Source organism: Spea bombifrons, chromosome 2 (genome assembly GCF_027358695.1).
Source record: "Spea bombifrons isolate aSpeBom1 chromosome 2, aSpeBom1.2.pri, whole genome shotgun sequence".
In the NCBI taxonomy this organism is placed as follows: domain Eukaryota; kingdom Metazoa; phylum Chordata; class Amphibia; order Anura; family Pelobatidae; genus Spea; species Spea bombifrons.
The window spans coordinates 21186609-21251511 of record NC_071088.1 but is presented as its reverse complement, the minus strand read 5'-3'; the positions used below and the strand labels follow the sequence as shown (position 1 = coordinate 21251511).

General features: G+C 43.0%; 4 protein-coding genes, 1 non-coding gene and 1 pseudogene across 5 annotated transcripts; 1 reads left to right on the top strand and 5 right to left on the bottom strand.

Moving 5' to 3' along the window:
- Positions 1 to 4405: 4405 nt before the first annotated feature.
- LOC128473593 (proprotein convertase subtilisin/kexin type 4-like) lies at positions 4406 to 6653 on the bottom strand. The gene is made up of 2 exons (XM_053455846.1): positions 5524 to 6653; positions 4406 to 5313 (listed from the first exon to the last, which is right to left on the bottom strand). Exons 1-2 carry the CDS (start codon positions 6651 to 6653, stop codon positions 4473 to 4475), a joined length of 1971 nt encoding a protein of 656 aa, XP_053311821.1. The 3' UTR covers positions 4406 to 4472.
- A 2639-nt stretch (positions 6654 to 9292) lies between these two features.
- TRNAT-CGU (transfer RNA threonine (anticodon CGU)) lies at positions 9293 to 9364 on the bottom strand. The gene has a single exon. It is a non-coding gene; the product is annotated as a tRNA-Thr (tRNA).
- Positions 9365 to 12220: 2856 nt separating this feature from the next.
- Positions 12221 to 21353, bottom strand: LOC128474947 (rab11 family-interacting protein 4-like; annotated as a pseudogene).
- A 3675-nt stretch (positions 21354 to 25028) lies between these two features.
- On the bottom strand, positions 25029 to 28532 carry SDF2 (stromal cell derived factor 2). The gene is made up of 3 exons (XM_053456707.1): positions 28300 to 28532; positions 27239 to 27435; positions 25029 to 25577 (listed from the first exon to the last, which is right to left on the bottom strand). The coding sequence occupies exons 1-3, from the start codon at positions 28466 to 28468 to the stop codon at positions 25290 to 25292; spliced, it is 654 nt and encodes a 217-aa protein (XP_053312682.1). The 5' UTR covers positions 28469 to 28532; the 3' UTR covers positions 25029 to 25289.
- A 507-nt stretch (positions 28533 to 29039) lies between these two features.
- On the top strand, positions 29040 to 47096 carry SUPT6H (SPT6 homolog, histone chaperone and transcription elongation factor). Its single transcript, XM_053457071.1, has 37 exons — positions 29040 to 29189; positions 30122 to 30261; positions 30434 to 30595; positions 30872 to 30942; positions 31054 to 31249; positions 31535 to 31619; positions 31699 to 31969; positions 32227 to 32328; positions 32516 to 32632; positions 32984 to 33073; positions 33184 to 33326; positions 33722 to 33870; positions 33947 to 34048; positions 34614 to 34743; positions 35351 to 35501; positions 35866 to 36020; positions 37902 to 38097; positions 38254 to 38393; positions 38525 to 38642; positions 38948 to 39024; positions 39158 to 39293; positions 40213 to 40350; positions 40425 to 40592; positions 40902 to 41029; positions 41152 to 41359; positions 41492 to 41639; positions 41725 to 41867; positions 41945 to 42085; positions 42328 to 42523; positions 42870 to 43108; positions 43355 to 43468; positions 43585 to 43709; positions 43923 to 44035; positions 44842 to 44919; positions 44998 to 45170; positions 45373 to 45569; positions 45996 to 47096. The coding sequence occupies exons 2-37, from the start codon at positions 30156 to 30158 to the stop codon at positions 46180 to 46182; spliced, it is 5193 nt and encodes a 1730-aa protein (XP_053313046.1). The 5' UTR covers positions 29040 to 29189; positions 30122 to 30155; the 3' UTR covers positions 46183 to 47096.
- Positions 47097 to 50719: 3623 nt separating this feature from the next.
- Positions 50720 to 55947, bottom strand: PROCA1 (protein interacting with cyclin A1). Its single transcript, XM_053457070.1, has 4 exons — positions 55483 to 55947; positions 53023 to 53155; positions 52112 to 52246; positions 50720 to 51658 (listed from the first exon to the last, which is right to left on the bottom strand). Exons 1-4 carry the CDS (start codon positions 55925 to 55927, stop codon positions 50950 to 50952), a joined length of 1422 nt encoding a protein of 473 aa, XP_053313045.1. The 5' UTR covers positions 55928 to 55947; the 3' UTR covers positions 50720 to 50949.
- Between the last annotated feature and the right edge of the window lie 8956 nt (positions 55948 to 64903).

The following is a 64903-nucleotide window of genomic DNA, read 5'->3' as shown; positions in this document are numbered from 1 at the left end:
ACCTTCCCCAAATCATTGCCACCACAATGGATAATAATCACATTTGGCCATGGAAAAATATTCACATGTTCAAACAGAATACTCTCCATTTGACAAATTCTTATGCCTCGAATTCCTAACCAAAAAATATCAACTTCGTCATTTTCAAACCCAAGGTTTCCTCCACATCTCCTTATTTCCTCTCTCAGAAAATAAAGAAATGTCCTACAATCCAAACCACTTTCAGATGGTGATCTAAATAAAAAAAAAAACCTCAGCATTCTACAAAAGATTAGGTCTAACATACATCTTAAAATGGTCTGTTTCCCATCTCCAGACTCTCCTAATGACCGATTTACGTGGAATAATTTTCTTTCTCCAAAACGAGAGTCGATAAACATTTTACGTCTAAATTGAAAATTTGTTAAAGGTTGACCGGAACCATGTGCCAACCAATTCCCTGCAACCTTAGGACACAGAGCCATTTGTTTTTGTTTTTTTTAGGTGATGTCAAAAACAGCCTAAAATTATCACCACAAACCACATCTTCCACTTGTAAACCTGAGCCGCCCTGCTTGTTGAAAAAGCTCCAAAAAGGCAATAACAAAAGCAGTTTTAAACAGACGCGCTTCAAAACGGTTTCAACAAATTTTACCTAAACATCAACTCATGCAGTAACTCATATAGAGGTCTCCTAGAGTCCTGTGTTTAATACAACCAGAACCCTTTAAAATCAGTCTTAAAAAGAAGTCTTTAAAAACATTGCTTACCTAACAATTTAAAGAAAAAACAACATAATAAACACCTATTAATAAAACCCTTCTTCATTATGACCAAAACAAACTCCAATGTCTTCTCAATGCTAGCATCCACAATATTCGTAAAACACGATCACCATTTCCATGCCTTTTTATAGATATCCCAAATACTCCCAATAGATAAAGATCTAGCAATTAAAACACTTATCTGGGTGAAGTCAATTCTCAAATACTCTTTGGAAAGTTCAACCCTTTCTTCTACGCTTGAGGTACCAGCTTCCCGAAGAGCTGAAAATCAAAGCATGACAAGGCGTTAGCTAGAACGTTCTTCTTCCCCGGGATATGCTTAGCTTCTAACCAAATATGATTGAACAAATGTAAAGTAAATCTCTTAATACATTAACCACGGGCACAGATTTAGCCTTCAATGTGTTAACAACCCAAACAATCCCATATTATCGCAGTTTAATAATAATATTTTATTGCACCATAAGTGTCCCCAAAATTCCAACGCTGCTCCACCACCACCTGCAACCATTTTTGGGGTCATTTAATTGCCACCCATTTACTCTGCCAAAATATATACCGTATTGGCTCGGATATAGGCCGCCCCTGTATGTAGGCCGCACCCTAAAAGTTTGGTGCTTTTTTAAAGAAAAAGTTTTTTTCTTTAAAAAAGCACCAAAAAAAACATGCTGCCGCTCTGTCCCCCTCCCCCGATATATGCTGCCACTGTCCTCCCCCCCCGAGATATGCTGCCACTGTCCTACCCCCCGAGATATGCTACCACTGTCCTCCCCCCCGAGATATGCTACCACTGTCCTCCCTCCCCGAGATATGCTACCACTGTCCTCCTCTGCCCTGCGGGGCCTGCGGGGGACATCTACGCAATACAACTTCCGGTGCCGGCACTGGATGTTCCGGCACCGGAAGTTGTATACGCGTATTGCGTAGACGTCCCCCGCTGGCCCCGCAAGACGCCCGGCAAGTCTGCTCCGGTAAGTCCGGGGGGGGGGGCTCCGCACGATGCGCTTAGACAACCTCCCGTGCCGGCACCCCCCCCCCCCCGTGGGAAGTGCTGGCAAGGGAGGCTGTCTGAGCGTATCGGGGAGTAGGATGCAGGTCCCCTGCACCGCTGCGGGGGATCTGTATCCTGACCCCGCTGCCTGCCCGGCGCCCGGGACTGCATATCCCGGGCGTCAGGCGCTAGACCCCGAATATAGGCCGCACCCCCACTTTAAAGACTTAAAGTGGGGGAAAAAAGTGCGGCCTATATTCGAGCCAATACGGTATATATATTTTATATATCCACTGAAATGCAAAAAGTTAAAAAGAAGGCGGTTTAAATCCCAGTCTGTCGATGTATGCTGCGCAGCCTGCCGGGTCCCGCAACACAAGGGTCTTGCTGTTAGCAAAACACTATCACTGTTTGATGTAGCGCCATCGTATTCCACAGCGCTACACAATGGGCACAGAGCTCCCTCTGGTGGAGCCAGGCAGGAATGCACCATCAACCAATTCCCAGAGCTCCCTCTGCTGGAGGCAGGCGGGGATGCACCCTCACCCAGTTTTACGGTACCGTTTTAGTTTATGGGACGGTTCCCCCGCCAGACTCTCAATTTACATGCGTGAGATCAGAGATTATTCGGGACATTAAAAAGGAAAATATAGCACTGTGGGTGCAAGAAGCGGATATATATATTAATGGGATTGTTAGCAAAATAAAGCTAATATATATATTTTTTTACATATATATCCACTGAAATGCAGAAAGATAAAAAGAAGCTACTTCTAAAGTTGCGATGAAAACATTCACTAGGTCACAGGAGTAACTTCATGTATCCTTTACATATTAGGTTGAGATTAAAGTTAGGTAGGATACACTTTTAATGTAAATATCTTTTCAATGCATAATGCCACCTCCATACAGAAAATACATTGTGACTCCCAAACACCAAAGATGAAATGTACACTCACGAGTAACGTATCCAGAGCATCAATTAATGTCAAAGAAAAACTGAAAGACAAAAACAGAACGGTAGAGAGAGAGAGAAAGCTATTTTCACAGATTTTTATTTGGTCAAATTTATGTCATGCCGGTCACTACTTAAGTGAGTTATATTTTACTTTCTATCTTTCTGCTCCAATAACCCCTTATCTCCTATATCTGCCCCTGTCCAGTATGTAACTCTCTCTATTACAGCCCTCATATCCTGCAATACCCATCTTCATATTCCCCACAATCAACTAAATTTATTCTGGGTGACTAACATTCCTTCTTCATTCCTATTTAATCTTTCTCTATTGTCTGGTACTCTCCTACAATATTCGGCAATTTACTACTTAATCATGTTTTTCTCGATGCAGTCTAATCACCTGCCCCACGTATCTTGTCCATCACAGGTAAGAGGTCGCAACTCATCATACGGAAAGGCATTCTCCAGGTAATTGTTGTTAGCGTGATAAAACATGGACTTCACTCGATCCCTGAGGATGACAAAGGAAAAAAAGAAACATTAATCGCCGAATGTTTAACTAGACTCAGACTCAGAATAAAAGTATTTGGTGGTACTACAGACTTCCACAATGATGACTCCGGTAGGAGCCCCAACACCGGCCCATTTAAACATAAAGGAACGCGGTCACCGGCAGCGCCATCTCTACCTGTAATGCGCCGCGTCATGCTGACTAAACCGGCTCTCCTTGGCATTCTGTACCGGCGGCAGGGCGACCACGAACCCCAAACACACAGGGAGCAGGAGCGGGTTCATGTCCTGTCACTCGTAACGGAGTCCCTCACAGCATTCTGACACAACGTCGCTTCCTGCTTCCTGCTCAGCTGGCGAGAAAAGAGCATTGTGATTGGTCCACGCATTCTAGCGGCTGAATGCTCGCTCAGTATTGGTCAAACTGATGACACGTCCTCCCAATAGCAATGCGTATCCGCCATCTTTACTCCTGGCAGCGATTACGCTAGTTTCGTGATCCGTCGCTTTTTTATTTATATGTTTTGTGTACGGAATTCGTGTGGATTCTCATAACACTGTCTATATGTTTATTATCTGAAGCAAAAGGATTGTTGAATAAAATAAATATTGTTTCCAATATATCATACTTTATCCATGCTCACTCACCCTTACACATAGACATTCATGCTCACATACACTGTTACAGAGACATTCATGCTCCCTCACCCTTACACATAGACATTCATGCTCACATACACTGTTACAGAGACATTCATGCTCACTCACCCTTACACATAGACATTCATGCTCAAAATATATTTTCTGTAAGATATAACAAAATATTTTTCTGTATGATTACGTGTGATGTAAAGTGGAATAGCCTCTGGGCTATTACATAACTTTTAAGTCACTTAAATGCAAAAAAACATGTCAGTGGTGACATTAAGTCACATAAAAATGATGTATTTCCAATCTTTAATCAATGTGCATTGCTATAGAATGCTTGATTCTTGTTTTGGAATCCACACAAGATATGAAATCTGAGATTGGTCTAAGCTTTTCCTTCAAGCATGCGAGCACGGTTTAGTTGTTTTATTATTCAACATAAAATTTCCAGGTACTTAAAATCTAAATTTGTAAAATATAGCAAGGAAAAGGTATTTTTGCCAAATAGTAAAAGGAATTTTATTGGTGTAACAGTGCTATCCGCGTCAGGTTGGGTCCCTGCGCAGATTCCAGATCTGATTTAGAGCACGGTGGTTGCCCATCAGACGGGACTGGGGTCTACTCGTGATCTTTTTCGTAGATACCAGTGAATGAAAACCATTAGCGGTCCCATAACCATTACAATGGCCGCACTCATTATCACTGCCACTAATGTCGTTTGAGGGATCCGGATGAATGAGGCGTTCTGTAAGTCTACACTTGGGGAGTCAGATCTTACGCATGAGTTGTCTTTTCCATTATATTCGTATAAAGGGGAACAGGAAGTGCAATTATTGGCAGACGACCCTTTACACGTAAAGCAGGATGGGTGGCAAGCGGCACAAGAACGAACAAGGTGAAAGCTGCTGGGCTCTGACACCTCCGCTCTCTGCGTAGACTTAAAGTATTTGGCAGGGCAGTAAGATAGACAGAGCTTTCCAAAGGTATAATATGGTGCCAAACATTCTATGCACGACCCATTTCTATCCCGCCTCAGACACTTTCTCATGACAGACTTCTTGATTTTCCTGGACATCATGTGTTCATCTGTCCCGTACAAAATCAACGTGACATGACGTAGAAATCCGTGGTTGGTGTAGCTTCCTCTGTTCCTAAATTCTAAGGTCCAAAGGCCCAATGGATTTTCATCCCAAGATTGTGTGGTCATGAAGGACCAATCTCTGTACCCATCAGTGCTGGTATCATGTGGTCTCTTGCCCATCAGCACAGAACGGGTGCCCATAGGACTGGTAAGATAGATTTCCAGGTCACCTCTGCGACTGTAGCTGAGGGACATTTGGGCTTGGACATGCTCAAGGGATGTTATGTGATTGGGGGACCCAGAACAGGCAGTGACATTGTAAGTCAAAATCAGATCTGAATGCACTCTTTTGGGGGTGCTCACAATTGTTATGAGGCACTTTCTTTGAGGCTGCGTTGTCTCCCATGTTTCGGCCAGCTCCACTACTCGTCCAGCATGCAAGAGTCCGTAGCCGAAAAAGTGGCTCACTTTTCTTCCCACTCCATTTATGACCCAATCGTCAGCCATTAGGTGGGCAGGACTGGACGCTCTTACTACGATATGTTGTATATCCCTCCATGTAAGAGCTGGGTTTGCCTCCAATGCCAAAGCAAGGATCCCGGCAACAAGTGGAGTGGCGGCTGAAGTCCCGGTGTGTTGATCTGTACACGTGTGGCGTATATCAGTGGTGATAAAAGTCTCTTCCTCACCACCACTGCTGCTGTAAGTGCTTGTAAGTTTGCATGCACACGCCTCACTGTACACAGGGACTGTTCCATGTTTTGAGACACCCCCAACAGCAACAGTGTAGATACTGTTGGAGAAGCCGTCACTGTTGCAGTTGTCATCCCTGCCACCGTTTCCAGATGCCCAAACAAAGATAGATCCAAGGCCACCGCGGCCATTTAGTATTCCATTGTAAAAGGCCTCAGAAGATAACTCATCTGGTCCATCCAGAAACATTCCATCATCAGGGGGACCCCAGCTGGCGCTATAAATGTCAATATGCTGTGGGTTCAAACTCAACGACTGAGCTTGAACAATGTCTGTGACTATCCCATCCAGCATTCGCACACCTCCTATTCTAGCGTTGTATGCTACTCCAGCGCCGCAGATATCATTATTGGCAACCGCAGCCACCTCGCCTGCACAGCGGGTCCCGTGGTTCTTCTCATTAGATGAGTTATATCGGGGCTGAGGGTCAGGATCGTCGTCATTAAAATCATAACTCGCTTCCGGATCATAGTTTAATGCGAGATCGGGGTGGTCCTTTTCAAGCCCATCATCCAGAACGGTCACCACCACGCCTCGTCCGGTATATCCACGGTTCCAAGCAGTCTGGATGCCTAAGTCAAGATTTTTACCCAGGTACCACTGCAAGCTGAAGAGGGGGTCTGTGGGAACCATATCAGGCTGTCTTTTCTCCCTTCTCTTCAGCGTCTGCTGCTTAAACCAGCTAACCTTGGGTTCTTTTTTCAGCTGAATATTTCTACCCCAGTGAGGGCTGAAGGATTTCCTTTGAATGCCACGATGAGATAGATGGTAGAAATCACTGCCAAGCACCACCTGCCCAAGGTTGATGAAACCGAATTTCTGTGCAATACGTTCTGCCTCTACAGAGCCATCGGGTATGTGCACAGCCCAGCTATTTGTGTAAATCTCCAAAGAGAAGATCGCATGGATCAGAACAGTAACAACGAAAACCAGAGCTATGCTCCTCATCTTGTACTGTCAGCTTACAAAAGCATCTGTTGGCCTAACGGCCAGTGCTTTTATGACCTACACTATGTCACAGTAGAGGGGCGTGGCACCTATGTTACATCACAATAGCAGGGCGGGGCTGCGTACTCTCAGCGACAAGCCTGCTAGAAAATGCTTACAGTTATAATGTCAATATATAATTCTGAAACAGTAGTGTGTGATTATATATATATATATATATATATAAACACGGTATATATACACACACATATATATATATCACACACAGACTACCATTCTAAAATGTGGGGTCACTTGGAAAATAAATGTCTAGCTGTAATAATTGCAAAGGGGTTTTTCTAACGATTGATTAGCCTTTTAAAGTTAAACTTGGATTAGAAAACACAACGTGCCGTTGGAACGCAGGAATGATGGGAGTGATAAAGAGCCTCTGAAGTTATTCCATTAAAAATCAGCCGTTTTCAGCTACAATCATTCAGTCATTTACAACATTAATGATGCCTGTGCTGTATTTCTGATGCATTTCATGTCTTTTTAATGGACAACGTTTGTTTTCTTACAAAAACAGAGACAGTTCTATGTGACCTCATACATGTAGACTTATATATATATTGCCAAGAGAACACCAAGTATCTCATAAGTGGTAATATAAACAAAACTCTTGGGGACTTTTATCAAGAGAATCTAACAGAGTAATAAAGTGACATTTAAAGAAGCGACGTGATTAAGGGTTCAAAATTGTGTAGAAAGGGCACGAGAAGACAAGCAGTCGCAGGGTCGACCCCTGTACTTACGCCACTGACCAAGATGGCTCCGGATATAAAAACATCAAATCCATGGCATGTAGCTGTATGTCCTGACTGAGTGGTGGAGGTTAACACAGTAAGGGAATATAGATATGAATGGGATCGGCATATTGTTATCCCGACGACTGAGTGAAGATGCGACCAAGGACTGATCAAGGTCGGAGTCTGCAGTCAAACTCTATTCCTGTGTTTCCTGTACAAAATTAAATATGATTTAATGATCTCTTTTTTCCCCAGTGTGATACCCATAGTTTTAGCTAATGCATACACACACATATATAACCCCATAATTTTAATAAGAATATACACCAACATTTTGTGTCATGCCAATGGGCAATAAAACCACCGTACATAACTATCACACTATGCAATGAAGAGATGCATACAACATACATCATACACTGCGCATCAGGCAAGCCCCAACTCTTCAACCAGCGACATCATTAATTAAGAGACATAATCAGAAGCTTTGGGAAGCAAAAGGTACAACCAGGGTTCATGGAATTTTATTAAGGAGAAAAACTACACATTTTCATACATTTATAATACATCTATGCACAGACATGTAGTCCATTTAATCTGTAATAACTGACAACTGCTCAGATGATCTTTAGTCATAATATAAACACAAGCCACATATTAATAGCCTGATTTATACTTTTTATGCCGACTATCAGTTTTAATGGGTTAACTACATTTCGCCCTCACAAACATGGCAGCTCCTTGAGATGAGGTACAGATGGCAGACCGCGGGAGGGCACTGGGTGTACAGAATGGCACTAGAAGCATGAAATAAATATGTAAAAAAAGTATTTGTTGTTCGGTTTTGTATATAATCCGGTCCCTCATCTGATCGCTGCACAGACACCAACATGTTTAGTGTGGCTGGTAACAGGCGGTGACCCGCCAACACGTCCTCTTCATGCGGAAGCTTTGTAATGTGTATATATATATATATATATATATATATATATACACACACACACACAAACACACGAGACCAGAGCTTGGAATAAAGATGTGAATTTCAGACACGTAGATTGTGTATGTAGAATATTTAACCCATCACATGCCTCCCTAGCATCCTTCGACATCATTCGCCTGCTGTTAGCAAAACACTATCACTGTTTGATGTAGCGCCATCGTATTCCACAGCGCTACACAATGGGCACAGAGCTCCCTCTGGTGGAGCCAGGCGGGGATGCACCATCAGCCAGTTCCGGCAGGCACAGGGCTCCCTCTGGTGGAGCCAGGCAGGAATGCACCATCAACCAATTCCCAGAGCTCCCTCTGCTGGAGGCAGGCGGGGATGCACCCTCACCCAGTTTTACGGTACCGTTTTAGTTTATGGGACGGTTCCCCCGCCAGACTCTCAATTTACATGCGTGAGATCAGACATTATTCGGGACATTAAAAAGGAAAATATAGCACTGTGGGTGCAAGAAGCGGATATATATATTAATGGGATGGCCGGAGGTGATGTGAATAGAAGATTTCTCTGTGCTGTCCATGGGAGGGCGTCTTTATAATAATACTACGCGGCAGGCACCGACTGGGATTGAACCATTTTTTAACTTTGGTTTACGAAGCCAACGTCTTACCGCTGGGCCACCACGCCGCGCCGTCTTTCTGCCGAATGGCTCCCTTGTGTGGCCGGGGGTCGGTGCAGGGGACTTTGCAGTTGGTACCAGTGGGGGGGGGGGACGAGACTGCGTTCGGTAAACAAATAACGGATTCCCTCTGTTTCATAACAAAAGGGCCTCCGAGCGACCTATCAAGCAATGAGCAGGAATACTAACCACAGAGAAACTTATTGCGGGCGCAAAAACTAGCAGGCACGGACGGGGTTCGAACCCGTGATCTTCGGTTTACGAGACCGACGCCTTACCACTTGGCCACTGCGCCGAGCTGGGGTGTTAAAAATGGAACTCGTAGCTCGCCCTATACCGTGACGCCCTCTTAAGAGTAGCCCCGGACTCTGTATGTACAAAATGCTGATCTCTATAACTCGGGTCTTCCCAATGATGGATGCATTTTCTATAGGTGCTGTCTCTATAACCAATCCTTTTTATATAGGTGCCATGTCTTTACAATAGATCCCTTTTTATATAAAGCTGTTTTTAATAGATCTTTTTTCTATAGGTGCCGTGTCTATAATTATTCCTTATTATTTATGGGTGGGCAGTGTAGGTATTGTAAGCTGGTGTGTGTCTAAAGGCAGGGGCGTGTGAGGGCAGTGTATGTGTATACACGTGTGTATGGACAGGCTTGTGTAAGGGCAGTGTATATGTGTGTGGGCACATGTGTAAAGGCAGTGTGTATGGGCAGGTGTGTAAGTGCAGTAAATGCGTGTTTATGGGTAGTGGCAGTGTATGCGTATTAATGGGCAGGTGTGTGTGCGACAGTGCATGCGTATATGTGTGTTTATGGGCAGTGTGTAAGGGCAGTGAATGCTTATATGCGTGTTAATGGACAGGTGCGGGTAAAGGCAGCGTGTATGTGTGTTTATGGACAGGTGTGTGTATGGGCAGGTGTGTAAGTGCAGTATATCTGTATATGCGTATTAATGGGCAGGTGTGTGTATGCGACAGTGTATGCGTATATGCGTGTTTATGGGCAGTGTGTAAGGGCAGTGAATGCTTATATGCGTGTTAATAGACAGGTGTGGGTAAAGGCAGCGTGTATGTGTGTTTATGGACAGGTGTGTGTCTGGGCAGGTGCAGGGCCAGCCCTACAATGGAGCCGACTGGGGCAATTGCGGTTTTGTTTTTGTTTTTTTTTTGAAGCGGAGGAGAGAGAGAGAGGGGCGCCGATTGGTTTTCGCTTACCCGCTCGGCGCCCCTCTCTCTCTCCTCTGCGGCAAGTCTCCCTGTTCGGTCTCGGTGCCGGCTTGTAATGCTGAGCACCGGAAGTGGCGTCAATTTCCGGCGCTCAGCATTACAAGCCGGCACCGTGGCAGAGCAGGGAGACTCACCGCAGGACTCTTATAGGTAAGTACCGGGGGGGGCATTTTACACTTCGCCCCAGGCGGCGTTAAGTCTTCAGCCGGCCCTGGGCAGGTGTGTAAGTGCAGTATATCTGTATATGTATCTCTAAATGTATATATATCTGTATATGCGTATTAATGGGCAGGTGTGTGTAAAGACAGTGTATGCGTATATGCGTGTTTATGGGCAGTGTGTGAGGGCAGTGAATGCTTATATGCGTGTTTATGGGCAGGTGCGGGTAAAGGCAGCGTCTATGCGTGTTTATGGACAGGTGTGTGTAAGGGCAGTGTAAATAAAATAACCTCTGTAAAAAGGGAGTCGGTGCATGGGGGGGGCTAGGGATGCGATCAACCCCATGGATGTCTCTACAGGTTTAGGGTAGAATGTGGGCTCCCTGGGGTCCAGGGCAGAGCTGTGACTGTTATTGTGTGGCCCCTTGAGGACAGCATCACTGTGGTTGCTTCGGCCTGTTACCTGTCAAATGGTGGGGTCCCCCCTACCTATTGTGTATGTACCCTAGGTCTAGGGCAGAGCTGTCATTGTTATTGTGTGGCCCTTGGAGGACAGCATCACTGTGGTTGCCTCTGCCTGTTACCTGTCATATGCTGGAGTCCCCCACCTACCTATTGTCTACGTACCCTGGCTGCTGTAACGCAAGTGGAATGAAGTTCTCGTGCATGCATTTTTATTATAACAAATTCATGGGGGCAGCTTTGTGGAAAAATTACCCCCAGTATCTAAGAATTTAGCCACCCCCGAGAGGGCTCATGGGAAGAGGTCAGTATGGCATGCAGATTCGGGCCTAACAAGAGAGAGCCGCGGCTAAAGAGAGAGAGAGAGACAGCACCTGGGCTAATGAGAGGGAACAGAAATCGGGGCTCTCCAGTGACCCGTTGCCCGGTGGTGCTGTGCACACAGTCTGCGTCCATCTCCGGCCTTTAGCAAACGGCTACAATTTACACGACCGCATGGATCACGCGAAGCGTTTGTACTAATGATTGGCGCAAAGCTCCTCGCGCTATTACTAGTGATACAATTTAATGAAGAATACAGCAAAGTAGCGCAAACAGACGGAACCGGCGCCACACTTTAAGAACCAGCGCAGATCTTCACTCAACTTTGAGACAAAATGTACAAATCTCTACTTTATTTACACATTTACAAGGTGTGGAAAACAGTAAAGAAATGGTCCATGGGAATGTATGGAGTAGGATGAAGGCACAAACCCAGAAACCCATGCAAGTGATCCAATTACTGCTCCGGTACATACAGAAAAATAAGCCGTCATACAGAAAATAAGCCTTCAACAGGGTGCACACTCTGATGGGCAGGGGGGCTTGCTTTTCATAGTACATACCCCAAAATGGGCTAATGTTAACCCTTTATGGGTCAGCAACCCATTGGTTTATTTACAGATGCTATAGATCTCCCACCGCTTGGTATCTCCAGAACAACCCGGGGCAGACATTGTCTCTTTTGAAGTTGTGTTTACAAAATTACACTCACATGTAAACATATGTGTAGACTGGAACGTGCTCTAATTCTGCTTCGAATGGGACCTGGAGGCCTCTAGAAGTCTCTAATATGCCATCCCAAATGCTAGGAAGCTAATAGTCTACGGTCTGTAAACAGACATGACAGAGCCACTTGGCATAAATGTGGCTTAAAAGAAGAGCATTCATGTGAGAGTCAGGACAAGCTGCTCACACGTATCCAGCCTCTCGAGCTCTATCCATCTGCAGCAGACACATTTTACATGCCTCAGAAAACGAAGGGATCATAAATGTGAATGTCATATTCGCATTTTACCAAAACGGCAGAATTCTGGCGATGGCCACGGGCATGACTTCTACAGACAGATATGTAAAACTGTGTCACCATATTCCCATCAGATCATGTTCTGTGCGGTAAAAGCGTCTTCTCCTCCAAATCTTGCTCTTGACGGAGGGGAGATTCGTTTTTTATTTCCAGTATGGAGGGGTTATGATCCAGAATGGCAAGGATGATTTTGTCCATGTATTGCTGTAGTCGGTAGTTGATCTCTTCTTGTTCTTTTAAGGCCTCCACGAGCTACAAACAAATAATAAAAATGGTAGCGAGGGTTTGTGGATAGACTCGGCTCTCATTACCCGATGTCTCTTGGGGAGTCGCAGTATTAAATCGCTGCATATTACCGCAACAGTGCAGACTGTGGCCCCTGAGAAACACGTGTAAAACTTCTGTGGGGAGTACGTGTCTCTTACCTCATCCCTGGGGGGAGAATGTGTCTCTTACCTCATCCCTGGAGGCAGAGTCTATTTCAGCGGCCAAAGACTGAGCCTTGGTCTGGGTGGAAAACAGACTTTTTGCCTCATACAGACTGAGGCTGAGGATTTGGCCATTTAAGTCGTCGTTCTGATCCCGGAGCTTCTGGTTATCCTGCAGACAGAAGGGACGGTCAGGGATGGACACGTGTGAATCAGCGTAACTGCAACTTCACACATAAATAACATTGGCGATATAATGAACTCAAGCTCATGGTAATCAACCTGCACCTATGGCAGACATTAATGATGTTGCATGGGAATAAGCTGTAAAATTCTGAGGCCTCCAAAGTTCCTTTGTTCTGGAGACCACCGTGTCAGAGGTAATCACCAGTTTGAGCTTCCTGATTTCTTGCTCCAGTTCTGCTTCCCTGGTCTTGGTGTTGAGTTCACACTGCCCAGAAGACAAACTCTGTCCTCTGCTCATCTGCAAATGGTACAGCTCCTTCCTCAAGTCTTCAATGAGCTAAAAAATAGATGGAGGACATGTCAGAGAACCGAATGATAAGCAGAAAGACACAGGGTGTGACTTCTCCTACAGATTTACATTCATGGTACAGCAAGGGTCATGGGAGTAGCTACTTCCCAACTCTTACCCCCTGTGGTGTAAATACCAAATGAGCCGAATGCCCATTCCCCAAAGCCCAAAGAGCGGACTCACATCCTGAGTGGCTTCCCTTTCCTGGAAGTCTGTCTCAGTTTATCCATCATTTTCTTGTACAGATCCATCTCATCTTTAAGCCGCAGACTGGTGTCTTCCAACTTGTCTGACATCCGCTGCCTTTCCTGCAGCAGCAAAGATTACATTTTCCCTTTCAAGTTAATCAACAGCAAATGAATCAATAGAGCTCATGCCTCATTCATTTATAGGTGTCTGGTATTGTGAGAGTTCTAGAAAATCCAATTAAAATGTAAAAGAGGAATTTCACAGGAACTCGGCCACTAAGATGCCGGAGTGAGATGTGTTGAGCCATGACCTAGGAGATGTACCTTTTAACCTCATTGTGGGCCCAGTATACAAAGTTTGGACTGACAAGCTCTGCAGGTATGCTGTAAATGGCAGTCTGGGGGAAGACCCTGGGCTGCAGAAACTCTGGCCCCACCGTTTAAAGGGAGTTTAAAGGTTTACGAGAGGGTGGCCGAATTTTGGTATTTCAGACAACTCTGAAGTCAGAGAAACCTAGACTCTGAAAGCAGATCAGAGAACTCGGCATGTCTCATCTGAGGCCATGGGAGGCTCACCTCGTCTATCTTCTCTGACTGTGATTTCAGTCTGGTTATGGACGTTAATAATTCCTCATTTTCCTCCTCCAGTTCCTGAACCCTGAAAAATAAATCACAATAAAATGGCTGCACCGATGCCTGCAAATTCCTTGGAAATACTTGGAATTTTTGCGGCAGTTTTGAGCTGCTGGTATCATCTATTTTGCCCTTTCCAGCTGCTGTCAGAGCTCAGGCCTTACGTACTCCTCGCTTTGCACTGTATACATTTGTGTACTTTACGTAATGCTAACCGATGTACTCAGCGCTTTACAGTTTCTTGTATAAGAACAAAGGAAGCTACAATGAGTTCAGCCATTTAATAAGTACAGCGCTCAACAGACATTACGATTGGGGTTCAATACATATGAAAACATTAAGAAGGGCTGTCCCACAGAGATTACAGTCTAAGCCTATCCCATGCACACTTACATTTTTTCACTGGATTAACATCTTCCACTTGTGATTAAACGTTTCCTTAAAATTTTTATCTTGAGATCCATTCCCCATTTTAGTGGACCTCCTCTGCTGCTGGTACGCGCAGAACGGAATATACCACCTGGGGTCAGCGCTGAACACATTATAGTTCATCCTGAAGTGAGACATGTGAAGGTCTCTGAGACACAAATGCATTGGCCATTACCTGGCACTCAGTAGTTCAATCTCTGTGTTTTTCTCTTTCTGGAGCTTGCCAAACATTTCTCTGTGCCGTTTGAGTTCCTCATCCATGACCTGGTCTGATCGCGTCTCCTGATCTTTTAAAAGCTCCTCTAATTCATGGACTCTGAAAGGATGTGAATATTGTGAGACTGTTCCCTATTTGAGATTCATTTGCGGTTATCACAAGCTGAAAAAGGAAACAATGGAATTTTCCAGGGTATGACAAGGCCATCACCTACCCAGGATAATATATTCGGCCCACCTTCATCCATACAGGCCATGCATTATGGTCTATATATATATATATATATATATATATATATATATATATGTGTCATCTATATACTGTATAATAGATGGAAATGGTTACATATGGACTACAATCTATATGTTAAGCATTGGCATATTTTGAATGGGCAATATCCTAGGTCTGACCAACAGCAGCTCCCCCGCCACTTACCCCCGTGGTCTCTGTCCTCTATTTTGTGAGTCGCGATATAATATGTTTCTTTATACCCACTATCATTCCCACGTATGGCAGCCTAGCCTTAGTCTCTGCTTGTATGCGTTAAACCTTGTAACTGCCCCAGGCTGGCGCGTCTTACCGATGGACCAGCTGCGTGTTTTCATGTTTCAGTTTGCTTTTGACATCCCCGCAAGTTAAATTCTCATTTTCCAGCTCTGTCACCTTCTTCTCTAGGAAGCTCACCTGCCAAAGCAAAAGGAGATGTCAGCAAGTCCCAGATTACGACCCATGTCTACCTGCATTATATTCTGTGTCGCACATAGTGCATCGCAGTTTGCTGCGCATGGGGTAGCGTAACTGCACACCAGTCAGGATGTCCATGCTGACCGCTGCTGAATGCACCTACAATGGGCACGTGAACCTACGAACTGGATAACGGAGCGATGGAAGAAGGTGGCCGGTCTGATGGCCGGGTGTGTTGCTTACCTGGAGAACACGGGGCAACGGGAGGCGTCCATGGAGGCCGCACCTCGCAACTTACAGGACTTAAAGGACCTGCTGCTAATGTCTCGGTGCTGGATACCGCAACACACCTTCAGAGGTCTAGTGAGTCGGGTCAAAAGGGGGACCTACACAGCATTAGCCAGGTGGTCATAATGTTATGGCTGATCGCTGTATATACGCACTCGTTAGAGCAGGCCCCCCTCAACTATTGTTTCTGTGAGTCAAACTTTTTTGACTTTTGCTCCTTGTTCTGTCCTGATTAAACAGTGTACAGTGCTGTGGAATATGATGGCACGATATAAGAAATAAATAATAATAACCCTTTCAGTGATGGCATTATCACACACTTTGACTCAAATAAAAATAGCCCGACACGTGCCCTTCCTACCTTTTCGGTGATGTCATTGTCACATGAGTCAATGCTGTCCCGGAAGAGATCCTCGGTGCTGCCGTTACTGCTGCTCAGGTTGCTGTTGTGGAGAAGTTGCCTGAGGACACCAGAGGTCATTGGTCACCATGATCAGCATAATGAAATTATCCCAAGACCATCCGTGGATTGCGGCCCATCATTCATTATGAAAGATTCATTCTCAATAGCATATTTACTTAGTACGTATCCCTCAGGCTATTTTATAAAAATCTGTTTTACATACGCGACATTCTCAATGATGTGCACAAAAGCTACAAGACCGGAGAGGACAGACCGTTATCCCCAATTTGCATGCACTTGTCACATAGGCAGCCATGTCGTCAGATACAACCCCTTGGGCATTGGAGAATAAAGGACCCTCATACTTTTCTTAAGTGCTACAGACTCCGACCTCCCAGAAATACTGTATCACAACCCTTATTCACAACCCTTATTCTAGATGTTTCTTACTCTCTTACCTCCGATAGATCAGGCTGTAAACGCCTCACCTGTTGGCTTTCAGGCTTTTTAGCCTGGCTTCCAGGTCGTTCAGAAGGGTAATTTTTTGCAGCACTGGGAGCAGTACATGTCTAGTAAGTTGTCGTTGTACGTGCGTCTCATCTTCTGCAGCGTTTGTCCTGCACTGTTTGACATAACAAATGGTTTATTACAACACTTCCTGTATAAACAGGAAGTCATGGGCAAGGTGGCAGAGGTGGGGGTTCATCTCATTTGTCTCCAGATTGGATATTCATTCCACCTATGCTTTCTTTACAAGATGTATATATAATGTATGCCGAATTACACCGTCTGAGCCAGGTATCATTGAGCGTTTACCCTCCCTGGGCTAAGGGTCCAACCCCAGGAAAAAGCTCATGCTTCCGATATGTTGTATGACGTCTGCAGCACTAGAAACGTTCCCAGACATCGCAGACAGTGTTTAAAACGATCACGATGGCTGTAACGCTTTCTAACCCCACTGACTCACACGCAGCCTGTTTGCTAATGATGCCCACGGGGGGGCCAGCATGGGCTATAGTGGGCCTTGACTGTTGTGCGGAGGAGGGGTAGGCTTTTTGGCGGGAATTTTGGGGGTGGAGTTGGGGGTAGATTATATAAGTGGTTGCTTTCCCGGGCTCAGGAACCATTTTTTGTGGTTAGCTTACCTGGTTGCGTGTCCCACCCTCCCTCCCCTTTTTTCTTTTGTTTGTAGGTTTGTGTCGTTTGTCACAGTCTGTGGGGCGGCAGCTTGCCAGGTATCCAGGGGGTTAATGTGGTGGTAAGTGAATGGTTGGTAACATCTGGTGGGAGGTTCTTGGCTGTCAGTGCTGGAACCTCAGGTCAGGGTGGGGGCATCTCGGTATGTCCCTTCCTTAAGTGGCATTTGGTTATGGTACCTGGATTGCTTGGCAAGCTTGGGTGTTTATTGTATATATTTACATGTTGGTGTTTGAGTCATTGTCCTTGTTAACGCACCTATGTTTATTGTTTCAGGTTTTGGCGTGACAATGACTCTAATAAATAAAATTGGCTGTGGCCTTTTCTCATCCATATTTTTGGTGTGGTGTCTTTATTGGGGGGTTTGAATGGGGAGTTAAGCCTAGCCCGGAGAATCGAAGCTACAACAGTCATTAACATGACCATGTGACCGTGCATGATTTTGTTTCATGGAGGCCAGAGTTCATGTAGAAATGGATGTAGAAAACATGGAGCCCTGAATGGCATTTAGATCTGTCCTTCTACTTTGTGAATACCTAGAAGAGATAGACGAGCCCAGATCAGAGTAGGCATTGGTTTTGCTCTCGTCGTCCTGACACGGGCTGCTGGGGCGGTAATCAGCATCTTCACCTTCTCCGTAGTCTTCAAACTGCTCCTCGTTACTGATTAAGGAGGCCGTGGAGTGCGTTGAGAAATCAGCTGACGGGTTCAGGAGGTTTCTAGGGAAATATCATTTCATCATTTCATTTAATATCGTCAATGTTAAGACGTTATTAATTCCCCAAAACCCCCTCAAACCACATCTGGCTCAGGCCGATATATATAATGCACACACACATACGTGGACATACATTCACACACGCACACATATATAGCGGAAACAATACAGGTCCCACTTACCGGTCTCTAGGGAGGTAGAGGCCATCCAGCTCTCCAGTCTTGTCTTCACTCGGACCCTCTTCTGATGTTTCCGAGCTCTGAGTGCCCTCAATGGCGCTGTCTGGATCGGACTCATGGAGGAGTCCACACTGCGTCGATGTCATCCGGTCTTCGTCTGGATACGACTCGGAATCGCTGTACGTGCTCTGCCTGTCCATGGAGATCCCCTCTGGCAGCTCAGTGCTCTGTTCCTACACAAGGAGACAACATGCAACTTACAGCTGCAAATGCAACATCACAGAGCGAACGCCTTCGGATCATAGGCATTATTGTCAATGACTCCCAACCTTGAGAAGCGCTAAGGTGTATAAAATAGACTGCGTTCGCTGTAAGGAGTACTTCCTCACCACGGAGAGTGCCAAAAGGAAGCTCCGCTCTGGCTGCGGATGGTGAACCGTGTACAGTAAACACTACTTACCTCTCAATTACATGCCCCAGGACACGATTGAGGGGCTGAAAGGGTCCCTCTTTCTCACCCTAATTTCTCTTATTAACAACCTGAGAAGCAGAAGGCACCAGTTACCCCGTTATGCAGGATGCAGCTTCTATAGAAACGGTAACCGGCAGTTACCCTGATATTATTCTTCCGGGGCTTTCTCTCAGTACATCTCCCAGAATTATGAAGAAGCTTTCAAAATCCAGCTTTCTACATTCCTCCTGCCCCACTCATTGCCTGCTTCCCTCTACCCCAACCTGGGGGGGGGTGTATTGCTGGCACAGAGCCCTCACCTTGCCCCTGTGGGGGTATTGCTGGCACAGCGCCCCTTAACCTTGCCCCTGCGGGGGTATTGCTGGCACAGCGCCCTCACCTTGCCCCTCTGGGGGTATTGCTGGCACAGCACCCTCACCTTGCCCCTCTGGGGGTATTGCGCTCGGGATGAGCTCTTCCGATTACTCTGTGGGACTCAGAATCGGACCCGCCCATTGCCACCGTTGCTGGGTGACAAGAAGCGTCTCTAGGGCTGCGCATCTCAATTACATCATCAGGTCGCGTGTCAGGAGGGGAAGGAGTTTCGGGTATCTCACTGGCCACGCTCACTCCTAACTCCGCCCGGATACAGACAGGAGTTGCGCGTGCGCCACATGTAAACGGTATGACGTGTGTAACATGTAAATAGCATGACTCATACAATATGCATATAACATGTAAACGGCATGCTTGTGTAACATGTAAATAACATGACTTATCCAATATTTATATAACATGTAAAAAGGAATGATGTATGTAACATGTAAGCTGCATGATTCTCACAGCATGTATATAACATGAAAACAGCAGTGTGTGCCGGTAAATAGTATTATCCCTGCATGGTCTGGGCAACTGTGGGGGTCTCCCGAACAGGCCTGTGATCACCTGCCTGGAATTTGGTACTGTTCCTCTTAAAATGGGCCACTTGGCAGCTATAGTTGTTAAGGGGAATGTGATTGGCTCCTCATTCTCCTTTTAAAGGAACCCTCCTACCGATGAGATAATGTGGCGGATGGCACTCTGTAAGGATATCCATTCATTTATATTTCTACCTTAGGGAGAAGCTGCAGCTCATGGGGTCTGACCCTTCGGCCACTGGCTGAAGCAGCCAATTAGTGTCAGGAAACAACTGGGAGCGCTTTCTACGCATGTGCTTGGGGGTCTTATTAGTGCTCGCGAAGTCCCCAGCTCGGGGGTCGTTTCGGAAGTCTGACTGGGGTTGTAGCACTCTGTTACCTGGTGGTAGAAATCCACATATCCCGTGTGATATTGAGGGCGTTCTCCGTGTTTTACCCCCAGCACTCCATACACCAGCTCATCACACCCTGGAAGAAAAAGGATCTGTCACCATTTTCTCCTCCGTGGGGACAGGAAGCCGGCCCTTCATCACGGATTACATGTATGATGTGACAAGAAATCCCAACCTTTAATCGCGAACACTCCGCAGCAAAAGTCCTTGAAATTTATTCTTCCCAAGTCATTTGGGTCCAAAAATTTAACAAGTTTCTCCACCTATTGGGGGGGGGGTGGGATTTAATGCCTTTCCAAATCCACGCGAAGACGCCTGCAGACACACCCAGAAGCCTGCATCCCTGCGCATTGGCCCCAAAACACACGCAGACGCCCGCATTCCTGCACATTCGCCCCAAAACACACGCAGATGCTCTCATTCCAGCACATTGGCCCCAAAACACACGCAGACGCCCACATTCCTGCACATTGGCCCTCAAACACACGCAGGTGCCCACATTTGCTCCCATACACATGCAGATGCCCGCTTTCACGCACGGACACCCACATACACATGTCGACTCCCACATTCGCCCCCATACACACGCAGTGTCACAAAGCCTTCTGCAACATTCCCATGATGACCGGGTCCTTCCTGTGCCCCATGAGAGGGTTTTCCGGAAGCGCGCTGTGGACAGACCTGCATAGTTTGCGGACGGCAGCCTTTGGTGCCCGTATTAAGGAGCCCTTTGCCAGTCGTGGCCCCAGATCTCCCCGGCCTCCGGAGTCTCGGGGGCTGCTGTGCGTTTGCGGCAGAGATGGTGCTTAGGGCCCCCAGAGGGTACGGAGGTAAAATAGAATTAGCCCATTTTAATGGCAATCATGAATAACATGATTTATTAAACTCGTTATTTGTGCTGCAGTGATTGCATTTAATTGCTCATTAAAACAATTTGCAGTACAGGCCCTCCATCTTTCTAGCTAGGGCCCCGAAAACCCTAGAGCCATTAGAGCTAGAATGACTCAATCTAAAATCAAATCTGAATTAAGACCGGAGGACATAATAAGGATTTTAAATCAGGAAAGAAATGGGCAGATCTGCCATAAAATCCGGTCTCCCCGACCCCTCCCAAAGCGCGGGGATTTTTGGGGAGATGCGCGATGAATAGCGACAGGTCTGCGCAGCCGGTAAAGCCCGGTGTCCTCACCTCATCCCCCCGAGCAAACTGTAGCCCCAGATCCATGAAATGTTCCACCTTGATAAAGCCGTCAGCATCTTCATCGCACATGTCGAAGACCTGCTTCAGCCTCCTGAGGAAGTGCAGGAGATGCTGCTGAGTCCCCGCGCCGAAGCCCGCACACTCCATCAGGGAGACTAGCAGCAGCTCAGTACGCGGAGCCTGGGCACAGCCGCCATCATCACTTCATCATGAGCTGGAGCCGGGGAGAAGTGGGGAGGAGAGACAGACATGGGAGGAGGGATCCAGAGAAGGAGCGGGAGGGGAGAAAGCAATGGGTAGTTTATTGGGGTTTGTAAATATGGTGGTTTGCTGGGGACGGGATGCTGATAGTCACAAAGTGGTGGTATTGGGGGCAATAACAATGAATTGCCCCCAGTGCGGGAAGTTATGTGTGACAGGAGCCAGAGGGAACCTGCAGGGGTGGCCCGGGATAATAATTAAGCACTAACCGTAGGCCTTTCACTTGGTGAGCATTACGTATGACTAACGGAAATGTATGGGGCGTCATTGAGGAGATTGGGGTGTATACTGAATTCATAAAGCTTTAAATAATGGTTAGTAAATGCCCACAACACCCACCTCCTCCAGTCATGGAGCAACCGCAGGTGGGGAGCCAGGAGCTTATAAACAATGAGTTGGGGGGAGCCATGTCTGCATTTTCCCCCATTGTTTCTATACAGGCCAAGGAAGGTCGCCATTCCTCTACATTGTTAGCCTGTAAGCCGGGCGCTCTTCACCTAACGTATCATACCCTGTGAATGTATATATTATGTAGGAAGCGCTGTGTAAATGGCGCTCTATAAATAAAACATACTTCTCATGTATTATCGCTTGTTTGCTGTTTCTTATAGTTACATTCGCAGACCATGAATGGCACAATGTCGGCCTGGTAAGAAATGTAACATTGCTGCGTAGAGAGGATTCTTATGAAATTGAAGAGACTAATCAAATACCTTTTGAGACGCTGATTACATGAATAAACATTTATACTAACTGCTACTGATAGGAAACACAATTTTACAGGATAATATGTAACGTTTTAGATAATCATTTGACATTTACCAAGGTGGTAACGTGTATCCTTGGCCCAGAACGGGAGCTTTTCTCTTGCATTAGATAATGTTGCCGGTACCCAGGAGACACTGACGCCTTTACGCTCGACTCGTCCGCCGCACACAGGGCATCCTCTGAGAATTATCCGCAAAGTACCAATGTGGCCCGAGATGTGTCACAGAGTAGGTGGTAATAAGTCTGGTGCAGGAGATGGTTATTTAAAGATCTAGGTGTCCACGAGCACCGTTAGAATAAGAATATATTTGTTGTAAATCGATACAAAAATCCCTCGACTTATAAACGACTGCTGTTTCGACTGTTGTTCTTTTAGGTTCCTGAACGATTCTAACGTTTTAAGATCGAATGCTGTCACCACTATCTGGTCCTTAAATATTCTGTTCAAACCGCATGCAACAGTTCATCCGTCACTCTAAAGAGACAAAATGTGGGCATTTGCCAGCAAAAAGGTGCATTTCATTACAGCAGCATAGACGGTATTTGGTGTCTATAGAGAAAATGATATGATATGATATGTATAAAATAAAGGAGCTTGCCACGTTGCATGTATTAAAACTTCCATGTAATTGATCCCAGTATTACTCACCCATAGAATTCCTACCTCTCTGAATATGCCCCGTGCAAAAAAAAATCACGCACTTGGGGCAGCCTACCCGACAAGTTATCTATCCGTCCGAGAGATTCATGATTTGTATTTCACCAAATCACCTGAATATTGAGATTACCGCAAAGCTTGAGTAAAGAACATTCTGATGGTTTATGGATTATTGCTTCAATTGTTCTGTATAGTAGATACAAAAATGGCCAAAATTTTCTGACTAAATCTAATGTTTCATATACTCCAGTGGGATTTATTTCTTCCACTAGAGAATGCATGCCTGTGTGGTGAGCAAGACATTCTTATGTTAATTCAATTATTTTCCACACAAGTATACTTAAAATCACGCAATCTTAGTAAAAAAACAGGCTTGAGTATCTTTCAATTTAAAATTACATTTTCTTTATTGCTAAACGATGTCCAAACATCCTGTTAGTCACCTGCTGTGATTTAGAATGAACTGTAACTACACACATTGGTTCAGCCACAGACACGAGTCGAGGGGTATGTGATTAAAAAAAAATAAAAAATACAGTTTATCAGCTTTCTCCGACAACCTGGAGGCAACATGCGTGACATAAATAAAGAGAGAAAGGTGGAAAACATCAATAAAACCCTGCTGACTCAGCTTTAAATGTATCTCCACAAAATACAGTTATTATAAATGAATACCAAAGAACTATTTATATATGTGTGGGGATGAAGGGATTACTTTTCCCTCTAGCAGTTATTTGAGCCGTCACCGAGCACCGAGTTTGTTGAACGTTGCAGAATTGTCACAGAGCACAATGGTTCGAATTCCCTCATCTTCTGTGCCAAACACACTAAAAACACGCTTTCCTTACATCATTTATTCTTCATTTTTTTAATACTGTCAGGTTTTATTATCGCATTAAGATCTCATACTAAACACTTTTTTCTGAGAACAAAGTACTAATTTTTGTGGACCAGAAACATGACCATTTACCGATGGACTATTGTGACCATTGGTGGTTAACTGTGTCAGGTGGATGTAACGTGAATCGTTGCAGTGCCCTGTATGATAAGGCACAAAAATAAGAAAATGCCTAACTGGCACACAGACATGCAGTCCTGGCTGATATGGACAACACAGAACGCCAGCTACAAAAGGGATCGGTGACTCGCTTCACCCCAAAATAGACAACATTTTGACCATGATGAGTGTGCAGGGGACACAAATCTATGACAGCCTGGCCATGGGCCCAGGACGGTGTGTATTTCCATTTCTGAAGGTAACTGCTTACTTGAAGATAACTAGACAACCCTACTAAAGCTGAGGCCGAAGGGGGTAGATCAGAATACAATAAAATCCCTGCTTGTATATTATTTTTATATCTAAACATACATGCATCCCTTACTGATTTAACAAAACGCTCCCATAAATTGTCTTGCCTGTAACGAGATGGTGAGAGGAACTGACACTTTGGAACATGAAGCGAGTAAGAGGTCGGTTATATTATTATACACAACACATTATTTCTGAGAAACATGACGTTGAATGGTAATAAAAAGAGTCTGGGTACCAAGAACAAAAATTGCCTTTTTTCACACTGAAGATCCACCTGTGTTTTTTTTTTTTGCATTTAACAAGCAGATGAGTATTCTAATTAAAATGCTATATCTAAACACAGACCTTCACTTATAGCTTTCAAGAAGTTTTTGATGGTCAATTTAAAATGTTAGTCGTTTTAGAGCACAAAAAAGAAAACATTTGACGTGTTGTGTAGCATTTAAACTAAATGTTAAAATTAACAAATCCTTTGGAAAAATCCTTAGGCTCACCTAAAAAAAACTGTTATAAATGCAAATGGAGAAGATTCCGATGATCATTTTAGTTAATCATCTTTTCAGCGTTGGTGAATAGACTCCATCGTAGCAACTTCCTTTCTTTACTAATCTTTGCTACTGAAAAAACAAACGTTTTAGTAATTTTATAGCTGAAACTCCAGTGGGTAAAGAAACCTGGTAAATCCAATCAGCAGACTCCAAGAGCAGATATAGTACTACAATTCAATAAAAAAACATCACGTGTGTGTCCCCCCCCAGCACAGTACATCACACACTGCGTATTGTGACTTTTCTCTCAAAAGGTCAGATTTAAACATAATGCCCACAGAATACATGTTTTGAAAGATAGGATTATAGGCAGCATGCATCTTCTCATAAACACTGCAACAAATAAAATGAATCGAATTGCCTTTGAGAAATTGTATTGAAATCTTGGGGCAGACATAAAAACGATGTACAATGTACTGGGCCCCCGTGACATGCTCAGGGGCACATTCAATCACTGCCTTGGCATAACGTAATAACAATACTAGCATAAGGGTGCCGTATACAAACCGTGCCCCATAGGCAACATTTAAAACAAAGTCAGGATCCCAGTTGAATCCTGAATGAAGCCAACACTGTGTGGTTAGGGAAGGGGAATTCACCAGTTCGTGAAAGGCGATGTCATAGTTCAGAGTGGGTAAAGTCCGTTCTAGGAGGTTCGCTTGGCTTCATGAAGATGCCTTCCATTGCTTTCCAATAGTTGTTCTGGTTGGAGTATACCATGCCATGAACCTCTCTTTGGCCATTAATGGGCCGGCCATATTGTTCTCCTGTGACAGAAAGCAGCACGTTGGTGGATGTGTGTCTGAATCGCACCTCTTCTTCTCTCTGCCAAAATTCCTCGTTGCAAAGAACAGTCCAGTCATCCAGGATATCTCCTTCCCCATCATCTCCAAACGCGCTGACTTCCTGCAAATAGATCATCACATTCACATTAGATTTTATTTACGGCGCGTCGGCAGGCGCCATAACGCTCTTACAAGAGACAGTGAAAACTAACACACTGGACGACAGCATTAAAACCGGTACTAATGGACAAGAGGTCCCTGTTTTATGGGGGGGGGGCATCCAACATAATGTGTACAAAATACCGTATTGGCTCGAATATAGGCCGCACTTTTTTCCCCCACTTTAAGTTTTTAAAGTGGGGGTGCGGCCTATATTCGGGGTCTAGCGCCCGACGCCCGGGACATGCAGTCCCGGGCGCCGGGCAGGCAGCGGGGATAAGATACAGATCCCCCGCAGCGGTGCAGGGGACCTGCATCCTTCTCCCCGATACGCTCAGACAGCCTCCCCTGCCAGCACTTCCCACGGGGGGGGGTGCCGGCACGGGAGGTTATCTAAGCGTTTTACCTCTGCCCACCCCCGACTTACCGGAGCAGACTCCCGGGTGTCTTGCGGGGCCGGCGGGAGACATTTACGCAATACGCAAATGCAACTTCCGGTAACGGTACCGGAAGTTGCATACGCGTATTGCGTAGATGTCCCTCGCCGGCCCTGAAGACACCCGGGAGTCTGCTCCGGTAAGTCGAGGAGGGGGGGCAGAGGAGGACAGCGGCAGCGTATCGCGGGGAGGGAGGGCAGCGTATCGCGGGGAGGGAGGGCAGCGTATCGCGGGGAGGGAGGGCAGCGGATCTCGGGGAGGGAGGGCAGCGGATCGCGGGGAGGGAGGGCAGCGGATCGCGGGGAGGGAGGGCAGCGGATCGCGGGGAGGGAGGGCAGCGGATCGCGGGGAGGGAGCGCAGCGGATCGCGGGGAGGGAGCGCAGCGGATCGCGGGGAGGGAGCGCAGCGGATCGCGGGGAGGGAGGACAGCGGCAGCGTATCGCGGGGAGGGAGGACAGCGGCAGCGTATCGCGGGGAGGGAGGACAGCGGCAGCGTATCGCGGGGAGGGAGGACAGCGGCAGCGTATCTCGGGGAGGGAGGACAGCGGCAGCATATCTCGGGGGGGAGGACAGTGGCAGCATGTTTTTTTGGTGCTTTTTTAAAGAAAAAAAACTTTTTCTTTAAAAAAGCACCAAACTTTTAGGGTGCGGCCTATATACGGGGGCGGCCTATATCCGAGCCAATACGGTACTACCGGACCTGACCATCATCTTATTTTGTCATTTCCTAAAAGCTAAGGACCTCACAACAGACATCAGTAGTTCAATTCCTGTCCAATGTTTATCCATAACCTCATTTTCAGCAAAAACTAGGTATTTACATGCGGATGCTGTTTTACATGAGTTTTCTAAAAACGCTAATTCTGCAGAGATATATATATATATATATATATTATAAAGGTTGGGTTAGGTGAAATGAGTCAATGCGTATATATTTCTTCTCTTAGTGGCAGCAACCTGTCTTACCTAACCAAACAAATTTTTTTTTTAATTGGCAGACTATTTAGGTTGAACGGATGTTATCGGCTGTGGAATTCTCTGTTTTGAGAAATGCTTTTGGATCAACAGATGTGGCAAAGGCTGAACTGATGGACGCAGGTCTTTTTCCAGCCTATGTAACTAAGCAACTATAACAGGAAGCTCATCTTTTTTTTTTTTTTTTTTTTTTTTTAGCTAAACACTAACCTGATTTCCAGATAAAGGCGATGTGAAATGGTGGCTGTGCAGGTTGCGCCCGGTGTTGACGTGCGTCAGACGGATAGACTGTCCGCATTTTACCGCCGTTCCTCTCTCGCACACGGTGGAGGTTTTTCCTCGGACGCGCCAGTAACTATTACCGTCGTCTACTGAAGTCACGCCGGTCACAGACTGCTGTCCGCTGCCTTTGGGAAAGCGAGAAAGCTTGTTACTCCCAAACACGCAGAGATACAGGTTCATTTACATCAGCGCCTTCGCCGACCGCATTTATATATTTGTGTTTAATAAAGAAAGAATATGTGATGTGAGAAACGCGTTTACGGGAACAGACGCGTTTTAGGTTTTAGTTACTAGATTATTATTTAAGTAATTATTTAGGTCCACAACGAATCGTCGTTGCCGAAAAACTTTTACTTTCGTATAATTTTCGCATTTGGTGTAGAGGTGACTTTGCCTTACATTCTGAATCCCTACTCCATTACACTAATTAAAAATGTTATTCATTTATAAATAAAACCACAATAAAAAAAGGAAATACTTCGAGAATTAGTTTGTTTTCAATTTGTTAAAACTAATGCAACGCAACATTTAATGGGGTCGTGCATTGGAGTAGACTGTAGGTAAGTACATCATGGACAAACATGTCTTGCATGCAAAATAGCTGGGCGCAGATGGATATGGGGGGGGGCAGAATCCCCAGCTCCAAACATTTGCAAGGGGCGACACTGAAACTTAAAGGGGCCACTTTATTACATTATAGTGCACATGATGACCGGCGTGGCCCTTTAATGGTCAATGATACATTCAGAAATATTTATTATTTCAAGGTCTGATCATTATATATATATATATATATATATATATATATATATACTATGATAATAGATAAAAAAAATATTTTCAATCATTTGCGTTTCAAACATCAATAATCACGTGCTATAACCGGCTTTCGAAGCCCTAACGTTCCCAAGCAGGGAAGAACACGATTTGCGCAGCCTCACTGCGCCCTAGTTATGGCAGAGGCTGCCACGAATGAACCCTTCCGTTACCTGAGCCGTATCTGACGTCGTGGGAGTGTAGACGGACGTTGTGCCTGGTGTTCAGGAGCTTTATTACCGAGCCACATGTCACCACCGGCAGCTCGGAGGCAAAGCCCATCCGTAACAGCAGCGGAGTGACGAACAGCAGCAGAGAACCAGCACCATCCTGTGGCTTCATTATCACTCACCGGCTTAAGGATCACCGGAAACCTCCTGTGACACGTACCGGAAGAGGATCCGCAAACATGGCAACAGGAAGAGAGCCCAGCGGAGGCTATTTGGAAAGAAAATAGCTTGTGTTTATAAGATAAAAAAACAAAAACAACCAAAACCATATTAAACTGGACTGCTCATGCAGAAGGAATCTGTCTCTAAGATAAACAGTGCATAAAGGCTGCAAACCTTCAAACATCCATATAATGTCATTGCTCGGCTACGGTTTTATTAAAGACATTAATCATATAGCGTGTTGTGTGTCGGCGCCATGGTGCGTGTTGCTGTTTTTCCTGTTTGCACATTAATGCCAGGGAATAAGGGAATAGTTATTACGCAATCTAAAAATCATATTCCGACAAGGCGCATGCGCAGAAGGCGGTACTGTATTCACTAGTTTGCGAACTCTAGTGAACGCTTGTGCGCTATAAACCTTTTGAGTTTGCGCATGCGCGTTGTGAAACTACACGGGCGTTTGGCTTTCACGCGTGCGCATACCTGCTTCTGCGAGGGGAAGTGACGTCAAGTTGGGGCTACTCTGTCTTCTCCCATACGCTGCACTCTTTCCCTGGGTGCCAGGCCACCATTTTTATTTATACAGATAACTCTTAAGCGGACTGTAGCGAGACCAGAGGCGAGGGCTTGGACTCCGGACTGGCGCAGAAGGTAGACACCCGGCCCAGCAGGTGAGCGTGTCCGTATTGCTGACCTGGGAGAGCTTTGCGTTTTAGGCTACTCATGGGCTCCCGTTCATAGGCCGTCTACCCGACGGCCTTACACAATCCAAACGTACCGAGTAGATATATATCTGTATGCTACGATCTTTAAATACGTTCTATATGTTTGTGGGTTCTTATGCTGGCAATCCTTATCGTCTTAAGTAAAGACTCTTAACATGCGTGACTCGGGCGAGGTAGAAAATTCATAGTGTGTTCGTTAAAGGGACAGTTTGCTAGAGGGTTTTGCTTTTCACTTCGCTTTTATTCAGCTTGTCCAGCAAAAAGGTCTGAGCTGGCCCTGTATAATGCATAATTCAATGTGATTTGACTGTACAGTACACAGGGTCAGTCAAGATCTTTCTGAAGCAGAATCTCCCCTTCATAATAATATATAGTGAAGTAAAGAAGCTGAAATACAACTCTGCCATTAGTGAATCGACCCCTATAAGTTAGGGGTGTTGATGAAGCCTGATAGAGCAGTCACTTCCCCGGCAGCCAATCTTAATGCTTATTATGGCGCTATATAAATAATGTAACCTAATGTAATTTGTGTGGATCTGTATTAACGTCTTGTTTACTATTTAAAAAAGCTGGCTTGTGCGTGCCGTGTTTTCACGTGCCTTGGCCATCTAGTAAGGTAACCTCTACTTCTGCTAGAGGATCAGTGTAATTCGGTATCACAAGTAACTTTTTATGCACAAAGTGTAAATTCTAAAAAACCTTTTTATGTCAATGACAAGTGGACAAAGATTCTTTGTTCCAAGATATTTGAAATTGTATTCTAAATTTGCCCAGAGTTCTGTAAATGTTGCTGCCTATGTGGTCTATGTGGTCAGTTGAAGTCACAAGTTATGGTATTTCCATGCAAACGCCCTAATGCTGTTACCGTACATTTCCAGGTCTCAGTGTCGTTAAATATTCGAAACAAGAAACATGTCTGATTTTGTGGAAAGCGAAGCTGAGGAGTCTGAAGAAGAATACACTGAGGATGGAGAGGTGGTACAGAGGTCCAACAAGAAGTTTGTGGAAGATGACGACGGTTAGTTTGGTGAAAGAAAGCAAACCAGTTAATTTGTGACGGTCAGAGGTTCATAAAGAGCTATAATTTCACATCCGTATCTCGCACATATAATTATCCTTTGCGTGATAATTGATCTGTTCTCATAGGAGGGAATTTGAGGGCTTGACTGTAGGTTCTATTGTTACTTTAGATGAGGAGGAGGAAGAAAATCTTGATGACCAGGATGAGCAAGGAAACTTGAAAGGATTCATCAATGATGATGATGATGAAGACGAGGAGGAGGAGGAAGAAGATAGAGGAAGTGCATCTGGGGGCTCAGAAGATGAAGTGGGCCACAAAAGGAGAAAACGCAGTAAGTTGCCATTTTAGTTGCCCTAATATTTCTCATGTATATACATAACCACATATTCACACACATTTAGTGTCTGGTGCAGCTGCTGAAGAAGAGCACAGTAATCTAGATAACATTTTTATTTTAAAATATATGAATTCTCCAACGGCGACTCCTGTGTTGATGAAATGTATGGACACAAGCTATATCCATACAGATCTATAGTGTATAAAACATGTTGTTTTCTATTTGGCCAAACATATGTTATGTTTTTTGTTTTGTTTTGTTTTTTTACAGCATTTGATGACCGCTTGGAAGATGATGATTTTGATCTGATTGAGGAAAACTTAGGTGTCAAAGTCAAACGTGTAAGTAAAACACTTATGGGGTTAGTATAAAAAGTGATATTTAGCCCCATAGAATCCCCCTCCCTTAATAAGTAAAGTCAAGTTTGTCTAAATTACTATGTATTTTTGCAGCAAAAATTCAGGAGAGTTCGAAAGATGTCAGATGATGAAGACGAGGAGGAGGAAGATTTTGGAAAGGAAGAACATGAGAAAGAGGCCATTGCGGAAGAAATCTTCCAGGATGGAGAAGACGAGGAAGGACATGAGCCTCCTGAGCAGACAGCTGTTGCCCCTGATGAGGAAGAGGAGGAAGAAGATGAAGAATCAGGTTAGAATGGCACTTGATAAATCTCAGGAACCAGTTAGCTATGGTTCCGGGATTTCTAGATCCAGCTTCTAACTTTTTATGCTATGTTTATATTGATCTCTATGGGTGTACCTCTTTTTGGTTCCAAAGCATAATCTAGCTGTCTGCATAGCTCCAAATTGCCACACACATTTGTCTATCCGTGGCTTACAGGACCTATGTTTTGCAGCATTGGCAATAAATAAACCACTGAAGCACTGAATAAAACCACGCAAGTGTACCTATTAAGCTGTGTTTATTTGCCAGATATTGACGATTTCATTGTTGATGATGATGGGCAGCCTTTGAAGAAACCGAAGTGGAGGAAGAAGCTGCCAGGATACACTGATGCGTAAGTCATTTCAGAAACAGATTCATCCGTTTCTCTAAATGTGTAAGTATGTGTTACATTTTTTTTTTCATCACTTCAGAGCATTGCAGGAGGCCCAAGAGATCTTTGGTGTAGATTTCGATTATGATGAGTTTGAGAAATATAATGAAGATGATGAAGAAATGGAAGAATATGAGTATGAAGATGATGAAGGAGATACTGAGACACGCGTCAGACCCAAGAAGACTGCCAAGAAACGTGTGAACCGACGCAGCATCTTTGAGATATATGAACCTAGTGAACTGGAAAGCAGCCATCTGACAGACCAAGACAACGAGATCCGTACTACAGATTTACCAGAGAGATTCCAGGTGTGCAGTGTGTGATGTATAATAGTTTCTACTAGTTATCAATCACCAATGAATGCTCTAATACCATTACCAATAGTAAGCACAGCACTTGTGTACAATACCCTTCCATAAAAAAAACCTTTCTGAGGTCACTTTCTTTAAAGCCTTTCCCATCATTAATGTTGATGTAGCACACATCAAGACAAGACTGTGTAACTTTTTAACTTATCCTATTTAAGTGTCTCTGGATACTTACACAGTATGTCTTCTTCATGCAGCTTCGTTCAACACCAGTGAAATCAGCTGAAGACGATGAGCTAGAGGAGGAAGCTGACTGGATTTACAGGAACGCTTTTGCAACACCCTCTATTTCACTACAGGTATTGCAAATTCATTGGAAAAACTTCAATGTTACCTCTACCTGTCCGAAGCTTGGATATGTCTATGTATCTATGAACCTGAAGCTCTTATCCAGGGAGGCTTGATTTACTTTCTGCGTGTTTAAGCGATACTGACATGGTCTAACATTTGAAGGCCTTATGTTTGAACACTTGACTTCTTTTGCAGGAAAGCAATGATTACTTGGAACGTGGGCAAGTTGGTACCAGCTTCAGCAGAAAAGGACCAAGCACCATACAGAAGATCAGGGAAGCCCTTAACTTCATGAGAAATCAGCATTTCGAGGTATTTTACCCATTGTCATTCACATTTACTCTTATTTTAATGCATATTAAAAAAATAACAAGGTGTTTACTGGCAAACAGTTGTATGTACAGCATCTACTCAACTTGCCTCTGGCTGCCCTGCATAAGAGCAACATCAAATCTACCTTTGCAGCCAGGGAATACTTGGCGGGGGTCTTCTTAATAATTTTGCGTAGATCTGTAAAATAAATATTGGCTTCAACTAAAGACTTCATAATCTCTGACACAAATATGTAAGTCTGTCAATTCATATGGGAAAGCTTATTTTATTTGCTGTTTAGGTCATACCAGCATTTTGTATTCAAGCTTATTTTTCTTTTCTCTTTCAAAGGTGCCCTTTATTGCATTCTACAGAAAAGAATATGTAGAGCCGGAATTAAACATCAATGATCTGTGGCATGTCTGGCAATGGGATGAAAAGGTGACTTTTTGTACTATTGCTGCTTTCATCTTTTTTCTTTTTCCTCCTTTTTTATTTTTTTCTTTTTTTCCCCCTCCTTCTCAATAAATACATATTTATGTGTTCCACAGTGGACCCAGCTTAAAATGCGGAAACAGAATCTGATTAGACTCTTCCAGAAGATGCAAGCCTACCAATACGAGCAGATATCAGCAGATCCTGACAAGCCATTAGCTGATGGAATAAGACCATTAGATACTGCTGATATGGAAAGGTGATCAACTGCTTTGTGTAGCATCCAAATGGGGTTTTCCTCTTATTTTATATAACTTTTTTGGGGGGCAATTTTTACTATATATTATAAACTTGAAGCCAGGCCACTTGCGTTTATGGTAACATTTGAATTCGGCCCATCTAGGTTGTCTGCTTTTCCTGATGTAACCACTAACAATTCCGCTTATCTGCCTCTCTCATTCTAATGTTCATTGTCAAATCATTCCACTGTAGTTAACCTATTTGGAAATGTAATCTATCTAGTAAATTCAATTTAATAGTTTCTTTTAATGTGATACTTTGTCTCTGGTCAGCTGTATTTAAAGCTCTTAAAATGTAAGATTTAATTTGAGGCAGACTACATCTGAGAACGCCTGCTTTTGTTTAATTGAACAGACTGAAGGATGTGAAGTCAATGGATGAGCTAAGAGATGTATACAATCATTTCTTGCTTTATTATGGCCGGGATATCCCTAAGATGCAGAATGCGGCTAAATCCAGTCAGAAGAAGCTTAAACGTATCCAAGAGGAAGGAGAGGAAGAAGGTTTGTATGTCAGATTACATATACAAAGAGAGCAGGTTTTGTATACAGTCTGTATCATTTTAACTTTGTTTTTCAGGAGCTGAAAATCAAGAGCAGGAAGATGAAGAGCAGAAGGGCCCAGATCTAAAACAAGCTTCCCGTAGGGATATGTATGCAATCTGCCAAACTGCGGGTTTAGGTGAGATTAAAGTTTTCTCCTAAAAACACCTAGGACCTGGGTAATTATTTAGAATCTAAAGAACTTTTATATTGCTACTCTGTTTAATTCATGGAAAATCCCAAGTGTTACGTTTTTTTTTTTTTTTTTTTTTAACCTGGCAACTTTTGCGTTTCATATATCCAGACAATTTCTTTTTTCCTAGCCACAGGATTGAATTTCTGATTACCCAGCTAAGACATATGAAGCGATTTAGGTGCAGTGTGTGTAATTGTGGTCTCATCTTGGGGCAAGTATTATACATTTAAGCGCAACACATGTGCAGCCCTGTAAGTTACAAGAGTTTTCCTACTGTCTTCCATCTGACATGTTCTTAAATTTCATGTCAACCATGTTTAATGGCAAAGTATTGGAAACTTGCCCCTGAAACATGTAGTATGTGGAAGTGCCAGACTTATAGTATCCTAAAAATCAGAACATAGCTTTACTTTTCTTCCTTAACATAAACAGAATGATTTGTGAGTTTTCCTGTGTTCAGTGAAGACATTTGGTACCTGTTTAGAACTCCTGTTTCTTGTTTGTGCAGATGGATTGGCCAAAAAATTTGGTTTGACGCCAGAGCAGTTTGGGGAGAACTTGAGAGACAGCTATCAGCGTCACGAGACTGAGCAGTTCCCAGCAGAGCCTCTAGAGCTTGCTAAAGATTATGTCTGCAGGTAAGTTTTGGTTCTTTTAAAGTCTTCTGACGTAACAAGTTTTCAATCTAGTAATGAAGCAGCTGGGCCAAAACTGCCTTGACCAGATATGCATTGCTTTTGGAAAAAAATAATTTGGAGGATTAGAACAGGCTTTTAAAATCCCACAGTATGTATTGACACCAGTTGTTGCCATAAGCATGTACAAACCTGTAGTATAATATGAATGTAACAATGTCAACAGGTAACCATCTTCAGATTTCCATCCAGTCTGTTCCTGCTATGAAAGTAGTTAATATTCAAACTTTTTAACTTTTTTATATAGCTCCAGCATATACTGTAACACTGTTACAGTGGGGGAGGGTGAAAATTATTAGTAAAATTGACATAGCATTAAGACATACTGATGCAGACTGAGAAGTGGCTTCTCCTTCAACCTCCAACTTACTAGGAGGTTATAGAGAGTATACGATGGAATGCTTGTGGGAGGATTATTTGATTGCTGTGGGCTCTCATGGAGAGGTCTGTTGTGAGCCAGTGACTACAAATTGTCTGGATAGGAGCTTTGTCTTCACATGATCAAAAATTCTTATGCTAAAAGACATGTCCTACCTTCTTATTATTTCAGTCAATTTACTACCCCGGAGGCTGTGTTGGAGGGTGCCAGATACATGGTTGCTCTGCAGATTGCCAGGGAACCTCTGGTGAGGCAGGTCCTGAGACAGACCTTTCAGGAGAGGGGCAAAATTAACATTAGTCCTTCCAAAAAGGGACGAAAGGTAAGACAATTTCTCTAAGGGTTCTTTCAGATATTTTATTTATTTGAACTAGTTTTCATCAGAGCTGCAGTCGTACGTGGAGCATTTTGTCAGCAATAGTTGGCGAGTTGACTGAAAAAGTTTCTCCTCTTTCCATGGTCCAAAAAATAAAAAAGTAATCACGGAAGCACAACTCTGGAAGTTGGTTTATCAACTCGCCGCAGCAACCATGAGTTTGCATGAGTCTCTGCTTTATCCTGAAAATCCTTGCTTTTGGTCCATGGGAATGTTAAACCTCAACTCAAATCATAATTTAACCCTAGTATCGAAATGCTCCTTGGATTGTGCTTTGTATAGGTGATAGGATTATGTTTAATATCACCAGGAAATTGATGAAGCCCACTATGCATATGCATTCAAATACCTGAAGAACAAGCCAGTAAAAGAACTTCGTGATGAACAATTCCTCAAGATGTGTATTGCAGAGGATGAAGGACTGATTACCATAGAAATCTCTATTGACATGAAAGATGTTGAGGGGTATGTGTAGATATCTGTGTTCCCACATCAGTGTTTCTTCATTATACATGCTTCCTGAGAAAAAAATAATAATATTGCAGACAGTCTTAAACTTTCTGTTGATGCGGGTGGCTACATGCATATATATTTGTGAAATAGAACCAATGCACTTTATACTTTTATTTAGGGCTGCAACAACTAATCGATAAAATCGATAATAATCGATAATGAAATTCGTTGGCAACGAATTTCATTATCGATTAGTTGAATCGATTATTATCGATTATAAAATGAGGGTTTTTTCAGAGCAAGCGCTCTGAAAAATCCCCCTCATTATATAATCCGTTTAGTCTGACTCACCGTCTCACAGCAGCAGCTCCTACTTACTCCCCCTCCCTGTAATCACTGTGACAACTGGCCCCGCCCCTTCCTTCTCCAGGCCAGAACCACATGGCTGTGACACTCATCTAACTGTAAGTATATGTATATATATATATATATATATATATATATATATATATAATGTGTGTATATATATATATATATATATATGTATGTAATATATATATATATATGTAATATATATATATATATTTGGGCTACTGAAAGTTAGGGGAGGTGGGGGTTAATTTAGGGGCAGTTATGGTTAGTGGGGTGTTTAGGGTTAATTTAGGGGCAGTTATGGTTAATTGGGTGTTTAGGGTTAATTTAGGGGCAGTTATGTTAATAGGGTGTTTAGGGTTAATTTAGGAGCAGCTGTGGTTAATGGGGTGTTTGGGGTTAATTTGAGGCAGTTGTGGTTAATGGTGTGTTTAGGGTTAATTTAGGGGATGCTGTGGTTGATGGGGTCTTTAGGGTTAATTTAGGGGATGCTGTGGTTAAGGGGGTGTTAAGGGTTAATTTAGGGGCAGTTATGGTTAATGGGGAGTTTAGGGTTAATTTAGGGGAATCTAAATCCTGGGGGCAGTGAAGTGACATATCTGGGGGTATAAGGCATATACAGTATATAAGGCATATGTGGGGAGGGCAGTGTGGCATGTCTGGGGAGGACGGAGTGGTGTATCAGGGTGTATAAGGCATATCTGGGGGTAGAGTGGCATATCTGGGGGTAGAGAAGTGGCATGTCTGGGAGGCAGGGTGGCATGTCTGGGGAGGATGGAGTGGGGTATCAGGGGATATAAGGCGTATCAGGCACAGTGGCAGATGTGGGAGGCAGTGTGGAGTGGCAGATGTGGGAGGCAGCGTGGCATATGTGGGAGGCATTGTGGAGTGGCAGATGTGGGAGGCAGCATGGCGTGGCATATGTGGGGAGGGCAAGGTGGCATGTCTGGGGAGGATGGAGTGGTGCTTCAGGGAGTATAAGGCGTATCAGGCACAGTGGCATGTGGGGGGTAGAGTGGAGTGGCAGATGTGGGAGGCAGCGTGGAGTGGCAGATGTGGGAGGCAGCGTGGTGTGGTATATGTGGGAGGCAGCGTGGAGTGCTGTGGTAGGCAGCGTGGCATATGTGGGGGGGCAGCATGGCATGTCTGGGAGGCAGCGTAGCAAGCCTGGGCTCAAATGTGCATATATTGGGGGGCTGGTTGGGAAATAAAGACAAGAAATGTATTATCAAAGTTTTTTTATTCTGCTGTTTGTATTTAACATCATTTGTTTAGTAAATTATTTTAAATAAATGAAAAATTTACATTCATTTTTTTTATCCGATTAATCGAAAAAATAATCGGCCAACTAATCGATTATTAAAATAATCGTTAGTTGCAGCCCTACTTTTATTTTATATGTCAATTTAAATTCTTTAAAACGCGTACTTTTGAAAATCCAGTTACAGCTAAGTGGTTGGCTGCAGTTTTAGTCCTGTACTTTGCCTGAGCTGAGTTTAATATTCTTTTTTGTTTATTTAGATATGGTAGTGACCAGAGCTATTTTGAAGAGATCAAGCAGTTCTATTATAGGGATGAATTCAGCCACCAAGTACAGGAATGGAACAGGCAGCGTACACTGGCCATTGAACGGGCCCTGAAACAGTTCCTTTACCCTCAAATGGGCAAAGAGCTGAAAAGCAAACTTCTCCTAGAGTCCAAGGACTTTGTTGTAAAGGTGAGACTCATGTATGTTGGTATGTTGGAACTACTGCAAAAACATGGTATACTCTGGTTCACGTGTGTACTTTGGTGGCTATAATCTGGGTTATATCAGCAGATGAACCTAATTTAAGGCACCATTCTAACATAACGCTTTTCCCTGACTGTTCAGGCTTGTAGTCGGAAGCTGTACAACTGGCTAAAGGTAGCACCTTATCGCCCTGACCAGCAAGTGGAGGAGGACGATGATTTCATGGAAGAGAACCAGGGAAAAGGAATCCGTGTGCTCGGCATGGCCTTTTCTTCAGCCAGGTATTTCTATGTAGGACTGTCTATTGCATTTATTTTCATCCTTCCAGCAAGGTACTTCTGGCAGTTTATGGTGTGTTTTGAAAATGCAGTGTTGCAGCAATTTGTAACGTGGGTGTCATTTTTTATTTTAGGGATCATCCTGTGTTCTGTTCCTTGATCAATGGGGAAGGAGAGGTCACAGACTTCCTTCGTTTGCCATACTTTACAAAACGGAAAAATGCCTGGAGGGAAGAGGAAAGAGAGCGTAAGGTGAGGGCAGTGTTCTCTTCTACACGGAAGTCGCGTTTCCGCCGTGATATACGTATTTTAATCTGTCCACACGTCCTCCTTTACATCATCAACCCATCAGATCTTGCCAAAGCCTCCATGCTGGTTTCTGTTACTGAGAACCAGAAAAATGGAAAAGCTGATTACTTTTTATGACTCCAATCATGATCTTTTCTTTTGATATTCCTCTTCAGTCATCTTACTCTACAGTAGTTACTTTGTATGTGGACTTTTTGATTCTTCTACTGTAGTCCCAGTTGTAATAATTCTTTTTTCTTATGTTCCAGGCTAGTGATATGGAAACACTAAAGAAATTTTTAATAAGCAAGAAGCCCCATGTTGTGGCAATTGCCAGTGAAAACAGGTGAGTCTGCATTGGCCTGGATCCCTTAAAGCACACTCCTTGTCCTGTAGTATGGCAACTGAACATTATTGTAGATGTAGGATTACTTTCTCTGTTTCAAAGTCATATAGTATTTTTCCCCCCTCTGTTACAGGGATGCACAGATGATGATTGATGATGTCAAGCGTATTGTTCATGAACTTGAACAGGGACAGCAGATGTCCTCTGTTGGTGTGGAACTGGTGGATAATGAGCTTTCTGTCCTCTACATGAACAGCAAAAAATCTGAGGTGAGTTAAATGAGGAGTAAAATGTGAAAACTTTTCTTTTGAGTTCTGGGGTAAAAAAAAAACTTTAGATTTTTCTGTCATTGGCTGAAACTGCGTTTCTAAGATGTATCCTAAGAATTTTGCACTAGAGCCCTGCGTGGGACTCTCTTAATCCCGCCTCCACAAACATCATTCATTCCCTCGTTCATTCCCTCGTTCATTCCCTCGTTCATTCCCTCGTTCATTCCCTCGTTCACAGGTACTCATTCATTCCCTCATTCACAGGTACTCATTCATTCCCTCATTCATTCCTTCAATCACGCATACTTGTTCATACAAACTCCCCCACCCCCTTACCTGAACTGCGGATTTCCCGCGCACTCCCGCAAGGCTGCCTTCGCGCTGCTCGCACACAGCATCTCTTCTCTTGTCCCACCAGAGCGGTGCAGAGTCATGTGACGTAAATTCACGTGACTCTGCTGGTTTCACTAAAAACTACAAATCCTTGTTAAAGTTCACTACTTCTTTTAGAAAAAACTATCCCAAAACCTCTTGTTCTGGACATGACCGCAGCCCTTAAAAATAGCGCATACACAAGAAAAGAAAATTGGTTAGAGAGTGGGTAACAAATTCCATATCATAGCAAGTTGTGTTTAAACTCTATACTGTAATCAAACGAAGCCTGGTGGATTATATTTTATGGGTGTATACTACTTCAAAGCTAAATAGAAAAGAACTTGTTGTGAGAATATAGTTGTAACTTTCAGTGTATAGTTGCTAGTCATTGATGCCTGAAGGTTCACGTCTCACACATTGATTTACAAAGTGCCTAGCAGACAGTTGTAGAAGAATGTGTTTTTGTGAGTGCACATTACTGATTTTCATTTTGGATGAGTTTGGCATGTGATTTTATAGACCTAAAAGATGTTTTTATTTCCAGAGTGACTTCCGTGATTATCCGCCAGTTCTGCGGCAGGCTGTTTCTATCGCACGGCGTATTCAGGATCCCTTAGTTGAATTCTCCCAGGTCTGCAGCAGCGATGAAGATATCCTTTGCCTGAAGCTGCACCCATTGCAGGTAAGTATCTAGCTTTGCTCAGCCCTATTAGTTATTGGTCTCCAGCAGCTAATGTTTTCTCACTCCCTTATCAGGATCATGTAGTGAAAGAGGAGCTGCTGAACTCCCTGTACTGTGAGTTCATTAACAGAGTGAATGAGGTGGGCGTAGATGTCAATAGAGCCATTGCTCATCCTTACACGCAGTCTCTTATCCAGTACGTCTGTGGTCTTGGTACACGTAAAGGAACCCACCTCTTGAAGGTAAGCAACACTAAATGGTTGTTCAAATAGTAAACTTATTGTCTGTTGGGTTTTACATGCTTACTAGATATAATCATGTTCATTGTATTGGGCATTTTATCTGAGGCATTCCCATGAAAAATGAAAACTTCAGGAACCTTTTCTACCTTGTGTGGTAAATTTATACACAATTTGTTAGGCAGACGTTTTGTGAGGTTACCGTTTTATTAGGAGCCTTGGCCTCTCCTCCAGGAATTCTCCAAGCTTTACGCTGTTTATTAAGCATGGTCTGCGCTAGTCATTTGATTAACTTTACCCCTTATCCAACAGATTCTGAAGCAGAACAACACACGACTGGAAAATCGCACACAGTTGGTCACAATGTGTCACATGGGACCAAAAGTCTTCATCAATTGTGCTGGATTCATCAAGATAGACACCAACTCACTTGGTGATAGGTGTGTAGACATTTCTCTTTCTATGGTTTTAAAATGCACATATATTCCAGGCAAAAGATTTTAGGTCATGGCATTGGACTCTACTGATTTACTGGATTTACTGATAGTCATGCTTCTTTTAGTACGGACTCTTACATCGAAGTATTGGATGGCTCTCGTGTCCATCCTGAAACTTATGAATGGGCACGGAAGATGGCTGTAGATGCTTTAGAATATGATGAATCGGCAGAAGATGCTAACCCTGCAGGAGCGCTAGAAGAGATTCTTGAAAACCCAGAGAGGCTAAAGGATCTAGACTTGGATGCTTTTGCAGAAGAACTTGAAAGACAGGTGTGTATTTTTTTTTTTTTGTTTCCCTCATGGTGTAGATTACTTTTGTGACAGACAAATGCTCTAAACATCTAGCATTTGGGTCCAATTAATTTCTTGCCTCTAAGTGATATTTCTTTTTCTACTCTACAGGGCTATGGTGATAAACACATTACACTGTATGATATTCGCGCTGAGCTTAGCTGTAGATACAAAGACCTCAGGACGCCATGTCGGTCACCCAATCCTGAGGAAGTCTTCAACATGCTGACCAGGGAAACTCCAGAAACATTCTATATAGGTAACTAGTCAACAACTTGTTATTACAAGTATATTCTTTATATTATTTTTAATTTTACGCTAATTGACTTTCTTTCTTGTTTTAGGCAAGTTGGTGACCTGTAATGTGACTGGAATTGCGCACAGAAGACCGCAGGGAGAAAGTTATGACCAAGCTATTCGAAATGATGAAACAGGGCTCTGGCAGTGTCCGTTTTGTCAGCAAGATAACTTTCCAGAGCTTAGTGAGGTAAAAACCTTAGGCATGCCGACAGAGCAGTTTTTTTTCTCTTGTTCCATCTGCTCACTGCCATTTATGTGTTACAGGTGTGGAATCACTTTGATAGCGGCTCTTGCCCTGGGCAAGCTATTGGTGTGAAAACTCGGTTGGACAATGGTGTTACTGGCTTTATTCCAACAAAGTTTATCAGTGACAAAGTGGTGAAACGTCCTGAAGAGCGCGTAAAGGTACATGAGATATGACAATACACGATGTTCTCATACGTTACCAGCATTCTTTAAGGTTTTTTTTGTTATTGATTGCCTTTTCTTTTTTTGGAAGAATGTTTGCTAGTATTGTCTGGAATTTTACCTGTTTTTGTTATCCCATATACTCCAATATGCTGTCTCATTCCCTAAGGTTTTAATTTCAAATTTGCCCCTTCACTTTTCCACGTGCATTGTGCGTAATTACGATTTCTCTTTACTAGGTGGGCATGACCGTGCATTGTAGAATTATGAAAATCAACATTGAAAAATTCAGTGTCGACATGACTTGTCGTACATCGGATTTAATGGACAAGAACAATGAGTGGAAGCTACCGAAAGACACATACTATGACTTTGACACCGAAGCTGCACATCTTAAACAGGACGAAGAACTAAAGAAAAAACAACAGCGTACAAGTGAGTAATCCTTTGTCCGTAATGTACCGCCGCAGATGCACAAAATGTTGTAGGAAGCGTTCCTGTATGGTGTGACTATTGGTAGAGACATCAAAATCAAGCTTTTACTCTGCATAGGTACATTTGCCCAAAATTCTATACATTTTATGGCTACGGCCATGCAATAAGCTGCTATTTTCCATAACACGCTTGCTTAAAAGCTTTTCTTTCGATGGATTCTTAAGTTTAGGGTAAACTTTGTCTCGCGTATATAATTGTAATTCCATGTACATAGCTGCCTTTGAAACTATTGTGCAGTTTATGAAGCATTCTCTTTGTTTAATTTTTATAATGTCATACATTCCAGCTTATATAAAGCGAGTCATTGCTCACCCCTCGTTCCACAATATCAACTTCAAGCAAGCTGAGAAGATGATGGAGACTATGGACCAGGGAGATGTCATTATCCGACCAAGCAGTAAGGGTGAAAACCACCTCACTGTTACATGGAAGGTCAGTGAGGGAATCTATCAGCATGTGGATGTGCGCGAGGAGGGGAAGGAGAACGCTTTTAGTCTTGGGTCCACTCTCTGGATTAACACTGAGGTAAGTAATTTCAGCATTTATAGAACCTCCATTAGACGGATTCAGCGGCTTAGAGAACATTCAGAGATGCGTTTTCAAGAGCTTCTCATTTAAGTGACTAGTATGATAAAGCATGAGCGGTTATAAGCCATATTGTTTTAGGAAGTCTTCATCACTTCTTGGTTGATGTGTGTGAATTATTGCCCCAGACACAGCTTGTGCGATGACTGGAAGTCATTTGGTTTTGCATATTTTTACTTCCTACAGGAATTTGAGGATCTTGATGAAATTATAGCCCGCTTCGTGCAGCCTATGGCATCTTTCGCTAGAGATTTGCTCAATCACAAATATTATCAGGACTGCAATTCGGGAGACAAAAAGGTGAGCGAATGTGGATATTTATTCTTGTGCTTTAGGTCATTTTGACTTTGGTTTCTGCGGATTATTATGGTTTGGAGTATTATCGAAATGAGTACAACAATTTATATTTTTTCCAGAAATTGGAAGAGCTTTTAATTAAGACAAAGAAGGAAAAGCCAACATTCATTCCTTATTACATCTCTGCCTGCAAAGAACTTCCTGGAAAATTCCTGCTGGGCTATCAACCTAGAGCTAAACCAAGGTAAGATGTTTTTCTTGGGTTTTTTTCTGAGAATACTTGCAAATTTGTTTCTTCTCTAATGGAAGTAGCCCTATTATTTATTCAGATTTCTTTTTAATGTGACAGTTAATTGACCAACAAATAGAGAGCTAATGTGCTGTAGAAACAGATTTGGGTTTGTTGCAATGGTCTCCAAATTGAAGCTATGGCATTCCACTTCGCTTCTTGCAATAGGGTGGAGTACGTGACGGTGACACCTGAAGGGTTCAGATACAGGGGACAGATATTTCCTTCCGTGAATGGACTCTTCAGATGGTTCAAAGACCACTATCAGGACCCTGTGCCAGGTGGGTGATTTATTTCACGTCCATCGATATCGTTGCAGGTTTGATGCACTACATTTGTTTTGGTCAGATTTCATCTGTTTATACCCACAGATTGTAACATTTGAAATTTAAGCAAACCTATATATACGTTCAGTCTTGTTCAAGTGTTAAAACAAATGATATTGAAACTGCAGTTAGTTTAGGGTGTCTTCGTTAGCAGACCCTCTTTCTATTGGTCTCTTTTCCATATATGTTACGGATGTGTTCATGTTCTGATCGCCCCCTTCCCCCCATATTCTGTTTTGTGGTTGGGCAACAGGGCGACATACTGCTTTTCAGCCTCTGGATGGGGAGCGTTGTAATGTTGATTCATAGCACCTAAGCCAGGGGTGTCCAACCTGCAGCCCTCCAGCTGCTGCAGGACTACATCTCCCATGATGCTCTTTCAGCTAAGGGTCTAGCTGAGGAGTATGGGAGATGTAGTCCTGCAGCAGCTGGCGGGGCCCAGGTGTCCTAGGCTATTCATTCACAAGATTTATACGTGATTCCTTAGTAAAATGCAGTCAGGAAAACGCCACTTAAATTTTTAGTTCATTTAAATCTGACTCTCAAATCCCCAGACATGGTGGCGTTTAAAGATTAAAACTCTTCTTGTTTGTTTTGGACTTCTTTTATGTTTCTGATTTCTGCTAATTTCGATGAGCATATGTCATTAAACGTTGTAAAGTCTCAATTTTATCAACTTGGCAACAAAAGAGACTCTAGTTCTCAAAGATGTTGTGATTATTGTGGCGTTCCTCTAGTTATGTATTGTTTGTCGCCGACAGGTATTACACCAAGTAGCAGCAGCAGAACTAGAACTCCTCAATCTGTGACTGCCACCCCGGCTAACATTAACCTTGCAGGTGAGTATTGTCTTGACAAATAACACAATGCCCGTCTCTTCTTGGGAACAGTTTCTAACCATTTATCTCTGGTTTTAGATTTGACCCGTGCAGTCAATGCCCTTCCACAAAATATGACCTCCCAGATGTTCAATGCCATTGCCGCTGTGACAGGGCAGCACGGGCAGAACCCCAATGCCACACCTGCCCAGTGGGCTTCAAGCCAGTATGGCTATGTTGGAGGCAGTGGAGGTGGAAGCAGTGCTTATCATGTAAGTGTTACTGAAATCATTACAGGTGGAATGTCTTGCATATTTTGCTATGCAACATTTCAATGTTCCCCAAAGTGTATATTTATAAGGAAAAGACTTGGAAAAATGTTAATATAACATTTAAAGTGCAGCAGCTGGGCTAAAGAATTTAAGTGAAATTATAACGACTAACTGTATGTTTTTGTTTTTATTACTTTACCAGGTCTTCACAACCCCAGCACAGCAGCCTGTGGCTACACCTCTGATGACCCCAAGCTATTCCTATGCCACCCCCAGCCAGCCGATAACAACCCCTCAGTACCATCAGCTAGCACCCAGTGCAACACCGACCCCAGCACCTACTCCGCAGTCCTCCCACTCGGAGAGCTCCTCCAGTTCAAGGCATCGACCGCAGTCCAAGTGAGTGCCGCGTGAAATTCACGCAGATGTATGAGCCGGGCTTGGAAAAATCGTATAGGAGGGAAATCAATGGGCGAAAGGGGAGTGGAACATAGATATGAAGGCATCGATGGCGGGGAAATAGGTTTGGCACATAGTGGTTGGGTGCAGCCGAGGCTCTAAATACCCAAATGTTAGGTGGTGGCACTTATTGAACAGTCTGCAATCATTATATCCACGTACTAACTGAATGAACTTGCCGCTGTAGATACAGGCATTAACAACTTATATAACCGCATCAGATAAAATAGGATTTTTTATCGTTGATACATTTATGTGAAGTGTTACACTGGCTGGCATTACAGCTTATGTTTATGTACATAGTTTGAATGCATTGCAGGGAACCGGTTTCTATTTTTAAATGGCTTTGCATTTTTTCTTTATTAGATCCAACAGTCATGCTGCTATCGATTGGGGCAAAATGGCAGAACAGTGGTTGCAGGAGAAAGAAGCAGAGAGACGGAAACAGAAGCAGAGGTTAACTCCTCGCCCATCCCCCAGCCCTATGATCGAGAGCACGCCTATGTCAGTCGCAGGGGACGCAACTCCGCTTTTGGATGAAATGGACCGATAGGAGCAGTGGAGGCTGGCGAATAGACGTTGAAATGGCTGATGGAACTGTTACCGCCCCCATTTTATGTTTGGAAATTGTGTAAAATGGTTCCCAAGCTCAGAGTTGAGCCTAATAATGTTTTATAGGCGGCTATGAGAAAGGAGATAGAAAATATGATTGGACCTCCCATGTGATGAATGCAAGAGAACCTTTTCTTTCTTCTCTCCCTCATACCAAGCCTCAAAAACTAATGAATTCCTTATTATAGTATTCTTTCACTTCCATCGGAGGCCAAAAAGTAACTAGGATTACTAGTCGCAGGGGAGCAACGCGTTTTCCTGCCACATGTTTTTATGGGCTATGTTTTAAACCCAGAACGGGCATCAGTTTTATTTTTAAGCATTGCATACTCTGCCAAAGAATGCAAGAGAGATCTGAAGCAAAGATCTCTTCACTTCTCTGCTGAATGTGCTGGATGATCAGGCCTACTGGAGCTAGTTCCAAAAAAATAAAATCAACAAGGGCTGAAGGGGAACTTATTAGAAAAACGCACTCGCTGCCAGATATTTGCGATTGTGGTTCTCGGCAACGTGCTATTGTTGTGTAATGCAGCAGCTACATTTAAAGTGAACGTGCTTAATGCGGTAATGAATGCCAGCGTCTTACCCTCTGGTTGGAGTTGTTTGGGTAAATGTATTTATTATATCCCCCACCCCCCCTTTCCCACTTCTAACTGCTTTGTTAGAGCTGGCAGTATAGTTGCTACCGTGTGCGAGACCGCATTACAACTATCACAGAAATCGTTTTATTGACATACCATCGCCGCGTGAAGGTGTCTGGAATTTCCTGTGGCGCATATCAGGTTTATTTTTTTTTTTACTTTTTTTTTTTTCTTTTTTGCAATCACAGCAGACGAATAAAGTCTGGATAATAAACCTGCATGTTTCCTTGTTTCTGTTTTGCCTGATACTGAGTGATTATGTATCTTTTCCTTTGCACTATATATTAGTTTCTTAATCCCGCTCCCGCAACGTGTGTTCCACTATCGCAACATATGTGTCCAATCCACCCGCTCCTGCGAACATTCTGTCGCAGCTTTTAGATATAGTGAAGAATTTAATTCCCTCATTCATTCCCTGAATCATGCAAACTCATTCATACAAACTCCCCCACCGCCTTACCTGAACTGCAGATTTCCTGCGTGCTCTTGCAAGGCTGCCTTCATGTTGCTCGCACACAGCGCCTCTTCTCTTGTCCCGCCCAGGGGAAGCAGGAACGGAGTGATGTTCACGTGACTCCGCTGGGTTCCTGGGCGGAACAAGAGAAGAGAAGATGTGGGCGAGCAACGTGAAGCCAGCCTTGCTGGAGAGAGTGGGATTACTGGGTCCCGAGGGTACATTGTCTGACCGCCCGCACCCGCAAGTTTATTGCAGTCCTCTACTATATATACCCATGTAAGGGAGTCTAGATTAAAATATATGATGTGTTAAAATCCCATCTGTATACATGGGCAAAGGTATTTTAACTTTAACCTTTTCTCAGGGTATGCATAATCCATCGTTAACCCACCGCTGCCCTATTCAATTTCTGATTGTTGATTAGTTTAGGCAGCCTTTGTAAAGGTGGGGAGAAGGGAAAGAACATACAGGCAGTTGATTACATAATACCAGGTCTGCCCCGGCAGCCATTGATTTCATAATACAAGGTCTGCCCCGGCAGCCATTGATTTCAGCCAGTACGGTATATACGTGACCCGTCATTTAACATTTCTACCAAACAATTCGTGTTCATTTTGGTTAACCTTACTGCACAGCCTTTCACGTAGACTCCCATACTGTCAGTATAGATACAAAATATGAAAGGCGGCTGTGCAGACATCGCAATTTATCTGAAGACGACAGGTGGTGCTTTTCTGATATTTTGCCTGTAATGTGTATACAAAGTACAGTAAATGTCAGACTAAGCAAAACAATGCCCACCCAATGCTGTTGTATCCATACATTTAACTAAGCCCGTCTATACAGTATTTATGGAATTAGGTCCGAAACCCTTTGTAAAGAATTGGAAAAGAACATTTATCTCACCCCTTGTGCACAAATAGCCCAACACAGAAACACCTATGCAACTTGCTTCTGCCTTTTATTTCAAAATCATTTTAACCTGCTTTGTTTAAGTGCATTACAATAGACTAAACTACGCAAGGTACTCCTACAAGCAATGTTACGTTGGTCCAACATCACACACTGAGGCTGGTTGTTCAGAATCCATGGTATGGTAATATGAAATGTTCAGCTCATCTATCAAATGAACATTTAGAAGTACCCTAAGAAATATGATCTATGTACCATGCCAGAGCTTTCCAATAGAGGTCTTCAAGTAAGAACAGTACGTGTCAGAAGGCATTAAAATGCTCAAATGTCAAGAGAAACATTAAATGTGAAGGCAGGAAGACCAAAGCCAAGCTTTTATTGCTGATTTCAAGTGGGCGAACATCTGAGTAAGGTTTTAATATGAAGTTGAGTGCAGGACAAATAGGTCATTATGTTCTAGGTTGCCACTGGAGGCAGGACAAAATACATTTTTCTTGTTCCTCTTGGTGCTCTCAGTAGGCATTTTTTTTAAAATTATTTTCTACCCATGTCCCCTCAGGTAGAACAATTATTAGGATGGTTCCACTCAAACCTAATCAAATGTCTGTGTGCCAAGCTCTTACCAGGACTTTAAGAGTAGTCCTTCACCCACTTGACTGGCAGAAATCATCACAGGCTTCACGTTCTTTAGTAACCTTCTGCTGTAGGCAGTGCTTGATGTCTCCATTAGATTGGGATCAAGATTCAACGGGGGCATTACAAAAACTAACTGACCTCAGTGTTCACTGAAGCAGGACAAACCTCTCCAGATTAATCCTGTCCTTATGACTCTGTAGACAAGATCCCTCCCTCTTACTTCCCGGGTGTAATTCTTGGGGTCCCTTAGCATCTCCCCTGAGCCCTCCACAACCACTGTCGCATGGATTGCAGCTGCGAACAGGCCGCTGTTTAGGGAGCCCAGGTTACCCCTGCAATCACTTCTCCACAGGCCTGCAGCTTACCTCTGTGCAATGTCTCTTGTATTGCCCAGGGCAATCAGGAACACAGCGGGGCCATATTACGTTACCTTGCTGCTTTCCTGCTTCCCCTGGGCCGTAAAAGAGAAGTAACTTGCACAGTGTGTGAACAACAAGGAGAAATCTGCAGGTGAGGTAAGGAGGTGGGAGAAGGTAGTATGAATGAGTATGTGTGAATGAGTATGTATTCACTTATGTATTAATTTCAGAAAGAGGGACTCCTTAAGGAAATACAGTATTCATGAAGGTAATCAACCCTGTAACAACAGAATCGAATCACAAACTAACTGAAATTCTCCATCTAAAAATTAGCTTTTATTGGTAGATCCTGAAATTTTTTTTCACTGAGCATCTAATACGCTGCATACACACAATCCCTATCTGTTAGCGGCAGAAAACAGCAAACTATTAGTTAAATAGCAATATTTCTGTTCTGGCTGCTCCTGTGTGTGAGCTCTTAACTCTTTGAATCACAGTGGAGTGTAAGACCTATCAGAGCTATGCCATCTTCACCACCCTGCCTGCTCCATCTTTGCTAAACAGCATGTCAGTCCTCCCCCCCCAAACAGCCGGCTTGTGCCATCTTTGCACCCCAGACTCTTACCCATCCATGCTTACACGCACAGAAACACCTACACAAGTACACACACACACACACTTGTACATACATTCTCATATGATATACGTATTCTCTCATACCCCCTTCTGTCACCCCAAGCTTTCTCTCTATCCACCCCTTTAAAGCTGCTTTGCCATGGGCCCGCAGCTTACATCTCACACTGTAACCCTGATGCGTTCATGCTTCTCCTTAACAGTCCAAAATTATTCACAAAGGGCCAGTCTAGGTCAGATTCTTATTCCCTTGTGAACAATTTTGGACTTGCCCAATGGATGCACAAACGCAGGGGTCTGCCAGAGCCGTGCCAGATACATCTTAAGTAAAACCTGTTACTGTATTTATGTAGTGGGTATTTGTTTTTTGCGTATAGCAGCCAATTTTGACCGTGCAATTTCATTTTTAGTAAATATTGTGTAATTGACCCATAATCCAAACTGCCTTGGAAACAGGATAAAAGACTTGGAAGCCATAGTAATACTCAACTCAATCCGAAATCACACTCACAAATAAAACCATATCACTCAGCGCTCAGTTTCAAAGTGATGTTTACGCCAAATCCTGCCATGGGATCTTTCTCAAGTCTTTAGAAAGATCCCGTAGCAGCATCAAAACTCGTGATGGAATAAACATCTCTCCGAAACGGAGTTATATCGTTTTATTTGGAAACAGGACTGATTTTTACTATATTGATCGGCACATTTAGAAATAACACTGGTCAGAAAGAAACGATCCATACAATATTCATCCTAGTATTAGATGCTCTCGATATAAAATATACAGAACGTGTCAGTGACTAGCTAAACGGCAAAGGCATAGAAAAATCACGCGGAAGATCATTAGCCAAAAACTGTATTTATAAGCGACTTCAATGTAAAGCACAAGCACATGTTGGATGATCTTCTCAGACCTGTAAGTGTGCAATATGGCTACTGATTATTCATTCATATGGATTCATTAGCAGCAATTCGGTTATTGTGATGTAAGCTCATGAGTAACCTTGAAACTCCTCAGCCAGAGAAGCTCAGGAATACATTGCTGAGGGTTTAATGCAGCCCATTGCTTACTATAGGTCCTCAGGAACAGAAGAATCTGTCTTTGGTTTCTTATTCCTTTGATATCTCTGCTTTCTTCCCGGGCGACTCTTTTTCTGGGGCTTCTCAGAGAATGGTTTGAACACTTCAGGGAGGATAGTCGTCGTGTTTATGGACTGCTCATAGTTTTGAAACGGGACATGAGTAACTTCATTTTTAATGGGTTCATCATTAAGGACATCATTAAACGGATCTTGTTTTCCTCCTAGGTCAAGCATTGTGTCCACATGCTGGTTCTCAGATAACCTTATTTCATTTTTGACAATATTTTCACCCCATAGTACTTTTGCCGGTGAGGTTACATTGTCATTCGCGAGCTGAATAGTCTTTTTTCCTTTGAGTCCTTTACCCCTTTTTCCTTTGAGTCCTTTACCCCTTTTTCCTTTGAGCCCTTTACCATTTTTGTGTTTTCTTTCCTTTTTCTTCTTCTTGATGGTGCTCTCTGCCTTGGACAGATCTGATGATGTACTTGGGCTGACTGTCATCATGAGTTTCAACAAATCTTCTGTGGCCAGCACGACACTTCGTAGAGTGGGCTGCCCTGGTAAAGGCTCCACAAATGGTGGCATCGTGGGCTTCTTCTTCTCTCCTTCTGTAACATGATCAATGAGTTCTCCTCCATAGTCATAGAGCCCGGAGTCTTTGGACACTGCAACTTTCTCATTGCTATATGTCTTACACCTGTAGATAAAAACACGAAGAATTTACTTATGTGTGGGTCTGCTTAAAATAGTTTTTATTACTAACATGATATTAACAGATTAAATGCCATCATATTCAAATACAGAGTAATTTAGATACGGCAAGTCATAGAAAAATCAGTAAAATGTACCTAATGTTAGTATTTGGATATTAGTTTCCTAGCCCCAAACTGTACGTTTTGGTATACGTTATATCAGTGTTGGTTGGAGGGGACAGGATGATGGTTGGGACCGTCCAGGGACTCATTGACAACTACAGCCCAAGGGTGGGGTCTTATTACCTACTAAGCTTGGGTCTGATCTACTGCCCCACATATGCGAGTTACATTCCTGCTTTGCGCCTAGATATTTATTTGGGTTACCATTGTTTTGGAAACCTATGCTTTGTCCTGTAAATTGTTGCTAATAATCGTATGGGTCAGAACTGACTTACCAGCCATACCAGTGCCGCTCTATACACAGCTCCTTAAAAGTGAACTCAAAGCATGGAACTTGGATCACATTGAAAAATGCCTGTCCCACAACCCGAGAAGCTGTATTGTTGACTTTCCTGAGGCATTCCTTAAACCTAGAAAACAAGAAGAGTACAAACATTCAAACAGGGTGCAGATATACATCCCATGCACCCATTCCCTACCCTAAAAGAACTAAAGTGACATACAGTCCGACTCTATAGACAAGCTGCACAGCCCCACCATAGTATCGGGTTTTAGAACATAGATGCCTCCAATTTTATATACCTATCTGGTGTGCTTGTAAGATTAGATAGACTTTCGTGAAACAAATCTTAATTTATTATTATGTATACTATAGCAATAGCCTGGCATTAGGTGCCTGCTGAGTATATGTTTGAATGAGTGGACGAAGAGGATCCTGGACCTTACAGCTATACTCAGACATGAAACTCTGCCTTGCATGGTCTGTAATGACATTGCTTCTTTCTTTTACAACCATTTGGGGGGTGATTTCCATAGATTTCAATAGAGCCTTCGCTTCAGTTGCCAAAAATTTGCTACACATTTAAAACTTTCCTCAACTGGTTTCTCAATGTGAATATTTTTATCGTTAGCCCATTCGTATCTCATACAATTACAAAGCAGTTTAAAGCCAGCCACAAACTAGACCCCACAAAGACCGATTATGTGTTTTAATAGAAGTAGACTGGTCTTCACCGCGATGGTCACTCCACAGCTGTGACCGTCACCCGTACTTTTTGAAATAAGTATAGGCAACCCATGGCCTTCCGTCTGTGGTGTGTGCTGTACTACAACATCTAGATCAACCGGATCGGGGAAACCAGTACGGATTGGTATCCAAGGATATCCCCCGGCAGTCAGGACTTACTTGGCGTCACATTGGCAGTGGCTTATCGTATGCCAACGCATGTTTCTGTATCCATAATTGTAGGAAAATGGGTGGATGACATGTTCACATTGGTCATGTGTTCGACAGCATGTGTCGGTCTCTTTATGCTCACCTGACAATAGAGAGAAAGCAACCAATTACCAGCATTCTTATGGCACATGCTTTAATAAATAAATTAAAAAATCAATAAATACATTTTAAAAAATAAGGTCCAAAAGGAGTTTGTATGCAGAGTATATACTTCTGGGGACAGTGATCCAAATACCTCTTTGGACTTTATTTTCTAGGATCCACACACATAAATTTTTTATGTTTCAAAACATATCACGCAAGATTGTATCGCTTTATTTACTTTATCAAGATCTACATAGGTATGTTTGCCAAGCCTGCCCTTTAAAACCAGATCCATGTGAAGGTCACAGTGTATGTGGAGCATTGACAAGTACTCGCAGTAAGTATATCCTGCCAAAAGTCATTTCCAATTCTTCCTAGAAAAACACAGAGATCTGGTTTAAAATGAGCAGTTTTGTAGCACGATGGCCAACATCCAGCCTCAGCGCTATTCATATGGAGTATGACGCAAGCTAACTTACCACTAATCCACATATAAAGCTTTACATACACAAACATGTATGTTGGCACACGTGTTGATCATAAAATGAAGATGGATTGCATCAGTCACCAGATATTTATTTGAAGTAATAAGACAAATAATTATGAGGGAAATTTGCTTTAAAATCTTTTTCACCATTGTGTTTACCTCCTTAGTAGCCACTACTGACCTCCTTGGGTTTAAAAACCCCTCCTCCGTGGTGGATTTTCACACATAATTAGCAGGGCCAGACTGGGAATGATTAGGTGGCGCTGGCACTTTAAGGCCAGCAGCCCCCAGGTGACACATATGTTGCCACTAGCTGGATAGACACATATGATGGTTTTATGCTCACCGCAGCATGCGCACTCAGGAGCACACCGCAGGACTTTGATTGGCAGTATGGTGAAGAACACGGCATGTGTCAGATGGCCAGTCCGGGCCGATTAACAGGGTGAGAGGGCAAATTCTCATGATCACACAGTGTGGAGCAGAGTCCTCTATATTCAACTCTAAATTTGATAATTGTGCGCCATTTAACTGCGGTATCTTTTTTGCAGCCCACTTATTATTAAAGTCTTATTTCACAATATCTTCTAGCAAGTACGGACCATTTGGTTGCCAGAGTTAGCGAGTCACTACAGAACTTTTTGCGACCAGCTATTAAAGGGTTAATTCTTCAGAGTCATCTCATTTAGAAAGTTCCCACGAATGGGGCACAACAGCATCATTTTGTACAATCCAGTGGAGTACGGGCAGTGCAAAGAACTGGTGCCCATTCTTTCTGCCCAATGGATGCCAAATCAGCCTTTGATCCCAGGGCACTTATAAAACACAACAATAGTTCATTGGATGTGTACAGGAATCCATTATTTAAAGTGAAGATGGCAGGCGCTCCTTTACATGATTTTAACACCTTCGTCTGTTCACCAAGACCCATGGAGGCTCCCCATCTGTGACTGCTGGCATACTTCAATTTATTGGATGCACATGGGGCTTTAAAGGTCTATCACCGTCCTTGAAGCTTATGATGGGGATTTCATTTATTTATTTTTAAATCCATAGCATGTTTTGTGTTCTGCTCATGCGCACATCTACAACCAAGAAGCCGCTTCTCTTTAGCCCGGGTCATTCCTCACTACTTTACAAACACCTTCCAGATTTTAGTAGTTCCTCTTAACAAATGAAGCTGAATGGGCTGGTTTCAAACACACTTCCAGACCCAAGCGTTAGACCTCTGTATGAATGGCAGGTTCTCAGATTGCAATCATCTCATTTTTACGACGTAAAGATTCTATATATTACCTTCACGCTCATCCTTCTTGGCTGCCAGCCCAGTGTTTGCATTCATTTTTCTATTGGATCTATAGAATTATATTTATCACAGGGATGATTTGCAAAGCTTTGACCCCTGCAGCTCCCCTGTGACCATTCATGTTCTGCTCAATTGGCTTGTAACCCATTCATTGCAATCAGGTACATAAAGCTTGTGATCACAACTACTCTTGTTTCTTAAAGGTGCTCTGATTCTGAGCTCCATAAAGAAGATATTTTTTAATTAAGTTTTTTAGAAGTAGGATAAAACCTGATTTCTCAATATTCTGCACATGTTCCAAATGGAAAGTCATTGGAAATGTTAAACGCTTTAGTATGGGGAAATCCCAGGTGTAACATTCAAACTATTCAATTATACAACAGAGACCCAATTTAACCCTGTGTTGTCACCAAGGCTTTCAAGCCACAGCATGGAAATACTTCAGACAACTGCCTTTTGTGCTGGTTTATAGTAACCCTTCTTTTAATAATAAAATTGATCTGAAACTGAATAATGGTTTTAGGTTTCCTACCTAGATCATCAAAGGATTCTGCGATGTTCCCAGAGCCACACCACAAGGTCCCAGGGTAAGTGAAGCCCCTCTTGGCTCTGTGTAGATGCCTCTCTATGGTGTTTGCTTTATCCCAGGGTGAGAAGACACTTTGGAAGATCTGGCAAGCCAGCCTGACTTCAGCAAACCTGACACTGCCCCAGTCCCCAGGCACTTGCTGCTTCTCTGCCAGGCACCTGGACAAAAAGGAGAGGACTTCTTGCTCCTCCATATCCACTGAGCAGGACACCAGCTGCCTCCTGCTGTCCCATGTGGATGTCACCAGCCCTCTGCCATCTGTCACTTGGTGCTGAATGAGTTCTCCCTGAGAGGAGATCATGGCACATCCTTGCACACTGCTTTCATTTGGGACCCCCAGTACAGCACTGATTACACTGGTGAGCAAAAGAGCTGGGATCTCCCTCATGCCTTAAAGCAGTTCAGCACCACCACCCAGAGACAGCAGCAGGGTGGAGTGAGCTGCCTTTATAAAGGGCTTTACAAGGTGGTCTGATATTGACAAGAAATTACATTTAGAGGAGGGGCTTCATGCCATTAACATGGAAAGAGTCTCCCACACAACCACATAATAAAGTTCTCCATTTCTTCTGGTTCAATGGTGTCTGTCATCCTCCCATTACCCCTCCCCCCCTGCAGGTCCTGTGAAAAGGATCCCTGCAGACAGAAGAAAATTACCCATTACATTAATAATGACAATTCTAAGAATATCAAAAGGAAACATATTGTGACCCAGCTGGGGGTTTTAAGTGAGAGGGGCATAAGCGTTTTTTAGACAGCTGCATTATTGTATAATAGCATATCCACCAACAGTCCTAAATTAGCCACTACAGTCCTGATGACTGCCCCTGAGCATGTGGAAATATGTGTTCTGTGTGGCCACAATGACAAAGTGAATGTGGACCTTTGTTTAACATTATGCTTAGTTTGGTGCTCTGACAGAGGCAATGCAAGGTTGGTAAGCACACATCAACCTTCGGTCCACATATTCTACATATTTTGCTGCCACCACCATTGCTGATCTTCACCAGCCCCAGCCCTAGCCCATCAGATGCACCATGCCCCATCCACTAACTCAAAGACACTGCGCATGACTTCATGCAGAAAATGCGTACATTTACACATTCATACGAAGGTACACAATGACAAATTGTTATATATCTATATATATATATATATATATATATATATATATATATATATACTAACACTAATGCAAACACTTCACTGCCACCATCAGCACAGATCTATGATGTCATAGTGATGATGTGGTGCCCCCTGCTACTTGGTCTTCTGCTGGCCCTGTACCCCTTTAACCCCATGCACGAGGGAGATGTGTCCAGAGCTTCTATCACTAGTAGCCTTGTTGGGAGGTGGGGATTTCACATACTGGGCATCCCCCGTGGGCTCAGCTTGTTTCCATGGCCTCTGGGGCTCTCAGTTATGTCAACATTGGACACCCTGGGTCAACAGCAATGTGCTCACCACAGAGGAGAGAGGCAACGGATCCGTGTCTTCATTAGCGTGGCCCTTGCTAGGCCTCACTTGTACGTGTATTTGCGTTTAGGACCCTATCACAGGTGCACCAACTGAGATCCCAGTAATATCACTTTCACATTGTCTTAACTCCCTTCATTATTAAAGTTGCCATTTAAGTGACTGCATTTATCCAGCAGGCTGAGGGGCTCCATGACATCTGTTGTATTCACAATGTTTTCACTCTTTCAGAAAGACAGATTGTGACAAATGGTCAACCTAGGATTTAGTCCAGGAACATGAGAATACAGGCAGTGTTCCAGGTCACAATCAGTTCCAGTCTGGCACAAGACATCCCTTTCTAGAGTCTTTTCGGCGAATGCCAAGATGCCTTCCTGCACCCTGGCAGACCCCATCGCACTTTGTTAGTGGTCATGCATGGATGTCAAATGATCCATTCTCCCGGTGCCAATTTAGTGGCCCCGTCATTGTCTTATAACCATGTTAATAAGATAACCACATCATCTAGATTCACAATGAGTTGTGTTTGTTATTGCTGAATTATATTTTATGTAGACTCTTAAATACTATCCGTGTTTTGATAACACCTGTTATAGAAGGTCAGAGGACTTTTTTAAAATTCCATGTATTTAGTTTCCAACAGACAGATGCCAGTCTCTACTTGCGATCATTTGAAAAAAGTTGGGTTTTCCTGCATTATCCACAATCTTGTGTCACTTTAGCCAAACATACGCTGCAGTGGATAGAGTTAACATGTATATACAATCAAATTCCATCGGTGCATTTGATTTTGACTTTATGAAAACAATTGATCTCCACGATGATATACTGGAGCCATCCTTATATACAGGAACAGACAACCAACGGCTCTCCTGCTGCATTGTGTGTAGATCACCTTTGGTTGGAAAATAATTTCCCTCTTTTGGTAATCAGAATAGATAACTATATAATATATAATATTGTTACATTTTTAGATTTATTGAGCTGCGGTGTTGAATGTGACACTGTGGAAAGCATCGGGGAGAGTAGCAGATTTCAGGTAATAAAAATGACAAAACAAAATGTTTTTAATATTTTATTCCAAATAAATATTGTGTATTGGTATATATATATATATATGGTATATGTATCAATATGGCTTCAAACTAAATTCATACTGAAAAAGTATATAAGTTGTGTGAGTACACTAAACTGGAAAAAGGAAGATTAGGGTTAAAGAAAAGTGTAGCAAAATAATGAACCTTGCTCTGGCCCTGTAGGTGTAAGCATCTGCCAGCTGACCCGAAAGAAGCCTCGTACTTACAGGTATCTTGTAAGGATCTGAAATATTAGGTAAGAGGCTTTTTTTAGGTGGTTCTTCTATAGCTCATGTTCCTCGTCTCCCGAAGTAGTGCAGGGCTTAGCTATTTGTGCCCTCTGTGTCTCATTCAGCTCTAGTTTGCCACAGCTCTGACCTGTCATCAGTTCCTTAATTCATGCACCTTCTAATTCCTTTTCTGACTGTCTTTTGACTCACCGATTAATCCTGGAGTCCTGCACACCCTTCACACCTCAGTATGTGATGTATATAGATAAACAGTATTTGTCCCTTTCCGATTTCTTCTATTTTTGCTTTTTTGTCACATTAAAGTGTTTCAGATCATCCAAGTAATTTTAATAAAAGACAACGTAAGTAAACACAAAATGCAGCTTTTAAATGACAATTTCATTTATTGAGGGTGAAGAGATCATCAAAACCGATGTCACTAATCTGAAAAAGTAAACCTTATAACTGGTTGTGCCACCCTTGACAAGAACTCCAATCAAACATTTTCCATCACTGGCAATTTTTTACAGTCTTTTACATCGCTGTGGGGGGATTTTGGCCGACTTTTCTTGGCAGAATTGTTTTAATTCAGGGACATTGGAGAGTTTTCGGGCATAAGCTGCTATTTGAAGGTCATGCTACAGCATCTCCATCAGATTCAAGTCGAGAATCGGCCACTCCAAAACCTTCAGGAGCAGGTAGGGTTGGATAGCTTTCTTCCTACTATACAATTTAAAAAACTACATTTTGTCTTTACACGCGTTATCTCTGTCTAATATTAAAATGCGTTTGATGAACGGGCAAATACTTTTTCACAGCACTGTATACAACTAGGCAATCGAGTGTCCTGGCAGTATTACACAATGATGTACTGTATGCCTAGGGGTCATTAGCAATAGAACCTTACCAGGTAGACAGTCTGGTAAATGATACAGATAATAGACTTTACTGTATATATATATATATATATATATATAATGGTTGTGATTCTGACCCCCCTCTTGTACACTAAAACTCCTCTGTACTCGGTCAGCCAAAAGTTGCATTTTATTTTAAGGCAAGCAGCCAATCGGCACAGCCCCTGCCACTTTCACACGTAACATTTTTGATTTTTGGAAACTTTACTGTGTTTCGAATATTATTTCGGAACAGTCTTACGCCTGCGTTACATATTGTTTTTTAATTTCCATGTATCTACCACCTTTTTCTCGTAAGTGAACGCTCCGAATTGAACTCCGTACCCTAAGTATCATATTTTGTTCTTCTGTTTCCTGCGTTCCATTGTCTGCTGTGTAAAGTGCATTAAAACAAATTCCATTCTCATAATACAAGCTGCTTTCCAGCCTGGATGTGCAAATAATCCCGCAGTATTATATTTTCCCATGGCCATATGAACTCCAGTTACCTCAACAAACTCCAGTCTCCTCCCCGCACCCTGAAGCTGGTGTTACTGGGTGTGATTCAGGGAGGTTCCTAAAGGAGTTACTGGGAGAAGCCTGGTGGGGTGATGTTAAAGGGCCCATAAGGAGCGAGCTCCGCTCCACATTTATTCTCCATACCAACAAATTGTCTGTCATCCAGCCTTTCATGTTGCACTCCTTTATAATGCGCTTTCCCCCTCCCTTCCCACCACCCGCCACGGAGAGAGGCCTATTGTGCAGCATGGCGGAGCCTGTGACCTATTTCTACTCTGTGATCTGTGGGGGAATTTCAAAGAATGAGTTCTTTTATTGTGGCGCATTAATCAAAGTTGTATTAAGAACTCCAGCGAGGTTTGACGGGGGATTATAGAAAGAGCTGTGAAGCATGTTGTTGCCTTCCAACTCAATTCATCCCGGGAGGGTGTGTGTGACTGGCCCGGTGTAATCAGCTGGTTTTACTTCTTGGCTCTTTGCCGCCTAACATTTTAGATCAATCGGGGAGCTACAATCTGCCAGTGTGTATTTAGTGCTATGCGATTGTAAAGAGAAAAAAAGTTACAGCGATAACTAGATCCATACATTTTTTTTACTACTTAAAGACTTAACAGACCCCAATCGAGACGCACCCCCTTATGAATGGACACACATGGTAGGGTGACACACAAAATGGCGCCTAACCTAATGACACCCGTCCTTACATATCCTCCATTTAGCTTCACCCCAAAAACTAAAAAACTGCCACCAGGTCTAGCCCTACTCAGCATCCCAGTCAAGGCCCAATCCGGCCCATTCTGGCCCCCCGTGGGCATCATGAACTGTGTAGTCCTTCTTTAAATTATACAATAGACTTAATTATATGGAAGATTTTTTTTACCCAGTAGTAAGTGGAATGCTACTTTATCCATTTGCTAAAGTAATGTACTTGGCTTGGATCTCTGGGTGTTTAATTGTAAAGAAAGGATTATAAGGTTTACTTTTATGTTCTTGGCAGCCAAAAAAAAAAGGAGCTGCGAAGACCATTTAAATTAATATTCACAAAATGTGCATATTTTTAATTATATAATAATGATGGATGGCAAAACCCGCTGAGTTAATTCTCTTAACTATGTAAGGAGATGTAAGCACATTCACATACATTGTCAACCCTTCTGTGGCTGGGGACAGATCAAGTTTAAATATATTTACCAAAAAAACAGGAATCTTCCATTTTTTCACCTACTTCAGGGCTTTAGTTGAAGGACTTCTTACGATGGTTTTGCTTGCAGACATAATGATGTAGGACGCTTTCCATTGGTGAACGTATGGGAGCTCTTTAGCGTACAGGAGATTTAATTAAGGGACAGTGTTGATGAATTATTAAGGAGATATCAATAAATATCACCCAAGGAGTCACTGAGACAGAACAAATGACATTGAGTCGTCTTCTCAATCTATGGGTCCTGTTAGTTGGAGCTCTCAACTTTTCGTACCTAGATGTCGCCATTGTTAATTAAATGCTGTGATAAGACCAAATATATTTCTCATGATATATGTAAGGATTGAGCTAGTGATCTAGTCAAATGTACATCTCCATTGTTCATGTGTACGATATCACAAAATACAAACTACCAGGATGTGGCCTACACGCAAAAGCATACCGTATATTAGTACTAAGGAAAACCTCATTAAAAAAAATAGGGAGAAAAAAGGAAAATATCCACATATAAAAGTTTTAAAGATCAAATAATATATAATATATATACCGGTATATATTACTGTGTATATAGCTGCTTGGGAGATGTTTATTTTTGTTGCAGGTTATTTCAATCTAGCCAACAGGTCTATCGGATTGCCGGAGAGTTCTTGGGTATGTTAAGAAGCTTTTTTGGATTTCTATGGCAACAACTTATCAGCAGCTGCTTTTGTGCCACATGACAATTAAGCACTCCGTGTAAAATTAGGAACAAGGCAAAATGGAGCATGAATAAAGAATTATTTCTGGGAAGTCAGTAGGACTGGGAATGATGTTTCTAACGTACCCAAATTTACAGCAAAACACCCATTTACCTTCCAAGTAAAATACCCTGTTAAATGTTATTGATTAATAACCAGAGGCAATAATCCAAGCTGTCTATAAAGTGTGATGTATCTTATGGGAGAACGCTGAGGTCAAACTACACGATGGACAGCTGTTTCTAGTGTTTTGGTTGTAAGAAATCCAGAAACTTTATATGTTTAATAATCATAATATCAAAAATCTGCAATAAACCCAATTTCCGTCAGATTGAACCATTCATTAAGAAATTATTAAGAAAGTTATACATTGTTTTCAGACCACTGAGCATGGAATCAACTGTAGGTTTGGAATAGTTTATTTAGGAAATCACAGAAGCTCATCTTCGATATCCCAAAATCCCATCTCTTGCAGCATGAACTCGGTATAGTCCTTGCTCTCCATGTAAATGGTAAGCATGGCTTCCACAACCAGCTTCTCCAAGCTGCAAGCTGTTGACGTACAGTGCTGTTCCGGTGATATTCAGAGGCTTCTTCTTTTCTGGCAGCCCCATGATTTCATCCAATGATGGAGGTTTTCATCTCCTCCGTCGATGTCCATCACAGCATTGTGATGCCATAGTACAAAGCACATCCGCGCTTACGTTTTTTGTTGCTGAGGCTTTTTGGGGAGCTGGTAGATGACAGTTCAGACCCAGAAGATGGTTCCGACTCAGAAAAAGAGTAGATGTTTTCGGCCTTGGATTGCTGTGAGCTGCTCTTGAGGAAAGGTCCCGGTTCTGGGATGTTTTTCAGATAAGCAAAGCTCACATTTCTTCCCTTTCCAAGGCCCTCCATTATAGGACTTGTTTTGGGGGATTGCACAGCCGTGCTTAATCTCTACGATTACTGTCCAAACGCTTTTCAGTGTCAACTTTCCGAAAGGACTATTGTCACTGTCTATCCTAGTGAGAAACCACAAGACTGACTGGGGTTTGGAATGTATCCATATGCCAGGGCAGGGAATGAATGTGTCACAATGGGCAGGAGAGGGCTGTTATCATGGCGAGTAAACGATAGCCAATAAGCAGCTTTTGTTAGCCACATTACAAGGCGCTAAAACAACACAAACATTAAATAATGACACATAATAATAACATATAAACAGCCTGTAAAACCCTGGTCCTTAACCATGTTTCTAATGCAGCCACCCCCCCCCCAAAAAAAAACAATATTCTTCTTGGTTTTTGAAGTATTGGGAGAGAGTCTTGTAAACTAAATGGCCATCAGTGCAGAAGACCTTTGCGTTCTTCTTCCAGCACCCTCCATCCATTGTTGGAGAAGACCTTTTTTCCTTAAACATAATTGTAAAAAATAGCAGCTTTGTTGCATGAAAAGGGTAGAAGTAGATGGTCAGGGCTTAGGCAAGGGATGCCATGGCTACCTAACACATCCTCTCAAATGACCAATTTGAATACCTAAAATGGTTCCAGGATGGATGATGGAACTCTGTAAGTATATGCTACGCCAAAACTTTTGCCTAAATAACAGCTGGTGTCCCTTTCATAAGGGAACTGGCGGGCTAAGTAATATTCTACGATTTGTTTTTTATCTAATCCTGTATGACCCAGAGGTATTTATTACTTGTTTAGGTTTTTCCTTTTTTTGTTTAGGTTTTTCTGCCTTCTTGTTCTCTATAGCATTAAATAATGAACTAGCTTGGCTGTGATGGACCATGTCACACGGTGTCTATGAGCCTTTAACAACATTCCCTTTCAGGGTTTCCCCTTACCCTGGTGAGAAATCTGAGCCCCTGCTGTGCCACTTCCTTTATGAAGCCATGGGAAGACAAGGCAACCTTGACCTTGGCAGTCATTGAAAGAGAGCAGGAAGTAGTGTCCTTTCAGACCATAATGTTTCTTAGCCCCCAGCTATTAGAAAGCTAGAATAATTAAAGGGATTATTGTATACTGCTCATAGCACCAAAAGACCATAATAATACCAGATTGGTAACACCAATTATAAAGTCAATGTCAGTATGGTGTCAGTCAGTGATCAGCTGCCTAATACGTTGACCCCAAGGTTAAACAGTTGATCAGGAAGATGTTTTCACTTTTCAGCATACATCTTGGTTCTGTTATAAACTACAGTGCTTCAGGGTAAAAGTCCCATTAGCTTGCCCTCCTGAATGGGGGTTCCATGGGGTGGACTGATGGGGATGACATTGGACTAAGGGGTTGAGCTTGGAGGATTGGGTGAATACTCTCTAGAGAGTGGGCAAGTGTTTGAATCTACTAAACAATACGTGGGTTCTTTTTTTTGTTTTGCTACTTCCAGAATCAATTAGGTCCCTCGTTATAATAGGTTCTTCATTAAGGGGCTAATTATAAGAGGATGCTGCCTACTTTATCTGTAACCCAATAATGCCTGGATTTGTTAATAGGTGAAAAACTAATTAAAAAAATTTAAACAAAATTCATACATTTGCTAGCATCTTTTCTAAAAAATGTTCATATATATATGTGTATATATATATTCTGTTCAATGACGTACTGTAGTTTGCTAGGTCACCTTTAAATAGTTAAAATGATGTGTGCTCTCAGTTGGTTTGCGAGAGGTTTTTCCAGTTCATTCACCTCCTGTGCAGGTCCCACACAATCCTCTTTTAGCAAGCATACTTGCCATTCTAGAGAGGCGCTCTGTACAGAATGGGGCTTTGTGTTCACAGATGTGAATAATGTGGCGTGAGAGGGTGGAAGGAAAACCATCACCAGGGAGGGAGTTACGGTAAATTAGACGCTGTCCGAGACTCTTGGACTAATCTGTTCAGTTCGCTTTCTGCAATGACATAATTCATTCACCATTCACCTCTCTGTTGTAATACCTGCATGTTTCACTCTCATATGCAGACACTCACCTATTATTCTACTTGTCTAACTCCCACATAGGTGAATATTTGTCACGAACTGAGGACACAGGTTGATAAGGAGCCCAGGTGCAGGGGATACAACATACAACAGACATGAACAAGACAGGACACACTATACAGAAACTAGCCTAGGACTATTTGATAAGTATTGGAGATTCCGTCACATCTTATGGCCATAGTATGCTTAGCCCACCACTACGCCAAAGTACTCCAATGACGGTGGGTCCTAACGCTAATACCTGCATGACAGACATACGGAAC

Coding starts and splice junctions, on each gene's coding strand:
- SUPT6H (XM_053457071.1), top strand. CDS start 30,156: ATGTCTGATTTTGTGGAAAGCGAAGCTGAGGAGTCTGAAGAAGAATAC. Junction 38,394..38,524: donor ATGGCCTTTTCTTCAGCCAG/GTATTTCTATGT, acceptor TTTTTATTTTAG/GGATCATCCTGTGTTCTGTT. Junction 39,294..40,212: donor TGAACAGCAAAAAATCTGAG/GTGAGTTAAATG, acceptor TTTTATTTCCAG/AGTGACTTCCGTGATTATCC.
- LOC128473593 (XM_053455846.1), bottom strand. CDS start 6,653: ATGAGGAGCATAGCTCTGGTTTTCGTTGTTACTGTTCTGATCCATGCG. Junction 5,314..5,523: donor GCTTTGGCATTGGAGGCAAA/CCCAGCTCTTAC, acceptor CATAACAATTGT/GAGCACCCCCAAAAGAGTGC.
- PROCA1 (XM_053457070.1), bottom strand. CDS start 55,927: ATGAGGGAGATCCCAGCTCTTTTGCTCACCAGTGTAATCAGTGCTGTA. Junction 52,247..53,022: donor CACTGCCAATGTGACGCCAA/GTAAGTCCTGAC, acceptor CTTGTTTTCTAG/GTTTAAGGAATGCCTCAGGA. Junction 51,659..52,111: donor GAGCGGCACTGGTATGGCTG/GTAAGTCAGTTC, acceptor TTTTATCTACAG/GTGTAAGACATATAGCAATG.
- SDF2 (XM_053456707.1), bottom strand. CDS start 28,468: ATGAAGCCACAGGATGGTGCTGGTTCTCTGCTGCTGTTCGTCACTCCG. Junction 27,436..28,299: donor CGACGTCAGATACGGCTCAG/GTAACGGAAGGG, acceptor GCTTTCCCAAAG/GCAGCGGACAGCAGTCTGTG. Junction 25,578..27,238: donor CGCCTTTATCTGGAAATCAG/GTTAGTGTTTAG, acceptor ATCTATTTGCAG/GAAGTCAGCGCGTTTGGAGA.